Source organism: Schistocerca piceifrons, chromosome 1, assembly GCF_021461385.2.
Source record: "Schistocerca piceifrons isolate TAMUIC-IGC-003096 chromosome 1, iqSchPice1.1, whole genome shotgun sequence".
NCBI classification, from domain to species: domain Eukaryota; kingdom Metazoa; phylum Arthropoda; class Insecta; order Orthoptera; family Acrididae; genus Schistocerca; species Schistocerca piceifrons.
The window spans coordinates 609,796,341-609,868,429 of record NC_060138.1 but is presented as its reverse complement, the minus strand read 5'-3'; the positions used below and the strand labels follow the sequence as shown (position 1 = coordinate 609,868,429).

At 42.5% G+C, this 72,089-nt stretch overlaps 1 non-coding gene across 1 annotated transcript; it reads right to left on the bottom strand.

Moving 5' to 3' along the window:
• Window positions 1-1,723: 1,723 nt before the first annotated feature.
• On the bottom strand, window positions 1,724-1,798 carry Trnas-cga. The gene has a single exon. It is a non-coding gene; the product is annotated as a tRNA-Ser (tRNA).
• Between the last annotated feature and the right edge of the window lie 70,291 nt (window positions 1,799-72,089).

Below are 72,089 nucleotides of genomic sequence, written 5' to 3'. Positions count from 1 at the left end.
GTCCAATGGCTGTTTACAAGAAAGGAGGCAGTCTAGCGATCCATCGTTACAAGCCTTTAAAGTTGAATGGAAATGACGGCAGAAAGGGATGAGAATTCTCAGTATCTATTATGCACTTTTATAACTGACAGGGGCTGCAAATCTGCTGTGGAACAACATTACAATACCATGCAGAAGGAATATAAAGATTTAAGTAGCAATGGATGTGCGAAATATTACAACGATCCCTAGACAGGATTCATTGTCCTGCACATGAAGAAGCTCTTTGTGGCAAATTTTCAGGTATGGAGCACGTAAGAAATTGTTGGTACAACAGTTAAATTCCTGAGGAATTTTCAACAATTTTGGATGGAACTGAACCAAGAGTATGGAGGCTTTGATTAAGTCAACAGAAATACCTGGAACGATTTTTCGATTTAAAACTAACTACTGTTGAATTTATAGAGAAAAAAAGAGTGTAGAGATGAATATTAGAAGATCTAGAATGAATTCCAAACCTCGCATTTTAAATGGACTTGGCTGCACTCCGTCCGCAGTAAGACATTGCAAGGTGAGAAACAACTTCTGATTTGATGTGAAGCATTTAAAAACAAAATCGCCTTGTAGAACGGACTCATTCTCACAAACATAGTCCAGTTCCCGAAGTTCACAAGCATTAAAGGAAACTTGAGGTTTGTAGAATTCATTGTGGCCTTGAAAAAACTACGAGATAGTTTTCTGAACGTCATGAGGACACTGCAAGTGTTGCATCGGTTTTCGATTTATTTTCGAGACCATTTGACATTTCACTCGAAAGAGCCCCTGTGCATACGCAGGTGTAACTGATTAATCAGCAATGTAATTCCTGTTTGAAGATAAATCCTTTTACGTTAAAATTTACCAGGACGTCTATGGTGTTTCCCTCAGGTAGAGTTTCCACATCTCCACAATGTTTCAATATTTCAATAAATACATGTGTCCGTAAACGACCTTGTTTTGATCATGAATTACGTGTCAACCTGAGTGCGAAAGTCAGCGAAATCGTTCGTGTCTGTCCGTATGCCGACAATTTGTACTAGATAAAAACTATATTATGTCTTCTGCGCGCCAAAAGTAATCAAATAATACTGACAGTTTCTTCTGTTTGTGATCTACGTTTTTAAGAAATGTGAAATATGAAACCAAGCTGTATGCATTTCGATTGCACTGCCACTGAAATGCAGCGCGTTCACAGTTTCCTCCTGTTCACCCTCCTCAGCTCAGACATAGGCTGAGCGATACGGCACTCGTGCCAGAAAGTGGATCGTGAGCCGATTTCTTGGCCAGTCTTTGATGCCTGTCTAAGCAACGCAGATTATGATCATTTTTAAACTAATGGAATGAAATTTTCACTCTACAGCGGAGTGTGCGCTGATATGAAACTTCCTGGCAGATTAAAACTGCGTGCCAGACCGAGACTCGAACTCGGGACCTCTGACTTTCGTGGGCAAGTGCTCTACCAACTGAGCTACCCAAGCACGACTCACGCCCCGTCCTCACAGCTTTACTTCTGCCAGTACCTCGTCTCCTACCTTCCAAACTTTACAGAAGCTCTCCTGCGAATCTTGCAGAATTATCACTCCTGAAAGAAAGGATATAGCGGAGACATGGCTTAGCCACAGCCTGGAGGATGTTTCTAGAATGAAATTTTCACTCTACAGCGGAGTGTGCGCTGATATGAAACTTCTTGGCAGATTAAAACTGTGTGCCGGACCGAGATTCGAACTCGGGACCTTTGCCTTTCGCGGGCAAGTGCTCTACCAACTGAGCTACCCAAGCACGACTCACGCCCCGTCCTCACAGCTTTACGTCTGCCAGTACCTCGTCTTCTACCTTCCAAACTCTTTCAAGAGTGCTAGTTCTGCAAGGTTCGCAGGAGAGCTTCTGTAAAGTTTGGAAGGTAGGAGACGAGGTACTGGCAGAAGTACAGCTGTGAGGACGGGGAGTGAGTCGTGCTTGGGTAGCTCAGTTGGTAGAGCACTTGCCCGTGAGAGGCAAAGGTCCCGAGTTCGAGTCTCGGTCTGGCACACAGTTTTAATCTGCCAGGAAGTTTCATTTTTAAACTTCGTTAGTGGGTTGATTGAAGTCTGTGGCTCATTGCCTGAAGAATGCAGAGGAAAAATACCACTCCAGTTACAGCCCTCCGGCTGTGAAGGCTGGTCTTGAGCTGTCTCCAGAATGGTATTGGGAGCTGAGGGAACACATGAGCTCCGGCCGGAGTGGCCGAGCGGTTCTAGGCGTTACAGTCTGGAACCGCGCGACCGCTACGGTCGCAGGTTCGCATCCTGCTTCGGGCATGGCTGTGTGTGATGTCCTTAGGTTAGTCAGGTTTAACTAGTTCTAAGTTCTAGGGAACTGATGACCTCAGAAATTAAGTCACATAGTGCTCAGAGCCATTTTTTTGAACTCATGAGCACTATAAAAACACAAGTAAAATAACCATCTGAGCCATGAATAGGAACATTTAGCAAAACACCCTGTTTCAACCTAGTGACATCTCCAAAGTTCCAGCGAAATGGGTGCGCTTATTGCTGGAGGGAGTACAGCGATATGACTATGACAGAAAGAGAGGACAACATCCTGTAAGACACTCAAGAAAATAGCAGAACTTAAACGACTCGTAGACCAGAGCATGCAGTACTGTCATGCTGCTAACTGAGCAAGCGAACATTCATTCATTCTGAACGCTAAACGCATTTTCTATATCCGCTGTAGGATGTCAGAAATTTTTTATACAGACGAAATGCATTGCATTGCGTATTATCCAACTAGCCAGTTTCAGCTTGTGGTCATGATCAGATGCCTACGATATCAAATATCAATGAGAGAAAAAGGTAAAACGCTTCCTCAATATATTTACAATTCGCAAATTGCAGCTTCTGTTATATTACTTTCAGCGGCATCGGTGATTTGTTTCTCATGTTTAAAAATTGCTTAGTGCTATGCAGCACGTCCAAAATCCATAAATATTGTCTTTAGCATCACATTTGCCACACGGAACGCGTTGTTGTGCGCATCATACAACTGAAATGCTTTTGGCAAATTCCTTCCTTGTCCTTTCTTAACGTATTTAACAGTACAACGTGTCCTCCCACTTCCATAGACGTAAACACAGTCGTTATAAAAACGCGGAAGCAGGCATCGCTCAAAAGATATATTTATGTTGTGACGCTTTATAGAGTCGATGTATACCAGCAGAAAGTGCTACAGTCGCCTAGCCACAGTACTGCATTCGAAATGTGCCTCATCTTTATTCTTAATAAAAAACAATTACATAGTTTACAATAATGCTACTTACACTAACGTCACTAATACGAGGGGCGTTCAATAAGAAACGCAACCTATTTTTTCTGAAAGCTGGTTGGTTTTACTCAGGATTCCAATACAAAATATTATTCTCCACTCTTTCTGCTATAAAATCCTATTTTTCAACATAACCTCCTTTCAAAGCGATGGCCTTATGCCACCCTCCTGGGAGGGACTGTATCTCGGCATGCTGGTCGACGTCAAAGCCAACGGCTTGCTACTTCAGGAACCTCCAAGTTATCCACGTACCGCTTCCTGCGGAGTCCATCTTCCAGTGGGCCACACACGTGTACAGCGGAAGGTGAGACATCCGAATAGGATAGGATAGGATAGGATAGGAAGAACGGTCCAGTGGAGCTTTGTGAGCTCTTCTCGTGTGCGTAGACTTACATTAGGAGTCCAGTAGAGCAGCGACGTGATTGACTGTGATCCGTAGATTACCTCGAACGACAGTGTCCGCATATTCTAACATTGCAGGAGTCACAACTGTGTGTGGCCGGCTGGCACGCGGGAGACCGGACAGATGTGCTTCACCTTGTTGTGATATGACAGGCGCCCTGACCGCCGATTCACCGTGCTCTTGTTCTCCACCAGATCTCCGTAGACATTCTGCAAGCGCCTACGAATATCTGCGCTGTCTGGTTTTCCGCCAAAAGAAACTCAGAGACAGCCCTCTGCTTAGAACGTGCCTCCGTTACAGGCGCCAATTTGAATGCTACGTGTAGCGCCGTGACCTATCTAAACTTAATAAAACTTTGGGGGGTGAAGAGGGAATCCTCCACAATATCCCACGACAAATTCCGCATTTTTAACCGATACTGGCCGGCAAAAAAAATTTGTTGCATTAATTATTGAACTCCCTTCGTACAATGAACCACTCTCGTTATTGTTGCATAAAATATACCGCGGTCAAAATTCTTCTATATCCGTAATATAGGTATTCTTCGTGTTCATTAGCTTGCATGGTACTTAAAAACTCACAGTACTTTCACTAATATGATAAGATACAACAGTCATTACAACGTGTCTGTCCTGGTGGTCTAACGGTTTTGCCGACTCGGTATCCCAACGTGTTCGATCAGGCGATTGCCTACCCTCTGTGATAACAAAAACGTGAGTGACATTTGCGTGAATGGTATTTACGAGGTGTCAGGTGACATCCGCCCAGAATTCCTGACGAAAAATGACGAACTAACGGATAGAAAGAACGAAACAAAGTGGTGAGGCCCGTGTCCAGAGACTCAGACGTCACGGCTACTCTGAATTTGTCTTTAATCTAGCTTTCACCTATCAACGATGTTAGGAGTCACCACGAATGCCACATGGTTCGGATGTTAGTTTAAGTTCAGATTCCGTTTCCCCTGTAAGATAACTGTAGTAGGTTAGAGACACACAGTGGAGTATAATAAAAAACTTGCACTGCGCGATTGAGTCACATGTTTTGTAACAATTCTATAAGCAGTGTTGGTAAAAGTATTCCGTTGTGTTGCGATGGTCCCATCAAGAAGGAGAGACTTCAGGGAGTCGAAGCACACGACAACAGACAAAGATACCACAGAACCTGCTAAATGCTGTTCATACTCACGCCAGTTAACATGTTTACGGCTTGAAATCTCATGAATGGAGTAGAATTGTCTTCAGTGACGAGTCTAGCTTCGAAATGAGCCCCAACGACCAGAGAAGACGTGTCCCGAGACGCCACAGACAGTGGTGGGGTACCAATCAGTCTTTCGCTATACGGACCAACAACCAGGAGTGACTGTCTGGGATGCCATTTCTTTTCGTAGCAGGACCCCTTTTGTTATCATCCTCGGCACCCTTACAGCACAGAGGTACATCTACGACATTGTACACCATTCATGGCAAGCCACTTGCAGCAAGACAAAGACCGCCCACACACGGAGAGAGTTTCTACTGCTTGCCTTCGTGCTTGCTAAACCGTACCTTGCCCGGCAAGGTCGCTGGATCTCTCCCCAATTGAGAACGTTTGTAGCATTATAGACAATCTCGAGATTTTCACGATCTAAATCGGCTGTGGCGTAGGGGCAGTCCGCATTAGGCAGTGGCGCGGCCCGGGCCTCTGCCGAGACATGACACTAATGGACACGTGGGAAAAGATCCACCAGCAGCGTGAGGGCTACACGTTTTTTACTGGCCACTCGACGAGCAGACTGGATCGGATGAATGTTTCTGACGGATTAAGAGATCATGTGTTGGCTGCTGAACATTGGCCCACAGCTTTTATGGTTCACCTTGCATATTTATGAATGTTAACCCTCCCACGGCAGCGGGTCTGGCGGGTCAGTAGTTTGTGGAAACTTAATTCATTCTTATTTGTGGATCCCGAATATCGTCATCGTATCAAAGAAGCGTGGCACACATGAATATGCCGTTCCCCGATGCAACGTATGATCCTTTCATGGGGGCTGCAATGTGCAAAACTGGCGATACGAAGAGCCCTCATAACTTTTAGCGAATAAAAAGAGACATAGCTCCGAGATACAATAGAGTATTACTATATGGCGCTCCGCGACCTTTCCTCCAGGGCCCTATCGCCCGAATGTCACGAGGAAATCCATCGTATTCAGGCGTGCATTTTATAGAACACGAGACGCTGACTGGAGAAATTTCCGATCCGTGCTCAGTGCTTGGACAACGACGGCAAACGTATTTACGTGCAACATCTGTCCAGGGGACATGCGCGTAATCGCCAATCCTTGATCACAGTGTTCCATACTAGTGATGTTCGGGTCTCGACGTCAGAACAGGGCATTGCTGCCGGAAGTCTGGAGCATTAACCCTCCTTTTCAGTTGGCCGCTGTGGCCGAGCGGTTCTACGCGCTACAGTCCGGAACCGCGCTGCTGCACCGGTCACAGGTTCGAATCCTGCCTCGGGCATGGGTGTGTGTGATGTCCTTAGCTTAATTAGGTTTAAGTAGTTCTACGTCTAGGGGACTGATGACCTCAGATGTTAAGTCCCATAGTGCTTAGAGTCATTTGAACCTCCTTTTCACAGGAACGCCGACGGACGATTGGATAGGAGAAGACATTTTGCGACAGATGGAAACGAGGGTGACTGGTACTGATGCAGAGGCGTTATTAACCCCTAACGGAAGATGGCATACCGATGGCGCTCACGAAGGGTGCGATGCATAAATCCCCTGGGCCAGATGGGTTGGCACTCGAATTTTACCGCGAATTTTCAGCTCTAATGATGTCCCAATAGGTGTTGATGAATAATGAGTTATTGCGCCCTTACATGGACGTCCCCTCGAAATTCAGGGCGGGAATACTTATTACCAATATCGAAATCGGCAGGGAGTATCAGCGCCCATCAATTTCGACTGCTCATGATATTCAATACTGGCTACAAGATCTCTGCGCGAATGTTGCCGGCAAGGCTCAAGACTGTAATATTCAAGATATTACTACCAGAACCAGGCTTGTCTAGGGATTCGGAGCAACATCTATTCTATACTCGGTGAATGATCCAGATTGCAAGTTCTAAGTGACTGGCTGAATATTACGAACGCAAGTACTTTCTCGTACGTACATCATACTCGAAATTTTATGGAGCATCCGTGTCGCGATTCGGTCACGCGCACGCTCGTGTTATAAGCTATTGAATTGTTTAGTACTGTTGGAGGAACTGTGCCAATCGTCGACTGATAAAATATCCGTTGAACAGTGATTATTGTGTGTTCTATACACCGTGTTTTTGCATTAGATGCCATCATTTAGATAGCAATCTTATACGTCACAACGGACACATACTTGAGTACAAATACTCATCACGTCCATTGTGGAATAATGTTAATTGTGAATAGTGCAGCCCACCCTGTGAGAGTGTTTAACAGAATACAGTTAATTCTACCAGATCAACTTGGTATTGTTGGTGTGAGTGGCTCCTCTCCCTGCTATACAATAGTTATTACTGGACACATCATAGCAGGCAGTGCAGAGAGCAGCAGATCAACCGCCGCGGAAGGCCGTTAAATATTCAGCCCTGTTCCTGTGTCTACGGATATTGTTCAGTCTCGAGTGCTACAGGCTAGCTTTTATTAGTACACCATAGGTACCCCATTTCCTCCCGGGCGTGTTACACTTACCTTATCAGTCTACCTAATTTTCACAATTCGTCTGTAGCATCACATCTCAAATGATTCGAATCTCTTCTGTTCCGGTTTTCCCACAGTCCATGTTTGACTACCATACAATGCTGTACTCCATCGTACATTCTCAGAAATTTCTTCCTCAAATTAAGGACTATGTTTGATACAAGCAGACTTCTCTTGGCCAGGAATGTCCTCATTGCTACTCTACTTGTGATGTCCTCCTTGTTTCGTCCGCCATTGGTAATTTTGCTGCCTAGGTAGCAGAATTCCTTAACTTCATCTGCTTCGTGACCATCAATCCTGATGTTAAGTTTCTCGCTGTTCTCATTTCTACTACTTCTTATTACCTTCTTCGATTTACTATCAACCCATATTCTGTACTATTAGACTGTTAATTGTATTCACAGATCATGTAATTCTTCTTCACTTTCACTCAGGATAGCAATGTCGCTCAGCGAATCGTATCATTGATATCCCTTCATCTTGAATTTTACTCCCACTCCTGAACCTTTCTTGTATTTCCATCACTGCTTCTTCAGTGTACAGATTGAACAGCGGGGGCGAAAAACTATATTCCTGTCTTACACCCTTTCTAATATGAGCACTTCGTTCTTGGTAGTCCACTCTTATTATCCCCTCTTGGCTCTTGTGCACGTTATATATTTCCCGTCTCTCCCTACAGTTTACCCCTATTTTTCTCAGAATTTCGTACATCTTGCAACATTTTACATTGTAGAATTGATTTTTCTTTAGCCTTGCTTCCATTGTCAACCGCAAGGTCAGAATTGCCTCTCTGGTGACTTTACCGTTCCTAAAGCCAAACTGATCGTCATCTAATACATCCTCAATTTTCTTCTCCGTTCATCTGTTTATTATTCTTGTAAGAAACTGTGATGCATGAGCTGGTAAGCTGATTGTGCGATACTTCTCGCACTTGTTAGCTCTTGCAGTCTTCGGAATTATGGATGATATTTTTCCGGAAGTCAGATAGTCTGTCGTCTGTCGCCAGACTCATACATTCTACACACCAACGTGAATTGTCGTTTTGTCGCCACTTCCCACGATGATTTTAGAATTCTGAGGGAATGTCATCTATCCCTTCTGGTTTATTTGATCTAAGGTCCTCCAAAGCTCTTTTAAATCCTGATTCTAATACTGGCTGCCGCCTCTCTTCTAAATCGACTCCTGTTTCTTCTTCCATCACATTAGACAAATCTTCCCCCTCATAGAGGCCTTCAATGAACTCTTTCAACCTATACGCTCTCTCCTCTGCATTTAACAGTCGAATTCCCGCTGCACTTTTAATGTCATCACCCATGGTTTGACTTTCCCGTATGCTGAGTCAGTCTTTTTGACTTTCGTGTCTTTTCCGATTTCTTCACATTTTTCGTGTAGCCAATTTGACTTAGCTTCACTGCACTTCATATTTATGTCGTTCCTCAGTGACTTGTATTTCTTTATTCCTGAATTTCCTTGACTGTTTTTGTACCTTCTTATTTTATCGAACAACTGAAGTATATGTAATAAGAAGGGCAACCACCTTAAGTACTTCGTTCTCTGACTGGACGAGTGTCATCAAGTCGTCGGCATATGCACGACACGTGGAGGAACTCGCAAGGAGTCCGCCGAAGTTCTGCATCAATGGTTCGAGCACTATTTCAAACAGCACCATCGACAAAGGACATCCTTGCCTAACTGAACTGCAAACAGAAATCATTTCTACCTCACCGCCGTTGGTTCTTATCGTCGAAGGAGCGCCGCGAAGGAGGCGTATGAGGACGCTAATAAAATCCCGAGGTATCGCCAAACATCGCATAGTCGAGTCAAGGACATCATGATTGATCTTGTCAAAAGCACGATCAAAATCCAGTGATACGAATGCCGCTCGTATGTGACATGCTTCCATCAGGGCGGTTGATTGTTGTTCTTCTGACACGACACACGAAACCGAAAACATCACCTTTTGGATAAACATGGATAGTGCTTGGTGAGCCCTGAAATTAAACGCAGAACTTGTGTGGCAAACATTTTCAATTATTTTACCATAACTTGTAAGATAAGTGTTGCAGCCACGGCATCAACACACACTCCGCCCACGCTCCACAAAGCTACGCCACAGCTACTCACTGTTGTTCTGCGCTCGGCAGAGAGGCGACTATCGATAGTCAACGATAAAATTCTATGCCTGCGGAGATCCGCGCAGAATCGGAGAGGGCAGGAATATGTGGTAAACACTATGAAGGAGAAGGGATAGGATGATAGGACATCTGCTAAGACATAAAGAATGACTTCCATGTTACTAGAGCGAACTGCAGAGGGCAAAAACTGTAGAGGAAGACAGAGATCGGAATACGTCCAGCAAATAACTGAGGACGCATGTTGCAAGTGCTGCTCTGAGATGGAATGTTTGGCACAGGAGAGGAGTTTCTGGCGGGTCACATCAATGCAATCAGAAGACTGATGACTCAAGAAAAAATTGGCAGTTGGACATAATTTGGCACGATGTCCCTCAGAAGGACATTCAACAAATCCGTCATTCAAAGCCTAGCCGAATAACTGCTTGCATAAGGACCAGAGGTGGACCAACGTGTCATTGACATTCTCAATTTGTGAAGCTGTGTCTGTTGTATAAATCATCGATTTTTTCTGAAACTGTAAGCATTTGTTTGTTCATGTACTTCACTTCCACAGATTTCCTCCCATTCGTATAATTCCTTCGGGGTGCGTCGCTTTTTTTCCCTTCTTTTTTCCTCTCTCTCTCTCTCTCTCTCTCTCTCTCTCCCTCTTTCTTGGAGTGTATGTAGATGTTGTTTATCAGCTATTGGTAGCCTACTGTTTACTTGACACAATGGCATTTTTCAAATGTTTAGCTACATCTATGAATATCAAATCCTAATTGTAATACAGGAAGACTTGCCCTGTAGATTTACGACGAATACTGCTGTTTGCCAATGTTGCCAATAGAACTTTTCAATCCATGAATACAGATACTCAGAGAATTTCTGGAATCGGTAGTTAATGACGAATGTTTTAATTTTCTTTTGAATCTGTGGGAGTCTCCCAAACTCGCGACTTATAGTAGACGTAAGATAGTTGAATACATTCCCACCAGAGTACGTCATTCCATTCTGAACCTTATACAATGAGCCACGAAAATTATTTTAGTGGCGGAAGTGAAAAATTTGCAACCCACTGAATCCACTTAACCAGCCTACAACCATCAGTCCTTAATACGTGGGATGAGATGTCCATTCCGCACAATTCTGTCCGTCAGCAGAATCATTTTCGTCCACCCAAGTGTTCCCCCCTTTCCTTTCCTCTTCTTTGCTGGCCACACAGCCTTCTTCCACGCTTCCCTCCAGGTCCTTTAGCGCGTTGTCAATGAATCAACCAACATTCGCGTGCTTCCCACAAGTTCACGCCTGCACCAGAAGTCACTGTCTTCCGGATGACTTAGCACTCCTTTCTACCCTCCAGTTGAGTTTGACAGAGACCATTCAAATCGTAACGGGTCGATGTTTTTTCTTTTTCATCATCAGTGTGTGGATAATGTTTGATAAAGAGATTGCTCATGCATAACCAGCTCGGGCGGAATATTTTTTTCCCTCCACGGATGAAGTCACATATCAAAATCCCGTTTCAACCAGAGGAGATACTGGCTTAATGTGTGATTGATACAAACCTGTTTATTATTACCCGCTTTTACGCTGACAGGAAGTTACAAACGTTACTGGCATATTACAGACAGAAGTAAAAAAGAAACCAAAATATACAGCCAACGAACGTGCGGCCTTTGTAACATGCACTGCTATTCACACCTCCAACATCGCACCGGCTTTTTTCACAAACAGTGAATGGTACATTAATAGTGATACCAGTATAGCACTACGCTACAGGAAATAGCTAACATACTTTGTATGATAAAAAAGAAATATTACTGTTATAATCCACGCACAAATAAGAGGAGTGATAATAATAATAATAATAATAATAATAATAATAATGAACGCGGTGCAAGCCGTATCGCGATTGGACAGAACATTGCCTGTGTTCGAAGACGTGATCTGCATCTGAGACATGAATATCTAGCTTGTAACTTCCATTCAACGAAACAGAAACCAGATTGTTTAGCTGGTATGATTATTCGTTGTTTAATCTCGTTAAAATGATGGCTTGTGACCCGTTCTTGGAGTATTGCTAGGAGAATGTCTCCTGGTCAGCTCTATAGGTGCTAGTGACTATCAAACGTTCCATAACTAGAAAATAGCGTGAACAGTGCGTCAGTATAGGTATTCTCAAAGACTGTGCGACAAAGACAGTATAATATGTATTAATTAATATAGCGTTCCGTCACTCTCTCTTTTTTTAGTTTCATAAGCCATACATTTTAATGTATAAGATCTTGAAAAGAAGTTATAAAACGAACACCAAAAAAGGGATCATAAATTTGCTAAGGAAAGGACGTGTTGGGAGTAAAAATTGCAGAGGAAGGCCTAGGCTTGAGTGCAGTAAGCAGGTTCAGATTCATACAGGTTGCAGTGGTTATACGGAGGTTGACAGGCTTACACTGGATAGACTAGCGTAGGTTGCTGCATCAAACCAGTATTCGCACTAAACATCACAACAACAACAACAACAACGACGACGACGTCGACGACGACGACGACGAAGACAATCACACCGCGAGATTTGATGTCGCTTGGTGGCGTTGTGAGCACACGAGACAGTAAGGAAGGAACATAAGCGCCGGCCTCTGTGGCCGAGTGGTTCTAGGTGCTTCAGTCTGGAACCGCGTGACCGCTACGGTCGCAGGTTCGTATCCTGCCTCGGGCATGGATGTGTGTGATGTCCTTAGGTTAGTTAGGTTTAAGTAGTTCTAAGTTCTAGGGGACTGATGACCTCAGAAGTTAAGTCCCATAGTGCTCTGAGCCATTTGAACCATTTGACTCATGATCTCTGATGTTAAGTCCCATAGTGCTCAGAACCATTTGAACATAAGGGGAACAGAGAGGCATTGTGATCCAAGGCACAAATGGGGAAGCCCAGTGCCATGAGCGACTTCGTCAAAGGGCGGACTGTTTGTTTTGGTTCCTGAGAACGAGCATCTCGGAAACTGCAGACGTGGGTGGCTGTTTGCGTGCCACAGGCGCTTTCGACCCCTCGGCATATGAGGATACGTAATGCACCCAGGAAAACTGTATGAATATGATCGTTTCGGTTATACAGGTGTTACAGAGTGTGCAAGCATTATGTTTCATGGCCGTCCTGACGTCGTTATTGTACGACTGTATACCTTCTTCATGCGCGTCTTTTCGTGGTGTATTCGGCCCTGACTTCATTTTTACCGATGACAGCGCGTGACCGTATCTAACTCCGGCGGTCGAGAAGCTCTTGGAACGAGAGGGTATTCGGCGACTGGATTGGCCTGACCGGTCCCCCACCTAAATCCCATCGAGCACGTACAGGACCTATAGGAGTCGTATTGCCGCACGGCCACATGCACCAACGACTAGTCAGCAATTGTCAACAGCGCTGGTCGAGGAGTGGAGCGCCCTACCACAAGAGCGCCTTACCAACCTTGTGGCCAGCGTGGGAGCACGTTGGGGAGCATGCATTGCTGTTCGTGGTGATCACACACGCTGTTAAGAACCGTGTCCTGCCAGAGGACCTTAAAAAATCGCGGCTACTTCGGTGTAATCAATGTCATTGACTAAAAGTGTCATTTCTGTTTGTCTCATTACATATTTCTTATAGTTACCTTCTGCACTGTGCTATAGCAGTTCTTTCTCTGGCTGAAAGTGTCATTTCCGTTTGTCTCCTTGCATATTTCTTATACACTACTGGCCATTAAAATTGCTACACCAAGAAGAAATGCAGATGATAAACGGGTATTCATTGAACAAATATATTATACGGGAACTGACACGTGATTACATTTTCACGTAATTTGGGTGCGTAGATCCTGAGAAATCAGTACCCAGAATAACCACCTCTGGCCGTAATAACGGCCTTCATACGCCAGTGCATTGAGTAAAACAGAGCTTGGATGGCCTGAACAGGTACAGCTGCCCATGCAGCTTCAACACGGTACCACAGTTCATCAAGAGTAGTGACTGGCGTATTGTGACGAGCCAGTTGCTCGGCCACCATTGACCAGATGTTTTCAAATGGTGAGAGATCTGGAGAATGTGCTGGCCAGGGCATCAGTAGAACATTTTCTGTATCGAGAAAGGCCCGTACAGGACCTGCAACATGAAGTCGTGCATTATCCTACTGAAATGTAGGGTTTCGCAGGGATTGAATGAAGGGTAGAGCCATGGGACGTAACACATCTGAAATGTAACGTCCACTGTTCACAGTGAAGTCAATGCGAACAAGAGGTGACCGAGACGTGTAACCAATGGCACCCAATACCATCGCGCCGTGTCATACGCCAATCTAGCGATGACGAATACACGCTTCCAATGTGCGTTCACCGCGATGTCGCCAAACACGGATGCGACCATCATGATGCTGTGAGCAGAACCTGGATTCATCCGAAAAAATGACGTTTTGCCATTCGTGCACTCAGGTTCGTCTTTGAGTACACCATCGCAGGCGCTCCTGTCTGTGGTGCAGCTTCAAGGGTAACCGCAACTGTCCATGCTGCTGCAAACGTCGTCGAACTGTTCGTGCAGATGGTTTTGTCTTGCAAACGTCCCCATCTGTTAACTCAGGGATCGAGACGTGGCTGCACGATCCGTCACAGCCATGCGAATATGATGCCTGTCATCTCGACTGCTAGTGATACGACGCCGTTGGGAACCAGCACGGCGTTCCGTATTACCCTCCTGAACCCACCGATTCCATATTCTGCTAACAGTCATTGGATCTCGACCAGTGCGAGCAGCAATGTCGCGATATGATAAACCGCAATCGCGATAGGCTACAATCCGACCTTTATCAAAGTCGGAAACGTGATGGTACGCATTTATCCTCCATACACGAGGCATCACAACAACGTTTTACCAGGCAACGCCGGTCAACTGCTGTTTGTGTATGAAAAATCGGTTGGGAACTTTCCTCGTGTCAGCAAAATGGTTCAAATGGCTCTGAGCACTATGGGACTCAACTTCTGAGGTCATTAGTCCCCTAGAACTTAGAACTAGTTAAACCTAACTGACCTAAGGACATCACACACATCCATGCCCGAGGCAGGATTCGAACCTGCGACGGTAGCGGTCTCGCGGTTCCAGACTGCAGTCATGTCAGCACGTTGTAGGTGTCGGCACCGGCGCCAACCTTGTGTGAATGCTCTGAAAAGCTAACCATTTGCATATCACAGCATCTTCTTCCTGTCGGTTAAATTTCGCGTCTGTAGCACGCCATCTTCGCGGTGTAGCAATTTTAATGGCCAGTAGTGTATAACAGAAAACCGTGCAGACTTGAGAACACTCGAGTACTGCCGAGACACGCAACAGGTGAATGGTGCCGGGTACACTGGGTCTTTCTCTCTCTTCTCTCTCTCTCTCTCTCTCTCTCTCTCTCTCTCTCTCTCTCTCTCTGTCGTGTGGCGGACCGCCGCCGGATGCGATTCATTTCTAAGTGTCGCCATTTATGCGACTTGCGTGTCGGTGATGATGAAATGATGATGAGAACAACAAAACACCCCGCCCTTAAGCGGAGAAAATCCAGGATGTGGCCGGGAATCGAGTTCTGTCCTGCTTGGCTTCCGTCCAGCCACGCTGACCCCGCAGCTACCGAGGTGAGCGGTAGATTAGATACTTATACTGAACTCACTTATGTTAGGATGCGCGACAAAGGGATTGGCAAGCCTCGAAGTCTCTCCAAAACAGTCATGAAACCTCGAAAACGTGCTGAATATAAATAAAATTGTAGCAGGCAGGAAAGCCCTTACCATTACGTGGTTGCCAAACAATCACTGATAATCACATCCATTAAATATCTGGCTTGTGCATATGGAACGATTTAAAATGGAACGACTACCTAAAATCAATCTCAGGAAAGGCAGATGCTGGCCAGATATTCAGTGAAAGAATACTCAGGGAGCGTAGTTCAATCACAAAGGAAGTACCTTGTAAGGCCTTCGTTCGATCAAGAGTTGAATATTGCTCGTTAATCTAAATCGCTTACCAGTAGGGCTGATCGAGGAAACAGACAAGATCCAAAGAAGACCAACGCGTTTCGTCACAGGTTCGTCTGCTACACACGAAAGCATCACGGAGATGTTCTTCCAAACCACGGTGACAGACGCTATTAGAGAGATGTTGTGCATAGCGATGAGGTTTACTGTTAAAATTCCGAGACCGTATATTCCTATAAGAGTCAACCAATATACAAGTATTGCTTCCTCTCACATGCATCTCGCGTAAAGACCATGGAGGTGAAATTAGAGAGATAGGAGCTCACACGGAGACTTACCAAAAGCCGTTTTCCCCGCCAAGAATTCGCGACTGGAGCGGGAAAAGGGTTAAGTGACAGTGGCACACACTCGAATAAACCTCATAAGGAGGTAATAAATTCTTGTTTTTGTGGGAATCCACAGCTTCCAAATGCTTAATAAAAGAAAACATGTCTGTAGTGGGCTATAATGAAAATGATAGCACGATTTAAATAATGATTGTTTACATTACAGCCCACTACGGACCATGTTTTCTTTTATTAACCATAAGGTGGCTTGAGGAGTATAGATGTGGATGTAGAAGTAGATGTGCATGTAATGTAGAGGTGGTTTAGTCTCTCTCCTTTATTTGGTGGTAACGTTACACCAGTTAAATTTTATTCTAAACGTTAGCGTAAGTCCAACATTTTCTTCCGGTATAAATATCTTTTAATAGCAATTAGAACAATAATAGATTGTGTTGTAGTGATACTTTCATGTCAAGTGTATTGTAGAAGAGATTCAAGAGGACAGGTTGAATGTTGCCTGTTGTACAGCCACTTTCAATTTTCAATTACATTTTCACTTTATTTCGTGAAGTGGTCTTTGCAGAAACAATGCAGAGATGATTCTGTGCCATAATCAGCTACCACAGACAGTCACGATCTTTACTGTGTTCTGTCTTTGAGGTTTGGGCGGAAGCATAGTCACGCCTCTTATAGGCGGGTTAACCAACTGACGTTTAGCCAGTACGCTAGCACGCGATGTGGTAGCTTTTCAGAGGACTCTGCTCTGGTTCCTGGCTCTGTGCGGCAAGGATGCGATGTTTTTTCTCGGCTACGTGCGGAATGCGGTGTCGCTAGCTAACAGTTTTGGTGGGACGGTTCAGATTGTAACCTCCCCACAGATAAATAATATTATATATCATTCAGATTAGGTGCAACCTCCGAACAGTTAAAAAATATAATAACCTCCCAACAGTAAAAATATAATTATATAATTCACGTTCAGCGTAACCTTCCACAGATAAATTCCGTAAACTACCAATAGTAAAAACGTGACTAACCTCCTAATTAAATTGTGGCTCACCTATAACCTTTCAATAATTGACTGTGAATTTAAACTGGTAAATTTTGGACGTCAGGAGTGCTGCGTCATGGCCCTGAAAGATCATACAGAATAAATTGATAATTCTTACCTCGATAAGTTCGCTGGATAACGCATATATATCTTCTCCTATAAGAAATTTTTCTGGCACAGCTCAGTGCAATGCTGGCCAATAGATTTGTCATGTATAAAAAGAAACAACTGATTTGTCTTTAGAATAATCAGGATGACCATGGTATGGAGAAATTAGTAAAATCCTTGAATTGAGTTGAATGATCGTCAAAACTTAATTTTTATAAGAAAGATTATTATTAAGAGATTTCTTTTTTTAAAACCATTTACATGGGACTTGATATAACAATACTACATATGCGCGAGGCTGCTTTTACCTTATACTACAACGCTCAGGCACCGCCATCGCTCCACACGACCGGCCCAGCCAACTCGATACACCAGACTGCTAGCTACTACTTACTCCTACTGCTACACAGGTCCTACTGCATACAACACTGCTCTCTGGTCTGAGATTCTCTTGTAGGTTACATTTCGCAGGCAGCGCGTGAGCAACCCATCGACGTTACATCTGCTCGATTGCGCTAGCACAAATTCCTTAATCATGGACCTCTTACAAGGTTATTGGGTTTATCTGCAGCCACTGCCTATTCGCGAAGTGAATTCGTTAGGCACTAGTGAATTATTTATGTTACATTATCAGAGCTTCCCTGATCTAAGTAGGGAAGTTGCTATGTTTGCCGCGATCGAAGACATGCTCTTGGTACAACATCTGAATCTGCCATTCAGTTTAATTTGATAAACATTTTGTCCTGCGTATGAGCCTTGCTCAACATTTTGCGTTCGTATCAAGTTTAATTGCCACGTGTCTCTATGATGCTAAGAGGCTATGTATTACTCTGTCCGATTGCTTTTGAGTTAATCACACTTTCTTTAATTTATTCTTCCTTGGTCAATACCGTATGAGAATAACATTGACCAGCGGAAAAATGCTCTTACCGGAGCACAAAAAAAGGCTTATACGCTCCATTTTAAAACACTGACTGAAAAGTGGAGTACCAGCTGCCTCATTCTACTTTCCTCAGCACCTTTGGCATGCGAACATATTCGCGCTCTTTTTAACGTGCAACTCACCTCTCACTCCTTCGTTCTGTCCTTCTACTGTCTCCCTCTTGCTCTCTCTCGCTGCTAATACCTCATTCCTCCCTTCCTATTACTCCTGTTTCTTCTCACTGTCAGTGTCTGCCTCTTCCTTGTTGTCATTGTCAGATACTTTGTCTCTCATTATAACTGGCTCTCGCCCACTTCCACTTTCTCTTTCTGTTTATTGCTCCCCCTCCCCCCCCCTTCCCTCCGCTGTCTCCTTCAATCTTCTGGTCGCACTGTTCTATCACTGTCAACTTCAGTCCGGAACCGCGCAACTGCTACGGTCGCAGGTTCGAATCCTACGTCGGACATCGATGTATGTGATGTCCTTAGGCTAGTTAGGTTTAAGTAGTCCTAAGTTCTAGGGGACTGATGACCTCAGATGTTAAGTCCCATAGTGCTTAGAGCCATTTGAACCATTTATAGAACATATCAGATAGCGCACAGTCGCATGGGTACCGATTCAATAGCCATTAGACGAAAGTGTGTTGCAAGACGCAAACTTTTCCCCGATGTTTGAAACTTTGGTAACTAATGTGTACCGTTGAAGCTGTCTCACATCTCATGTGGCAACTCCTGTTAGAAACACTGCATTACACGTTCCCGTTCCCTTTCTCTGCATGGGTCTTACAGCAAGTAACATGAGTTTTTGACGTAGATGCTTCTCCTACAGAGGCTGCACGTGTATCAACAGACGTGTATCTATCCAGTAGTTCACAACCAGTTACGAACAGAGTGATTTCCGCAATGTTTTATAGTACATCTTAATGAAAATTAAGGAAAAGTAATAATTGTGCATTGTCACTGGGCCGTTTCTAACAAACAGTATTTCTTTCCCGCTATTAGAGAGACCAACTGTTATACTTCTGATCATTTGATATGAACATTGTATCAATTTTCTTGCTAACATGTCGCGCAACATTGAAAGTAGTAAGCCGCGTCCCACAATCAACTCGCAGAAAATTTATTTGCAAAATTCAGCAGACAACAATAATTTTGGATCATACAGTTGCTAATAACAGTCAGCTTAATTTAGATCAATAAAACAGGACGTTGTTATGTCCCGTTCGGACAGTTAGAGTAAAATTAACACCGACAGTTATGAATCAGACCTGACTCTAAATCTGAATAACAATATTTTTTCATATTTGAACTTTTCTTTCCCTGAAAACACTCAAAACTCGATATTAAGTATTGCAAATTCAGCTCCATTGAAAACCACAGCCTCTCAAAAAATTCAAAATTTTCCAGACTCTATAGTCATACAACCGGTTCATCACTCATCAAACATTACGAACTCTTTGCAGAACAATGACCTCCGTTTTCTGTTTCAGCAGTTATTACAAGAAAATAATAAAACAATAGCAAACCAATTTGGCACTTTACTCAAATCTGTTCAAAATGAACTAGCAAAACAATAAAAGAAAACGCAGAATTACTTGAAAGGAATTTAATCAAAAAAAGGAAAACAGAAATACTGTTTGTAACTTCTAGGATCGAGGAAATGGCAGAAACAAACGCACACACACACACACACACAGTTAGAACTATGTTTTCCGCAAAGAGAGGCTGAGGTGGACGAAAAGCTTAAATCAATCACTGATACATACCGCCAAGACAAAGCTTTAGCTATTGCTTAGATCAAAATGGTAGTTTCTTGCACCGTCGTGACCAAATTACAAAAGAAGCCACACATACATTCGGAACAGATACAACAAACTGACCCAAAAATGATCGATTCTACAACGAAGGAGCAGTGCGAAACGCTGATCTGGGGTCGACGACCTTTCAAGTAAAGTAACTCAGTTACAGCTAAATGCAGATAATCAGTCAGATGGAACCCAACCGGTACACTTTACATAAGCAGAGGAATACCAATCGCTAGAAAATTTTAAGCAAGAGCATATGACACTTAACAGGCATATCAAGCAAGAAGTGAACAAAACTCACACTCATCTTGTAGAAAGTGAAAAGAGATTAAGTTCTCAGGATTGTACTCACAACTGCACAGAAAACAACAACGAACGCGAAATGGAAAATATTCAACAGCAATATTTAAGCGAACATTTGAGAGAAAGAGACTTTGCACAAACACACGGACTTTCTCACACTTACTACAATACACAAAATTCTTACGATACACAGAGACGCGACAGTTTTGACGCTGTGTCGCCTGGCGGCTTGCTTGGACCATCTCTGCTTTTCAAGATGCACTGTTAACCCTGACATGAGGATGTGGAGTGACAGAAGTCATAAGTAGCAGTACGGCATAGGCAGTTATACACTGAGAAAGAGAAATACGTTCTTCTATTGATTAATTGTTTGAGATGAGGTGAGTGCAACATTTTGAGAATAATATTTTGTTATGATTATGTTGGAGAGTAATAGAAGAGGATTTCATTTAAGGTAATTGATTTCAGATTTTATACTCTATTGCAGTGGCTCGTAGTTACGCACTCTTGATTCAGGCAGCCAGGGAATTGAATATAGGGAAAGAAACACTACCGTGCGTAATTTTCATTTTGAATTTGGGGGTAGCAATAACCATTCAATACTTAACGTCAATTTTACGAGCTGCATTTTTGAAAGGATCTCATTTGATGTTAAGGGCTACTTCCGTTTGTCCACACAAGGATTTTATTTATTTATTTTGTATCTATTAATGTTTGTGAACCAAAGAAAGAAATAATTTTTCAATGTGGATCTTTTCTAATCAGAAAACTAATTACAGTTGATGCCGTAATTTATCTCAAGTCTTTACCCGCATCCGAAGTCCACGTCAAAATATGAGTTATTTTTACTTATTCCAATTTATTGTGAGCCAAGTATGCCTTGCCTTAAAAAAAAAAGCGAGAGAGCTTATTCCGCCAGGTGCACCTCAGCAATTAGTTGTAGCTCAGCAAATGCAAAGCTATTTCAAGACAAGTGCAATGACTCGGTGTTTCCGTTGTACAACATTAAGCCAAAATTAAATAATAAAAGAAGGGAACCTCGAATTTTTCCAGGGCCAGTTTATGTTTAAGCAGACAAGGAAACGGATAGGCACTTTCCAATTACTTTCTCACTGTCAGTTTTTGCAACACATTCTCACAGTCGAATTCTTATGTACAAAGCTTACGAATTCTAATGCTAAAATGTACGTTAGCTTATAGATTGCTTGCACTACCAACAAACAAAAACTTGAGTTGATAACAAGTAGCATATTATTTTTATAATACTAACTTTCAGAATATCATTATCTGCATAATCGAAAGCCTTGGAGAGATCACAAAAATTACCAACAGGCGTTGTATTATTATTTAAGGCTTGTATTGCTTGACGAGTGACTGTGTAAATAGAATTCTGATCTGAAACTTTGAACATAGCTGCTAGGGTTCAGTGACCGTGTCAGAATTATATCAGAACAAATAAGTCCTCGGTCACAAATATTAAGTCAAAATTGACCAGGCTTCGACGCTACTATGAGCGTCGTCTTCAGAATTAGACTAACTGTTCTGAAAAAAAAAAAAAAAATCTAAGCCGGAAAGGCGACGTCATGAAAAGTTGTAAATAAGATAAGATGGCGAGCCGCTAACTGTTAAACAGCTTTTTTTTCCAAGGAATTGATAAAGATGTCGGCAAGGATGCCGGCTAAAGGGTTGCCCATAGCGAGCCCATCAGATTGCTGGTACAGTTGTCCATGGAAAAAAAGCTGTTTAACCGTTTCTCAGCCGCTTCACTAGGTATCCTTTCTTACACAAGATACGTTGATGATATTCTAGTCATCTAAACGGACCCGCCGATAGCATTGATCATATATTTAAACTTTTTAACGACCTCCATGAAAAAATCACTTTCACTATTGAACTCGAAAACGAAAACCGCCAATTACATTATTTAGACTTTACGCTTACAATAGAAGAGAATAACATCACTTTCAATATTTTTCGAAAGGAAACGTATACTGACCAAATTGTGCATGCTACCTCTTTTCATCCACAGTCTCAAAAAATGGCCTTTTTTCACTCTGCCACCCACCGAGCCACCTCTATACCACTTTCAACAGAAAAGTTTAATGAGGAGATTAATTTACTTAAAACCATAGTAGTCAATAATGAATATACGCCTAACATAGTGGACGATATCCTCAAAGAGAAAACTGCAAGAACTACTACGCTCAACACCTCACGCGCGGAAGTTAACCAAAAAAAAAAAAAAAAACGCTTTTCTATTCCTTTCGCAGGACCCATTTCCTATCAGATTCAGCGCAAGCTTCGCAACAAATACAACTGCAATGTTGTCTTCTCTACTAATAACAATCTGAAGAGAAATTTCATTCATAATTTGAAATCCATTCGCTCCCCTACAGAAAGTTCTGGCGTTTATAAGATCACCTGTGATACCTGGTCCTCCTATTTATATAGGGCAAACTGGACGTGCTTTCAGCATCAGATATAAAGAACATCTTTTGAGAAAAAACGGCACCAGTAGCCTAAATTCATCCTTTGCCGATCATCTCTTAATTACTGGACACGTTCCTAAAGCCATTGGCGATAGCAATATTCTGCATACCGAAAAGAAGGGGCGTAGGTTAGATGTTTTAGAGGAATTGGAGATTTTCAAACATCTGTCTCCTCATGATGGCCTCATTCTCAACGAACAGCTGCAGCTGCGTAATAAAGCTTTTTCGAATGTATAAAGCCGTTGCTTGATCTTTGATTCAGATTTCCTCATGCAGTTTGCCGAAATGTTATTTTCCTATTACGTCTTTACTGTTTTCTTGTATGTCATAAGTGACGTTTTTTACGTTACAAAATGTATCTCTGCTTAAAGCAGATAAATATGCAACTTCATCTTATTATTATTAGTGCTTACATTATGCCTGAATCAGCTTCATCACAATTTCATGTGTCTAATTTTGAATGTACAATAGCCTAGTTGTTTCTGCGGCTACTAGATGGCTCTCGTAGCAACACCATGTTTACTTGCCCACACTTTCTAACACGGGCACCTCTGTTTTGTTGCAACCCGTGTTCACTCAGGTACGAGCAGCCCTTAGCGGCTCGCCATGTCATCTTATTTACAACTTTTCATGACGTCGCCTTTCCGGCTTGGATTTTTTTCCAGAATGTGATTCGTAACGTACTGCATCTCTTTCCAGTCAGTACACACTTTAGTTTATTAATGCCTTATATACCTATTATGTTATAGAAAAATTAGTTTAATTCTGAAGACGACACTCATAGTAGCGTCGAAGCCTGGTCAATTTTTACTTAATATCTGTGACCGAGGGCTTATTTGTTCTGATATAATTCTGATCTGAGTCAATCAACCTTCCTGGAATCAAAACTGTGAAATGCTAAGAGTTTGTTTGCACTTAAGTGTGCGACTACTCTTGAGTTCATTACTTTTTCGAATATTTTGGAAAACGACGTCTGTAAGTAAATGACGATAATTGTTTTAAATCTGTCCTGTCACGTTTCTTATGAAGTGGCTTAATAATTACATATTTTAACTTGTCTGGAAAAATTCCCTTTGCCAGTGATGCATTGCATATACAGTATCACTAAGGACACTACTTATTATCTTAGATCGCTTCCCACGCCCGGGTTCCCGGGTTCGATTCCCGGCGGGGTCAGGGATTTTCTCTGCCTCGTGATGACTGGGTGTTGTGTGATGTCCTTAGGTTAGTTAGGTTTAAGTAGTTCTAAGTTCTAGGGGACTGATGACCATAGATGTTAAGTCCCATAGTGCTCAGAGCCATTTGAGCCATATTATCTTAGAAAACATTTCAGAAGTCTGTTTCATATACGATCATTCCCACAAGAGCTTTCGTATATTTAGAATTTTATTTATTACAGTGAAAGATGTTGTTGCTATTTCTAGATGCTACATGCGAGGAATGTGTCTTGAAGGTTTGTCCGACGTTTTCGTTGTTGTTGTTGTGGTCTTCAGTCCTGAGACTGGTTTGATGCAGCTCTCCATGCTACTCTATCCTGTGCAAGCTTTTTCATCTCCCAGTACCTACTGCAACCTACATCCTTCTGAATCTGCTTAGTGTATTCATCTCTTGGTCTCCCTCTACGATTTTTACCCTCCACGCTGCCCTCCAATACTAAATTGGTGATCCCTTGATGCCTCAGAACATGTCCTACCAACCGATCCCTTCTTCTGGTCAAGTTGTGCCACAAACTTCTCTTCTCCCCAATCCTATTCAATACTTCCTCATTAGTTATGTGATCTACCCATCTAATCTTCAGCATTCTTCTGTAGCACCACATTTCGAAAGCTTCTATTCTCATCTTGTCCAAACTATTTATCGTCCATGTTTCACTTCCATACATGGCTACACTCCATACGAATACTTTCAGAAATGACTTCCTGACACTTAAATCAATACAGGATGTTAACAAATTTCTCTTCTTCAGAAACACTTTCCTTGCCATTGCCAGCCTACATTTTATATCCTCTCTACTTCGACCATCATCAGTTATTTTGCTCCCCAAATAGCAAAACTCCTTTACTACTTTAAGTGCCTGATTTCCTAATCTAATTCCCTCAGCATCACCCGACTTAGTTAGACTACATTCCATTATCCTTGTTTTGCTTTTGTTGATGTTCATCTTATATCCTCCTTTCAAGACACTGTCCATTCCATTCAACTGCTCTTCCAAGTCCTTTGCTGTCTCTGACAGAATTACAATGTCATCGGCGAACCTCAAAGTTTTTATTTCTTCTCCATGAATTTTAATACCTACTCCGAATTTTTCTTTTTTCCTACGTTTTCGTTACACGTCGTATATTTATATCTTAAGCTGATTAAGACAAGAGTTGCAATGAGGGAGTGGGAATCAAACAACAATGGTAATATTGCAGTGAGGAACAAAATGGACTGTGGGCTGTGGCAGCGCGACCTTGTTCATGAAGGGAGAGACGCAGAGAAGGCTCCGAGGCGCCTCTCCAGATGCTTGCGACTCTGCGGTAGGCGCACACCGTTAGCCGTATGCAGTGAACACAAGGCGAGCAGCAGTCTGCAGCCTGGTGCAGGACGCCATGCAAGCGCATTATTTTGCGTGCCCGGGAGAGGACGCGCCAGCTGCCGGTGCTAGCTCAACCATGCCCTTCACGCAACGGCCAAAAAGAGGGCTGCGCAGCTCCAAAATTACCAGTCGCACAGCGATCCGCTGCAATGAAAACAAAAAAAAGCATGTGCAGTACACCATTTTCGCACTGTTCATTGTGGTACAGCCGCGGCATCACGAATATTGCTGGCAAAAAGCTGTGAATCCGGAACGAATAGTTTGTTTTTAAAGCATATTTCCTACCTACGTACGGTAAATGAAACCTATAATGGGGAATCAGAACGAGGCAGGTGGAAAAAGGTAAGTTAAATGTTATTTCAAAAGCAATCGCCGTAGCAGTCAATACATTTATCCCACTGGAAGACAATACGGTCAGTGCCTTCCTGAAAGTAAGTATTCTATTGCCTAAGGAAGCATGATTGTATCCTGATATGCACCTCTTCGCCGAAGCAAATCGACGGCCAGGAGTGTCTTACGATGGTCCCCCTGGTCGAGAAATGGAAAGCCTTACCACAAGAACTCCTTACTCACATTGCGGCCACCATGGGAACGCGTTGTGGAGTATGCATCGTTGTCCGCGGTATTTCATCACACACCTTATTAACAACATGTCCCGTCTTTCATCTCCCACATACGAGGAATATGTCTTGCCAGTCTGTCCGTACGTTTTCGTTACACCTCCAATGGCCATTAAAATTGCTACACCACGAAGATGACGTGCTACAGACGCGAAATTTAACCGACAGGAAGAAGATGCTGTGATATGCAAATGATTCGCTTTTCAGAGCATTCACACAAGGTTGGCGCCGGTGGCGACACCTACAACATGCTGACATGAGGGAAGTTTCCAACCGATTTCTCATACACAAACAGCAGTTCAAAGGCATTGCCTAGTGAAACATTCTTGTGATGCTTCGTGTAAGGAGGAGAAATGCGTACCATCACGTTTCCGACTTTGATAAAGGTTGGATTGTAGCCTATCGCGATTGCTGTTTATCGTATCGCGACATTGCTGCTCGCTTTGGTCGAGATCCAATGACTGTTAGCAGAATATGGAATCGGTGGATTCAGGTGGGTAATACGGAACGCCGTGCTGGATCCCAACGGCCTCGTACCACTAGCAGTCGAGATGACAGGCATGTTATCCACATGGCTGTAACGGATCGTGCAGCCACGTCTCGATCCCTGAGTCAACAGATGAGGACATTTGCAAGACAATAACCATCTTCATGAAGAGTTCGACGACGTTTGCAGCAACATGGACTATCAGCTCGGGGACCATGGTTGCAGTTACCCTTGACGCTGCATCAAAGACAGAAATGCCTGCGATGGTGTACTCAACGACGAACGTGGGTGCACGAATGGCAAAACGTCATTTCTTCGGATGAATCCAGGTTCTGTTTACAGCATCATGATGGTCGCATCCGTGTTTGGCGACATCGCGGTGAACGCACATTGGAAGCGTGTATTCGTCATCGCCATACTGGCGTATCACCCAGCGTGATGGTATGCGGTGCCACTGGTTACACGTCTCGGTCATTTCTTGTTCGCATTGACGCCACTTTAGCAGTGGACGTTACATTTCAGATGTGTTACGACCAGTGGCTCTACCCTTCATTCGATCCCTGCGAAACCCTACATTTCAGCAGGATGATGCACGACTTCATGTTGCAGGTCCTGTACGGGCCTTTCTAGATGCAGAAAATGTTCGACTGCTGCCCTGGCCAGCACATTCTCCAGATCTCTCACCAACTGAAAAGGTCTGGTCAATGGCTCGTCACAAAACGCCAGTCAGTACTCTTGATGAACTGTGGTATCGTGTTGAAGCTGCATGGGCAGCTGTACCTGCACACGCCACCCAAGCTCTGTTTTACTCAATGCCCAAGCGTATCAAGGCCGTTATTACGGCCAGAGGTGGTTGTTCTGGGTACTGATTTCTCAGGATCTATGCACCCAAATTGCGTGAAAAAGTAATCACATGTCAGTTCTAGTATAATATATTTGTCCAATGAATACCCGTTTATCATCTACATTTCTTCTTGGTGTAGCAATTTTAATGGCCAGTAATGTATATGGAAGTAGCGTTTGGAGAGATCGCAACTGTGTCTTGGGTGTGTAAGTGCTCCCCAGCGAAACTGCTGCAGCTTAGTCGAAACAAAAGGCACGGCAGCTCCGGAAAAGTCATGCCGACCTTTGTCTTTGACTACAAGGGCTCATTGACTTCCTGTAACACGGCGCCCTAATTAACGCACGGCGGTACATGGACACTCAGCAAAAATTGAAGCGCGCCATCGAGTACGAACGTCCAGGAATGCTGATGGAGGGCATCGTCCTCTAGCAGGATAATGCTTGCCCACGGATTGCCAAGATTGTTTTGATTACGCTGCAGAAATTTCGCTGGGAAGATCTTCCACATCCTCCATACAGTCCTGATCACTCCTCGCGCGATTTACATATTTTTGGAACCCTGAAGAAAGACATTCGTGGCTGTCGATTTGCTTCGGGCGAAGAGATGCACACCTGAGTACAACCACGGTTGTCTAGGTAACCGCAAATAGTTTTCCGTGAAGGTATTGAGCGTATTGCCTCACAGTGGAATAAATGTATTAACGTTTATGGCGATTACTTTTTTCCATCTGTTTCGTTCATACTTGACTGTCCCCGACATAAATGCAGCCCAGTCGTTGTACGTAGGTCATACCTGTGGCTATTACTTTTAACTGATAGTTACGGAGAAGAATATGTTGTAACCAGCACTGCTTTACACGTGTTTAAACGTATTGTAATCTGCATCGAAGCTGTACTCTATCAGGTAGACCTGAGATCTCCCTATGGTGTCTTTGATTTTGTTCTTTCCTCTTCTCCTTCAAGCATTAGACCAGTTGGTCCGTTGCGACTTCTTGCCCCAATTATCTTCTCTTGTGTCTACCAGTGTGTCTTCTTCCTTTAGGCTCCATACTGTAGCAGATGGTTTGGAATGCATTCAACGTCCATTCTTTTTGCATGTTCTTTCCCTTCTTTCCTGTATGCCTTAATCTTTTTATTTAAGTTTTACATACCTACATTCTGGTGGATCGTTTCTTCTTGTTACTCCCTGGACTATTCTCAAAAATTTCATCTCGGTTGCTTAGTGCCTGGTATGTGTTCTAGAGTTCATAGTACAGTTTTCATTTTCATGTGCTCGACAAGGAACCGCTATAATTTCATAAATTTTTTTTCACTGTGCCCTTTCGCACGTTTCCCCTGAGCTTTCTTTTAATGGTGCCACACATCTTATTGAAACTCTCAGATTTCTGCTCGATATCGACTTTGCCAAGATATGATATTTCATAGCCCAAGAATCTGAAGGCGTTAATTTGTTCAGTAGTTTTCTTTTCTAATATGAATTTACATATTGAAGATTGTGAACCTTGTAATGCCATGGCCTTTGTTTTATTTGTCGACATTCTAAATATTCTACTGCTTTGTTATTTTACATAATTCATATAATAAGTTTTCTTCATTATCCGAAACTAGAATCTAGTCTTCGGCAAACAAGAATTTCGATAAAATTTCTTCCTTCGAAACTGAGTCCTTTATTAATATTTTCTTGGACGATATTTCTAAATGTTTACCATGAAATTTATCTATGTTCCTGTGGATATACTTTAGATAACATCTGATCGATTTAGTGGTAGTCCTCTTTTTTCCATTATATTCCATAGTTTTCCTTTATGAACATTATCAAAAATTTTACTATAGTCTACAAAGACTATGTAGATTTTTAAATTATACTGTATTCGCATTATTTGTTTTATTCAGAAAATCTCATCTGAGCAGGACCTTTCTTTCCGAGAAACTGTCTGTCCTTCGAGTACTATGCTATCAACGATGTCTCCAATTCTGCTTACTATTACCTTCGCGAATATTTTGTACGCAGTGTTTAAGAGACTTATTGCTCTAGAATTGACACAGTATATTCTTGATCCTCTTTTAAGAATGGATTTTTCTATTGCTTCCTTCCATTCCGTTAGTATTTTCCATTGTTGCCAACATTGATTTAAAAAAATTAAAGTGCTATACTTAGCTTCTTATGACGTTCCATATTTACACGTTCTATATTTAGATTATCCGTTGCAGAAATTTTTCGGTTTTTACAACCTTGTATGTCCTCGTAAAGTTCCTTAAATTGTGTTTTATCAAATTCAAATTCCGAAAGGGATCTGTTTATTCCTACTTCTTCATTTATAGTTAACTTGTTGATTTGATATGACGTTAATACGAGCCCTTACTAATAACATAGATTCCCAAATCCACAACTCCCGTGAATATACAGTACATACCTTGTACTCAGTTGTTGCTATCCTTGAAGGTCCATGTCTTCAGTTTCGATTAAAGTGCTTTTAATTTTATAAATGATGAACAAAACTTGGTGTAATGTTTGTTTGTCTTCCAAAATAACTCTCTCGATACATCAATGTTGGCACCTTCACACTAGACAAAAACGATACAGCGCCATCTTGGAAACACACGCACATATGTGGCTAACAAAGTGTCTGCTTTATACACCCGTTGACATAGTGTCAAGACTCTCACCACAACTGATCGCACCACAAATGCCCGAGTGCTCCCTTCAGCTCAGCCTGTCGCTTTTACTCCAGTGAGTTGTGACGTCATTCCCGTGCCATCGAACAAGCCCTGCATCCGAGTTACGATATATCTTATGAATCAACTTACGTATCGCGTTACTTTAACCCTTAAGGGTGTCGTGTTGGTAAAATTACATTGCTTTCCATGTTGGGAAGAATACCATGCCCATAATATTACGGACACAACATCTTAGTGAGGGCTGCCACGCCCTTGATGTTACGGACAGCTTTCCACATTTAACTGTTGCCTCTCATCTGTAATATTAGTCGTCCAGTATATAAGAGAAGGCACAGAGACACTGCTAGTACACATTTCTGCTAGTATGGTCACGTCAATGCATCAAATAATCGAAAGAATCAACCTAATTGCATTCTCGAAGAATCTGAAAATGACAGTAGAGATCGTTTTGATGCTAATGACAAGGATAAAGATACCATCTACAATTTATCTGATTCAGATAAGAAAGAAGCCATCCTAGACGACATTCCTAAATTTGTTGCATTCGTTTTGCATATGAATGTTAGGCATTGCAGATCAGCGTGTAAGTAGGCTGTTTAGGTTTTTATGTTGGTAACGTCACGTAGCGCTCTGTATGAAAATCACTGACTGTGCTGTGTACAGTCTCTGGCTGGTTGGCATTGTTGGAATATTCACTATTGTAGTGTTGAGAAGTTAGATGGGAACAGCGCGTAGCGATGCGCAGTTGGAGGTGAGCCGCCAGCAGTGGTGGATGTGGGGAGAGAGATGACGGAGTTTTGAGAGAGGACGATCTGGACGTGTCCGTCAGCTGAGCAACCAGCTGAGCAAAACTGAACATACGCAGACATTTCTCTCTTTCCTTATTCTGTTCATCACTAAACTGACACACAATATTTTTTTTTAGCGCAACGCAATCTGACTTTCAATAATCGCTACAAAAGAACGGCCCTGACTAACAATAACCTATACCTTTCATGAATCACTTACGTCACAAAAATCTTCGTTACTCGAACTACTGCTATGCAGCGAGCGCCAATACTGCCACGTAAATGAAAGACTAACTACTGAAGGCACTAACTACTGATAGGCATCGTTAGCAAATGAAAGATTTTGATAGAGAACAAACAATGTATTTACCTTAATAGTGTTCAAAAGTCATTATATATATATATATATATATATATATATATATATATATATATATATATATATATATATATATATATATATATATCAGTTCATGACATCCAGTCTTACAAATTTCCTTTTTCTGACGGACACACGTCCAGATCGTCCGCTCCCAAAACTCTGCTATCTCTCTCCCCACATCCACCACTGCTCACGGCTCACCTCCAACCGCGCAACGCTACGCGCTGTTCACATCCAACTGCCCGACACTACACAAGCGAATATTCCAACAATGAGTCCAACCAGCCACTGACTGCACACAGCACAGCCAGTGATTTTCATACAGAGCGCTACGTGGTGTTACCAACATAAAAACCTAAACAGCCTACTTACACACTCTATTGGTCGACGTCGGCACCAACGTTTGTTGCATCAATAACGTCCCCACCATCCGCGTACTGCTTCCCGCGAAGTACCCCCTTCATTGGGCCAAACAGATGGAAGTCGCAAGGTGCGAGGTCTGGGCTGTAAGGTGCATGAGGAAGAACAGTCGAATGAAGTTTTCTGAGATCCTCTCGGGTGCGCAGACTCGTGTGAGGTCTTACGTTGTCATGGAAAAGAAGAAGTTACTCTGCATTTTTGTGACGACGAACGCGCTGAAGTAGTTCCTTCAATTTCCAAACGCACCACAGTACACTCCAGAGTTGATCGTTGCACCGTGAGGAGGGACATCAAACTTAATAACCCCTTCAGAGACCGTTACCATGACTTTACCGGCTGATGACGTAGTTTTGAACTTTTTCTTCGGAGGGGTGATGGTGTGGCGCCACTCTGTGGATTGCTGTTTTATTTCGCGTTCTAAGTGATGAACCAACGATTCATCGCCCGTGACGATGTTCGATAAAAAACTGTCACTATAAGCTTCATAATGCGCAAGCAATTCCTCATAGATGGTCCATAGTTGCTGTTTACCGTCTTCTCTTAGGCGGCGAGGAACCCAGCGGGCCGGCCCGGGTGGCCGAGCGGTTCTAGGCGCTACAGTCCGGAACCGCGGACCGCTACGGTCGCAGGTCCGAATCCTACCTCGGGCATGGATGTGTGTGATGTCCTTAGGTTAGTTAGGTTTCAGTAGTTCTAAGTTCTTGGGGACTGATGACCTCAGAAGTTAAGTCCCATAGGCTCAGAGCCATTTGAACCATTTTGATTTTTGAACCCAGCGGGTTGGTTCAAATGGCTCTGAGCACTATGGGACTTAACTTCTGAGGTCATCAGTCCCCAAGAACTTAGAACTACTGAAACCTAACTAACCTAAGGACATCACACACATCCATGCCCGAGGTAGGATTCGAACCTGCGACTGTAGCGCTCGAGCGGTTCCAGACTGAAGCGCCTAGAACCGCTCGGCCACTCGGCGGGTTAACCCAGCGGGTAGATGAAAGAGTGTGTCAGCAATACCAACTCAGACGTCCAGTTACACAGCGAGGTGTTTCATTGTGATCCATCGTGCTGCTCTGGTTTTCGCTGAAAGAAACACGATGACAGTTCTTTGCTTGGAACGCATCTCCGTTAGAGACTGCTACGTACAGCGCCATCACGTATCGCAACTTCATGAAACTATAGGGGATTAATAAGGAATATTCCACGACGTCCTAAAATAAATTCTGCATTTTTTTTCAGCTGAGAGTGGCCGAGAAAAAAATGTGTGCATTATCCATTGAACGCTCCTCGCACATTGATTGAACCGGGTTGAAAGGTCGTGGAAGGTCAGAAACATATACAAACTAAAACCACAAAAAAACTGTCAATAAAAAGCAAACAGAATGCCATCGTGATGAATATTAAACGATTCCGGTTGGTCAAAGGATTACGAAACTGAAATTTAATTTTGTCTAGGCAAAGTGTTACAGGAGTTATCGACATATCTTTATCAACGTTTTAATTACTAATAGTAATTTAAAACATCGTATTATATGTAAAATTAGTTATCAGAAATGAGACCTTTTGACACTCGTGCTTCGAATGAAATAAATGAGGTACTTCAAAAAGCTTTTCAAAAATAGTGTGAAAATTGAGAGGAGCAGTGCTGTTGTATCAGGCTTTGCAGTTTTTCTTGATGGAATATATCCTCCAAATAACCTATTATGTCATAGCGGAAATAGATGGTTCTGACTTACGAATACATCTCAGTAAAGTGGGGGATAATTTTTAAAACACAAGCCAAGCACGAAAACTTAAACCGTGCGAATATTGCTTATAAAGTAAATAGAAGTGAAAATATCTTTTCTGAAAGAAGCGGATAATTTCAAGCAATTTTGTGCAGTGGCGACCCCTGTCTCTTATGCTGCATCAGAACCAATTTTTATTTCATAGCATTTAGATGATGACGAAAAAGCCATTTCCATCTGAACCAATCGACTCAGTGGTCATACTCGCATAATTTTCAATACATAAGGCACAGGTCATTAGAGAGGGAGCGAAAGTTCAAACTGGACAAGAATAGGACAAAATTGCCGTGGCTTTTCGTTTGAAGAACCCATTGCGGAATTTCCATAAACTGACTAGGCGGAAGCCACTAGATATGTAAATCTTGATCGCCGGACGGAGTTTGAATAAGCGGTCACTGCTTCAGGAAGCGTGCGACCTCTCCGGGCCATGAAAGGTCTTCACAACTAAGGTTTTCTGTATAGCAACAGAAAAATTATTGCGATGAGAACTGAAGCAGATAGCTCCAGAAAACGTTTGTACATGACCTGAAGATCGAGAGTCGGCTCCGAAACGCTTTGTAGTGTTTAGAAAGCGGAAAACTGCGAGTGATGGCATTTGTTCTTTTCCTTCATTATCACTGTAAATCAAAAACGGAAAAATGATCCTCGACTAAAATCGACAGGTTTTGACGCAATTCTTCGCCTCTTCGAATCTTGCGCCTGTATTTTCATCGCTACGCCGCTACAACCCAAGATCTTCATTTGTAGTCCGCAGCTCGTGGTCGTGCGGTAGCGTTCTGCCTCGTGATGACTGAGTGTTGTGTGATGTCCTTAGGTTAGTTAGGTTTAAGTTCTAGGGGACTGATGACCATAGATGTTAAGTCCCATAGTGCTCAGAGCCATTTGAATCATCTTCATTTGCAAATTCTAAACTTCGGCTACAACCATCTCCTCCTTTAGCGCCGAGGTATCTCCGGATACCGTAGCAGACGTAGCACAAATCTGTCTCCTCTTCTGCACACGGTTGTCTAATACGCATTTCTCTGCGTACACTTTAGAGCCTCTTATTTTCGTAACTGACCCGTCCAGTTAATTTTTAAGGTTTTCCGCTAACACACAGTTTCCAATACTTCCAGTTTCTTCTCCATCTATCTCACTGTCCACATTTCACTTTCACACCATATGATAGTATTCCATATTAACAATGTGATCCAGCGGAACCGTCTACGAGTAGTAATCAAAATGTGCCGAGTCCCGGTTTCGATCTCAGCCACTGCTCAAAGCTGGAAGAATAAGTACAGGGCTGTTACAAATGATTGAAGCGATTTCATAAATTCACTGTAGCTCCATTCATTGGCATATGGTCACGACACACTACAGATACGTAGAAAAACTCATAGTTTTGTTCGGCTGAAGCCGCACTTCAGGTTTCTGCCGCCAGAGCGCTCGAGAGCGCAGTGAGACAAAATGGCGACAGGAGCCGAGAAAGCGTATGTCGTGCTTGAAATGCACTCACATCAGTCAGTCATAACACTGCAACGGCACTTCAGGACGAAGTTCAACAAAGATCCATCAACTGCTAACTCCATTCGGCGATGGTATGCGCAGTTTAAAGCTTCTGGATGCCTCTGTAAGGGGAAATCAACGGGTCGGCCTGCAGTGAGCGAAGAAACGGTTGAACGCGTGCGGGCAAGTTTCACGCGTAGCCCGCAGAAGTCGATGAATAAAGCAAGCAGGGAGCTAAACGTACCATAGGATGGTGCTCCACCGCACTTCCATCATGATGTTCGGCATTTCTTAAACAGGAGATTGGAAAACCGATGGATTGGTCGTGGTGGAGATCATGATCAGCAATTCATGTCATGGCCTCCACGCTCTCCCGACTTAACCCCATGCGATTTCTTTCTGTGGGGTTATGTGAAAGATTCAGTGTTTAAACCTCCTCTTCCAAGAAACGTGCCAGAACTGCGAGCTCGCATCAACGATGTGCATGGGGGCTTAATTAAATACAAGATTGAAAATATTTTTTTTTTGTAGCCGTCTGTCCGATTACGTAAGTCTCGTAATCGGTTGGCCCTGACTAGTATTATTACGCAATCTGACTGCAACAAACAATGTACGAAAATTTTCGTGAACACAGTTAATTAATTAAGTCCCCAGCAACTATAAAATCTACGAAACCAATAAGCACAAAAGTAACTGTTCTGTATGTGGGAGTGTGACTCAACGTACGCATCTGGCACGGTTCTTCTTCAATAACACAAGAATTTTTAATTAACATTTATACTGAATTAATTAAAGAAAGTAAAAATACCATAATTACTCAAGAGAATCACAATTACACTCTAATCCAAGAACACAAGCCAGATGCTTTGTTGACTGAACCTGTAATGACGCATTATTTCAGATACACAATTAATAAAAGAACATTGTAGTTTTTACCTTCATATATATTGACGAAATGCACACAATAACATCTGCTATCTCTCCCATCAAATAACTGCATACAACATGGAACAACACTCTTTACTACAACATATCCCTCCGATTTCACGACCAGCAGTGCCCACTAGCACATCTCGGCACGAACTCTTAACACGCACTGTCCTCTACAATCTCTCGACAAGCACTGACTGCTATGAATTCTCGACAATCACTGACTGCCACGAGCTCTCTACTAGCACTCCCTGCTACGAACTTTCAACAAGCACTGTGGAGGCGGCTTAATAGTACTCTTTGGCGCAATCTCTGGCGCAGTGGCACAGTGTAGCCACCTTTCATATGCCCCTCCTCCACAGGCCAGAATTTGATGGTATTTTTGCCAGCATTGGTGGTGAAAATACCACCAAATTCGTCCACAAAAATACAGACAAAATTAAAAGATAATATTAATACCTAAACATCACATAATTAGTTAAAATTTTGGCTTTGCACTGACCTTTTACTAACCTAACATATGAAATACAGTAAGCAATACAACTTCTTTTCATACATGTGACTTTACATAATAGTTTACACAATATACAAAAAATCAGTTTATACAAATGTTCACATAAAATGCTTTCAATGATTAGTTTATACAAAAAAAAGATACTAACAGGTGACATCTTTTCAGTAGAAGCAGTCCATCAGTTGCACCCAGTAAAGTTTAGCAGGTACACCCAGCAACAAGTCACATTAGTTCAGTAGAAGCAGTTCATCAGTTGCACCCAGCAATGTTAAGAGCAGGTGCAGACACCAACAAGTGACACCATTTCAGTAGAAGCAGTCCATCAGTTGCACCCAGCAATGTTGAGCAGGTGCAGACAGCAACAAGTGACATTATTTCAGTAGAAGCAGACCATCAGTTGCACCCAGCAATGTTGAGGGCAGGTGCAGACACCAACAAGTGACATCATTTCAGTAGAAGCAGTTCCATCAGTTGCACCCAGCAATGTTGAGCAGGTGCAGACACCAACAAGTGACATCATTTCAGTAGAAGCAGTTCCATCTGTGGCACCCAGTAAAGTTGAGTTGGTGCAGACAGCAACCAGTGACTTCATTTCAGTAAAAACAGTTCATCAATTGCACCCAGCAATGTTGAGTAGGTGCAAACAGCAACAAGTGACTTCATTTCAGTAGAAACAGTTCATCAGTTGCACCCAGCAATGTTGAGTAGGTGCAGACAGCAAAAAGTAACATTATTTCAGTAGAAGCAGTTCCATCTGTGGCACCCAGCAATGTTGAGAGCAGGTGCAGACAGCAACAAGTGACATTATTTCAGTAGAAGCAGTTCCATCTGTGGCACCCAGTAAAGTTCAAGAGGTACACACAGCAACAAGTCACATTAGTTCAGTAGAAGCAGTCCATCAGAGGCACCCAGCAATGTTGAGTAGGTGCAGACAGCAACAAGTGACTTCATTTCAGTAAAAACAGTTCATCAGTTGCACCCAGCAATGTTGAGCAGGTGCAAACAGCAACAAGTGACATTATTTCAGTAGAAGCAGTCCATCAGTTGCACCCAGCAATGTTGAGCAGGTGCAGACAGCAACAAGTGACATTTTTTCAGTAGAAGCAGTTCCATCTGTGGCACCCAGTAATGTTGAGTAGGTGCAGACAGCAAAAAGTCACATCTCTCAGCAGAAACAGTTCCATAAAATTCACTAGCACTAATCACACTGTTCATCAGAGTTTATGAGCAGAAATTAAACATGTCCTAGTGGCACCAATCATGTAGAAAAGGTACAGGTAACAGTCCATAATTTTTTTTTTACAATCACTGATCACACAGTTCATCAGCAGAAATTAAACATGACTAAATGTCACACATCATGTTGAAAAATGCAGGTAACAGTTCAGAATATTTATCTTCACTAATCAGACAGTTCAGGCATGAACAATAGTTTGAATACACATACAAATGCTTTTACAGTAACATACAAATCATAACAAACACACAAATGATGTCAGATAATTGTCCTATTAACTATTACAATACACAAATACCAGTAAACCTATTATATTTATGAGTGTCAGTGCAAGCCACTACAAACAAATAAAATAATAATTAGGAGATAGGTGGGTAGGATTAGGAAAGGAAAACACACAAAACACACTCATTCCTCTTTCATTCACATTAAGTACTACTGTGTAACTGAATAGTGTTAATTGTGTAAATGTAATTCTGTCAAAATTTGATGTTCATCATGTGTATCAAGTAGTAGTGGCAGCAATGTATAACAGTCACTAATAGTTAGGTCAACGTCATAGTCATCATGTCAAGACCAATGTTTGCCAAGCCAGATCAAAATGTACTGTTGTTGAACAACTGTCAGTGAGCCAAGATATGCAATTACTTCCTCTCTCCAAAAAAAAGTATATACTGCTTAGTGATTTAACAAAGTGTGTGTATAGACTATCTTCCTTCTATTTTAATGTTCTAGTCTGCTATCTTCATCCTCCTTGTTCCATAAGACCAACAAAAAAAAATATGCTCCTCACTTACTTTACCTCTTATACACTAAAACTCCAATAATCATCAACTTAATCTCAATACGTCACTAATACTTCTTCAATACGTCGATACATATAACTCTTATCATCAATATCATTCACCTTACCTCTTGTCCACAAAAACTCCAATAATCATAAACTTCATATACTCTCAATACCTCAATAATACGTCGCTACATATAAACCTCAGCACCAATATCATTACTCTTCCATAACAACTCTTTCCTCTAGTCAGTCTCCTCGAACAAGTACAGATAAAATCCTAATGCAAACCTCATCATCCCATACAATCCGAAGACACATTGTCAACACACAACCTCTGTGTAATCCATTTGAGCCCAATCTTCTACTCATTATAAATTATAAGATACATTTTGGTTCGTTGTCCATCATTAAATAAAAGAAATGCATACCTGACCTCTAACAGACTTAGTTCGAATAACTCTCAGTAATTAAGTACGATTATGGAGTGTGAATAATCATAATGGCCGGCCGAAGTGGCCGTGCGGTTAAAGGCGCTGCAGTCTGGAACCGCAAGACCGCTACGGTCGCAGGTTCGAATCCTGCCTCGGGCATGGATGTTTGTGATGTCCTTAGGTTACTTAGGTTTAACTAGTTCTAAGTTCTAGGGGACTAATGACCTCAGCAGTTGAGTCCCATAGTGCTCAGAGCCATTTGAACCATTTGAATAATCATAATGTTTCACAGTGTGTACACCACTTCAAGAATCATAGCAGAAGCAAACATGTGGAGTATTTTTTGTGTCAAGTGTCACTTCCTATTTCAATTGCTCACGAAAATGCAGTGTAATACTGTCAATGGTCTAAACCTAGCTTCGGTCTGTCATGTCGTTAGCTTCCTTCCTATTAGCATAAATTTATACAGCTTCCATAAAACCTCAGCTCATGTGACTTCTATGACTTTCTTGTACTAATGTCGTTCGTCGAATTATAGCAGTTAATTTTCTTATCTTAAAAATATAAGGCACTGAGCGTAAGCAAAACATGCAATAGCGAGTAAATATACCAGTAGAGAACAGAATGTCAACAAGTGGATGCAGCACAATTCCTACAACGAGGCTCTGCCAAGCGAACAATCTATAATTAATCCAATAGTGTGACCTAAACTCTATGTTTATACACAGTATATCAGCATTTCTATACACCAAATTAAAGAGCAGTTATGGCAACAAAACAGAAATGTGTAAATATGTAATCCATACGCATAGCAGTAAACATATATCTTACGTAATAAACAGGTCATTAGCAACATATCAGCATAAGCAAATAAATGTTCATATGTCATCTTAGCAAGTAAACATGAAGGCGCAAGCAGATAAATCACAAAGTATAACTTACATACCTAAACACATCAGCACAATAAATCAGATTACCATTATAATTTAAATAAATACGCACAGCAGGCACATAATTAAAAAAAAAATATGACATCAGTGAAAAAGAAGCAGCGCAGCCAAGCGATGCACAATATACACAAGTCACAACCCAGTTCATTAATAATCATTGTCAAATTCAGTTAACGTACGCAAGCGCGTAGCTTCACACGTAAATTCATAGAACATGAAATTAGCACAAAGTATGAATCACGTAATCGCGAGCAGCAAATTACGTCTAAAGTACGTACCTAAGTGGAAATTTGTTACCTGAAAAATAAACTCAATTAATAGTTACCTTTTTAGTTTATTAGTTTCTTCTTGGAAATTACATTCTTTCTGAAATTTTCTCGATAGCAAATCGTCTTAACGTCGGACACGTACAGAATTTACCTGAAGTTCTTAAATATTTTATACAACCGTATCCTGCAAAATACTGAATGTTAATAACACAATTCAACAAGTCCTTATAGCTTTATACAGAATTTAGTCGGAGAAATTAGACTGTGTGTTTGTTTACGGCTGTCAGTGCATTCGCACTGAGCGCTCGATCAGCTGTGGGCGCGTGACGTAGGAAGCAATTGTTCGCGGTCAACGACTGCCTTGTGCGGCGCGCAGACTTGACTGTTGCTTTGAGTATGTGCCGCCGCCAAAACACAGCGCGGTATCCTTGTACTCTCTGCATGTTTACATGTAGCTGTTAGTTTCTCTAAAGTATGTTATTCCACAAAAATTTTAACGTTTGATATGTGATGTATTCCCTTAGAGCGTCGAGATTTAAGAGTTTCTACTTCAACAGTGTTATCATGTATAATTTTGCGAATTCTATATGGACCATTATAGAGCAGAAAAAATTTGCGACACAAGCCTTTTCCTTTATGAGACAAACGGTGGGACTTAATTAATACCTTTTGACCAACTGACAAGATTTTTAAACGACCAGGACGTTTAGCTGATTTCTCTCTTCTTGCAGCCGCAGACGCAATATTTCGTAGAGCCAGGTTGACAACTTCAGAATGCCGCAGTTTCCGTGAAGGCGGAAAAGGAACTATTTCAGAAATGCGATTTGTCGGTGCTTTGTTTTTTAATATCAATATAGGCGGTAAAGAAGTTGAATCATTAGGGAGTTCATTCAGAATGTTTTGAAAAATATGAAGATACTGATCCCACGTTCTGTGATTCTGATGACAATAAAGACGACACAATTTATTGATTTCCTTCATCCATCTCTCTGAAGCGTTAGATTGAGGGTGAAAAAGTGAAATGAAAATTGGTTTAATGTTACGACGCTGTAGAGTACGAAACCAAATTTTAGAACGAAACTGTGATCCATTATCTGATATAACCTTATCAACATGACCAACTTCTTTAAGAAAATGTTTGATGAAAGCATTAGATACTGAACGAGCTGTTGCTTTGCGTAACGGTGTAAAACACACATATTTTGACGTCAACTCCACTGCTACGAAAATGTACGCAAAACCATTAGTAGAACGAACCACTGGACCGAACAAATCGACTGCAGCCATCTCCTTTAATTTCGCTGGAATGACAGGAAACAACGGTGCTCTGTGAGAAATCGTTGGAGGCTTAGCCATTTGACATAATTTGCATTTGGCAAGAACAGATCGAATACGTTTTTCCATATTACTGAAGAAGCAATTTTCTCGTAATTTGTGAAAGCATTTTCGGGGACCAAAGTGTGCATAACTGACATGCGTATACCAAATCAGCTTATTAACCCACTCATCAGGAATACAAACTAACCAAACAAAGTTGTCGACCGATTTTCGTTTAAAAAGAATGTCATTGCGAACTGAATAGCATCTAGTTTCTCTGGATCAGGAAGAATACCTTCAGTCGAAATAATGTGACCGAGAAATTTCGCCTGAGAACGACCAAATTCAGATTTTTCCAAGTTTACTGTAATGCCAACTCTTGCAAAGATACGTAACAATGAATCCAAAATTTTGCTGTGCTCACTCCAAGAACGTTTAGCAATAAGAATGTCGTCAACATAAGAAGTAATATTGTCACGAAGATAAACAGGTAAAATCTCATATAAACTACAAATGAATGCTGCTGAAGGTACAGTAAGTCCAATCGGTAATTTCCAAAGTCACTTTTGGGTAAAACAGTCATATCCGGTTATTGTTCACTTACTCACTAGATAGACTGATAGTCGAAGAGCTGGTTTGACAGATGCAAAGAATAGTAAAAGAGTAGGCAGCGGTCCAGAAAACTAAAAGAGAAATAGCACCACTACAGCTCGGGGCCCTATGCACGCTACGGCACATATTCACTTAGAGTAGTGAATCCCCTGAGGACATTAATAGCCGCACATAATTTCTAGTTTGTGACTTAATGGCCAAATTAGTGGAAGTGCGTACATAAATTGATCTAACCATGCACATGGAGGTATGTCATTCTTAGAATTGCGAAATATCTTAATCTTCCGAATAGTTAAAAAGTGTTTATAGTCAATGTTTTCGCCTCGTGGCGACAAAGACCTACCACGTCTGTCCCAGTCACAATGACGACTATTGTTAAGTTCACGCGCCTGGCGCTCTCTTATTGCATCCCGTAAATGTAATAAATTATTTTCTTCAAACCCTTCTGCTAAACTAACACTTGTCAATTTATCTGAGATCTCTTCAACTCTTTCTGATGAGTCACTTAATTGTTCTTTCTGTTTATTTACGTCTTCTGTAAGTGTCGCGACTCGGGTTTCGGTATTGTCACATTTAGTAGTGAACTGGTCATACTGTTGCGTTAAGTCATTTAGTACGGATTCCTCGATTCTCTCAAATATTTCTTCCTTATCTTTTACACGTTGTAAATTTAACTCTGAAAATTTCTGTCCTATCACGCAATCTTTTTCTTCCTGTTCTCTGTCCTGTTCCTCTTGTCTGATTTCTGTTGAAATTAAATTATTATTGTGAGCCTTCAAAATCGGTTGTACTTCTCTAATTTCTTTCTTTGATTCATCATTCGTATTTTTGAAACATGTCCCTATTCGTGAGCATAACCGTGTTGTCATTGCTTCCATCTCAGTTCTAATTGATCCTATTTCAGTTTTTAATTCAGATCCTAATCGTTTTTCCATTGTTCCCATTTGTGTTTCCATATCTGTTTTTAATTCAGATCGTAACTGTGATCCCACATTTAATATAGCACTCATCAACTGCTCCATAGTAACTGTTTCAAAATTCTTTTCACCCCTCACATTTCCCACAAAACCAGCTTCCTTCTGCATGGCTGTAAAGCTATCTGTGTTCGATACTATTCCAGAATCTTCTATCGTTACCCTCGTATTCTGTGAATTTTCTGATTGAGAAAAACCTTGAACTGGTTCCGGACTGTCTTCCCGACTTATTAAATTGTTTTCCCCTTCATTATCCATCATACTGTTTTCCTCTGTTGGCGAGTTCGCCATGTCAACAATTTCGTCATTCTCACTATTCATCATTTTTCCCTTTTTCATCGATCGCGTAATCATTTGCAAAACATACAAAAAATTCGTCACTGTACGAAAATTACACACGGTGACTCTTTATCTCAACAATACCATTCAAATGCAATGACTCCCTCAAACACGATCAATTGAACAATTGAAATAATTGCACTAAATTGTCAAACCCGTTGACAAGACAACAAATTTCATTCTGAGAAAAAATACCATTAGAAGAATGACAATTACCAAATCTACACATGCAAAATAGACTACAATTACTAACTACAAATTACTACAACAATACTACAGTCTACAATTTTCACAATCAGAAGAATCCAAGGGACGATCCTGGCAGGGTCGCCACGTGCATGGGGGCTTAATTAAATACAAGATTGAAAATATTTTTTTTTTGTAGCTGTCTGTCCGATTACGTAAGTCTCGTAATCGGTTGGCCCTGACTAGTATTATTACGCAATCTGACTGCAACAAACAATGTACGAAAATTTTCGTGAACACAGTTAATTAATTAAGTCCCCAGCAACTATAAAATCTACGAAACCAATAAGCACAAAAGTAACTGTTCTGTATGTGGGAGTGTGACTCAACGTACGCATCTGGCACGGTTCTTCTTCAATAACACAAGAATTTTTAATTAACATTTATACTGAATTAATTAAAGAAAGTAAAAATACCATAATTACTCAAGAGAATCACAATTACACTCTAATCCAAGAACACAAGCCAGATGCTTTGTTGACTGAACCTGTAATGACGCATTATTTCAGATACACAATTAATAAAAGAACATTGTAGTTTTTACCTTCATATATATTGACGAAATGCACACAATAACATCTGCTATCTCTCCCATCAAATAACTGCATACAACATGGAACAACATTCTTTACTACAACATATCCCTCCGATTTCACGACCAGCAGTGCCCACTAGCACATCTCGGCACGAACTCTTAACACGCACTGTCCTCTACGATCTCTCGACAAGCACTGACTGCTATGAATTCTCGACAATCACTGACTGCCACGAGCTCTCTACTAGCACTCCCTGCTACGAACTTTCAACAAGCACTGTGGAGGCGGCTTAATAGTACTCTTTGGCGCAATCTCTGGCGCAGTGGCACAGTGTAGCCACCTTTCAAGTTTCACGCGTAGCCCGCAGAAGTCGATGAATAAAGCAAGCAGGGAGCTAAACGTACCATAGGATGGTGCTCCACCGCACTTCCATCATGATGTTCGGCATTTCTTAAACAGGAGATTGGAAAACCGATGGATTGGTCGTGGTGGAGATCATGATCAGCAATTCATGTCATGGCCTCCACGCTCTCCCGACTTAACCCCATGCGATTTCTTTCTGTGGGGTTATGTGAAAGATTCAGTGTTTAAACCTCCTCTTCCAAGAAACGTGCCAGAACTGCGAGCTCGCATCAACGATGCTTTCGAACTCATTGATGGGGACATGCTGCGCCGAGTGTGGGAGGAACTTGATTATCGGCTTGATGTCTGCCGAATCACTAAAGGGGCACATTTCGAACATTTGTGAATGCCTAAAAAAAACTTTTTGAGTTTCTGTATGTGTGCGCAAAGCATTGTGAAAATATCTCAAATAATAAAGTTATTGTAGAGCTGTGAAATCGCTTCAATCATTTGTAATAACCCTGTAATGATTAACGGCACAAGGAAGCGTATGGCAATATTAACCACTGCATTAAAGTCACATAATGTGTATCCAAAGGGTATGCGGACTGAAAAAATTCCATGATGATCTCTGTATTGGCAAGAAGATTTTGGATTAATCGCCCTGTCGGATCTCCAGGATGGGACTGCCAAAGGCTAGGTATTCATGAGGAAAAGATTGAATAACCAACAAAAGCGGAAAATGGAGAGACGGTATTGATTTATGGTCAGACGAATATAGGGTAATATCAATAGCAACAGAAAATATTATAGCGGGAGTAGGTTTCGGCATAAATCGGGAAGTGGGGCAGAGAGTGAGTAACTTTGAAGAACTCAGGGAAGAAATTATCCTCGTCACAATTGACAGCAAACGTCAACAACAATACTTCAGGTGCAGATGCTGACTTGCAGTCGGAAGATGAGATAGCGAAACTATGCGAGGATATTGAACGGATAATTCTATACATAAAGGGAGGTGAAAACCTAATAATCATGAGGGCCTGGAAGGCTGTAGTAGGCGAGGGAATAGAAGAAATTCAGTTTTTACGGGATAGTACGGGCTAGGTAGTAAGAATGAGAGAGGAGGAAGAATGGTTAGGTTCTGTAATAAATTTCAGTTATCAATAGTGAATTTAGTGTTCAAAAATAATAAGAGGAAGAGATATATCTGGAAAGGGTCTGGGGACATGGTAAAATTCCAGCTATATTACATCATATTACGTCATGTTGAAACTGAGATTCCGAAATCAAGACAGTGAATTGCAAGGCGTATCCAGGAGCAGATATAGACTCAGAACACAATTTAGTTGCTTCTTTTCTCTGCTGCTTCGCCTTTACTGATCTTTACGTAACGACAGGGGCAAAGTGATAAAAACCACAAAGCTTCAGAGAAAATTTCTTGGATTTGACCTCTTAAAGCACACAAACGTAACAGATTTAATGTAATAATTAAGATTTTAGTGGCTGTAGTACGAGGGTAATCCCAAAAGTAAGGTCTCCTATTTTTTTGTAACTACAGAACTTTGTTTGTGTGGCAGTTGGTCAGACTGTTATGAAGAGTGCTTCACGCGCTGTGTGTAAACATGCGCACGCCGCGCTGAGGCGCTCAGTCTTGGCTTGGCAGCCGTTGAGAATGGAGCTCCCGTTGGATGTTCACGCCAAGTGCGAATTGCGCGCAGTTATTCGGTTTTTGAACGGAAAGGACACTGCGCCGATTGAAGTCCATCGCCAATTGACGGAAATGTATGGTGAGTCGTGCATGGATGTTAAAAATGTTCGCAAGTGGTGTAGAGAGTTTGCAGCTGGTCGGACCGAAATTCATTACGAACAAAGGAGCGGGAGACCGTCAATTTTTGAGGAGACAGTGTTGAAGGTTGAGCAAAGCATGCGTGAAGATCGTCGGGTCACCCTGGATGATTTCTGCACGTTGGTTCCTGAGGTTTCCCGAAGCACCGCTCACAGAATTTTAACGGAAACATTGAACTACCGGAAGGTGTACGCAAGATGGGCGCCACGCACGCTGGCTGAGGACCACATGCAGCAACTAGTTGATGCTTCCTGCGCATTTCTTCACCACCTTGCAGCCGAACAGGACAACTTTCTGGACTCAATTGTCACGGGTGACGAAACTTGGGCATACCACTTTACACCTGACACCAAGCAACAATCACGCCAGTGGCGACATCATCCTTTGCCAAAGCCGCGGAAATTCAAACAAACACAGTCTGCCGATAAAGTCATGACAACCTGGGTATTGTTGGTCGACTTTATGCTCACTGGGACCACAATTAACGCTGTCAGGTTCTGTGAGACACTGAAAAAACTCAAACGGGCAATTCAGAACCGGAGAAGAGGAATGTTGAGCAAGGGCATACACATTCTCCGTGACAACGCTCGCCACACATCGCTCGGCAAACCGTTTCTCTCCTGCAATAGTTTCAGTGGAACATAATCAGCAACCCACCCTATAGTCTTGACTTGGCGCCCAGTGACTATCACCTGTTCCGTAGATTAACAGAACATTTGGCTGGAAAGCGATTCAGCTCCGACGACGAGGTGAAAGAAGAGGTTCACAACTTTCTGCACAGCATGGCGGCGAGCTGGTATTACATGGGCATACAAAAACTGCCACAGCGTCTACAAAAATGCATCAACAGAAATGGTGATTATGTCGAAAAATAGCTAAATGTTCAAGCTGTAGACTGATGTAAACCACTGTAGAAATAAACAGGTTTATGTACTTATAAAAAAAAAATAGGAGACCTTACTTTTGGGATTACCCTCGCATAAAGCGAAAGCACTGCATGATCACCAAAGTTGAGTCAGACCGACTGCTTTCGTAACGAGTAATTGGACTGTCACTGAAAGAATTGTGCGTATCTGTTTACGGGCTGCTGAACTTAAGAAATTCTTCGCCGTACGCACCGCACATGTTGATGACGCGGCTGACAACCGGGCCACGGGCTCGCTTTCCGCTACAGACGCAGCCAGCATTATGCAACGACGTGTGCACCACTACCCGCGGCTCCCACACTGCGCAACAGCCCACTAGACTGCTGCGCACTGCCAGATTCAGAGGCTTCTCACGTGCAACCTGATGTCGAGGCCAGCAATACCTTCTCTGTCTACTACAAGCAAAACACGGTTACTCGCTAAGCATGCAGTGTCAATTTTTCCCCGTTATAAACCTCGGCACTGTTAGAAGTATGGCATTTCTTTTTATTTTTTTTTTCAACTGTCAGTCTTTACACTGATTTGATGCTGTCCTAATATTCTTCTATCTTTTGTTAATGGTCTCATCTGTAACTAACGACCACACCCAACATATTCCATAATTTGACTTGATGTTCCCCTGCTATTTTCCACTCTTTTGCTCACTCCATTTGTAGGTAAACTATTGCCGGGCCCCTACCATATGTCCCATATAGCCGCCCCTACTTGTGGCAAGGGTCTTCCACAGATTTATTTACTAATATGTTCTTTTAAGTACAGGAAGATCGCGATTATGTGAACGCGGATTGTCCGGTTTGTGGATTATATGTTCATAGTTAGGTAATAAAATAAAAAACAAACAGAGATACTTCAAGGAAGGATTACTAGGAAAATAATGGGCGCAACCAGCTATAGGTGGTTGAAACATGAGAACTAATGACATATACCAAAAATACACAAAAAATACAGAAATCATTGCAAAGCGAAGGTTAATCTTCCTTGCACACCTCTACCGGATGATTAGGAACAGCCAACGAAACCAATATTCTTGTATTTCTCGAAAAACGTGTGATGATTTGTGGCACATCTGCGACTTAGTGCTCGGCGGTGGCGCCATCGCTGGCTAAATTCGGAGGAGCGTGGAGTGGTGTTTATTTGGCGGCTCTCGGTGCGGCAAAATTAAAGGGTAAAGAGCACGTTGAAAACGACGGTGGCTTTAATAAAAAAATAACACTGCAGTTTCTCTAAAGAGCTGAAGGTTTCGCACTGGCGAGAAATGATCTGAAAATGGAAAAATGTGTTCCGTAGGGATGAGTGGTGTGGCTAAAAGATATGGGGGTCCGTGGGTAGCAACTATGGAGATGAAGGTACGTGACTGGCTAGACAGGAAAGACAGAAACCGAGGAGGAGTCTGGTGGGTGGGCAAGGCCGTGTTATCAAGAGAAGAACACGTGAGGAGAGAGAAGCCATGGGAGGAGAAAGGTAGGGAAGAGGGAGGTGGAGTCCTGCGTGCAGTGGGGTGGCTGCAGAAGAGTGGGGCGGATTCGGTTGAAGCTGCGAATAAGAGCAGGCACTGCAGGATGTGTTGGAAAGGTGCGGCAGCTTACCAGGAGTGATGATCAGAGGGGAACAAAAGGGATCGTCAAAGTTGATAATTTTCAACTCACTTAAACCGACGTTTTGACTCTCGGCAAAATAAGAACCGTCGTCAGGGTAAAACAGAATGAAACACAGAAAAAAATGGACGATTGTCTCCCGAAAGTGAAGTGAAAGCAAGCGATATGAAATACAGGGTGTTTTAAGTGTAACTGTGAAAATCATTTGTCAGTTTCCGGCGAATAATACATATGTAGTGCACTGGGCTTTCAAATCTGACGCATAGCACTTTTTATAAATGCAGTGCATAGCAATTTCTGGTAAAAACAAGTGCATTTTGTGTTATCTGTGAGTTCAGTTTAAATGTTTGCGAGACTACACTGGATTTGCGGTATGATTTGAAAGTCTACACGTGACTATGAGATGCGCCATGACAGCAGTCACTTTAACTAGTAAATCTTCCACTTGACTACCTGGCCCATACGTCTGCTAAATCGGTTTTGCCCGTTGACTGTGATTGTTGTTGTTAGCCTGCGTTATAGGTTATCACATTTATCAGAATCTAAATGAACTTAAATGTTGAAATATTTTAATGAAATAGTGGCGCTATCATTATTGTAGTCAGTTGTCGATGGGTGATTAATATATCAACAAGGGACTGACCTTTTGTAAAAATTATAGCACAGAGTTATTGATCATAAAGTAGGGCAAACAACACAAGTGGTGACAGATAAATCATGATCTGTTGGCAACACAAATAGACGGAACAAGCAGTCAACAGTCCATTGGGTGGCGATTGGTTGGCAGAGACTAAGGTTTGTCTGATTAAACTATTTACCCTCGGTCAAAACATGTATAACGTAATCTGAAATTATCTAATGCTGAATAGACTTTGACAGATTTATCCTGCACAGAATTTATATTACGTTGAGAACAAGTGGTGAGACTGCGGTTCTGTTTTATCAAGCCGGAGCAGCAATACTGGTTCCCCTTCCTCGATGTCTAGCACTGTCTCAGATGACAGTCGTGGTTCAAGTGTCTGCAGAGCAGCGATGTGCGGTGCCTGCTAATTTGTCGTCGCAGGCACCAAATACGACAAGTCGTGCCCGTTGATCAGTTAGACGGATTGCAATTACTCTTCCGTGGGGCCCTGAAATCTTCGCGGATTCCAGCGTGTGACACTCCCTTTCGCCTGTCATACCATGGATCAATTTGACTCACTTAAGGCAGTGAGCTCAAGCAGGTCAATGTCGAGGCGGCAGACATGACATGAATAAGATTTCCCTCGGTACAGTGAATTGGCTGAGATGACTGAGGTCTTTACTGTCGGTACAGCTAAGTCCTCATCACATTCGTGAAGTCACGCTCAGGACAAGCGTCCCAAGTGCAACCCGCTCATAACAAGATGCAAGACCAGACTCCTCTCCATACCGGAGTGTGACTCGGAAGACCCAGTTTCTTCTCTCCTCACTTTCCATCAAACTTCAGCAAACTCCACAAAAGCACCCACACAACTGCTCCCGCAGGGTTTCGAACCAATCACAAGACTCGACGAGCTCCAAGTCACCCCTCCAAATCGTCTGCTCTACCATCGGCCAGTCCTAATCAAAGTTAACAATATTCCTTTCTTTTCTGGAGAACCAGCCAATCCTTGACTCGCGGACTCCTGTGCAGAGAAGAGAGCACTTTGTGCTCCCGACTTGTTTTTCCCATGGATACTTTGAGCAGCGTGTTTCGAGTGAACAACACATTTGGAGCTCATTATCTGGATGGCTCTACCGGTACAGCTTGTCTGACCAGAGTCCTGCGCTAAACCAACAGAAGTGCTTTTGTGTCCCAACATAGACCATTTCAGAGCCACCATAAATGTTGCATTCCATTATAAAATTGTTTTGAAGACCTGAGGCTTCTCAAAACCTTCTTCTCAGCAGGCAGAGGGACGACACTACTTGACGATTCCCTCAATAGCATGTGGTCCACAGTGAAAATGGAAACTCGCGAATATTTATGGCCGCCACCCCCGCTCAAAAAGGCCATTTCACACTGTCGAAATGCCTTGGCCAGGTGATCTAAATTTCTCTTGCATCCCTGTCCCTGCTGTAGCTAGAGACGCATAATAGTTAGGTCCAGTTAGGCAGTTTTTCCGCCTCTTTAGCCGAAAGGCTTGTCTGCACACTGGTGTGAGATTTTCTTGTGACCAGCATTCTATTCACGCTAAGTGCTTTGAGATGTTCCTTTCCCTAATAGCTGCTCATGGTTTCTAAGTCCAAATCTCCATTTCAATATCTACTGTTGAATGACCAAATTGCTTGCTTGTTCTCAACACCATAAAACATTATTCCACACACCTTAAAGATCCTGCATTCATTAACAGCGTACATGCTCCCATCAGTGCCTATTCATGTTGACAATTTCCTGTCATCTCACAAAAATGATGTCTTGGCTGTAAAATCGACATTAAAGAGTAGCCTTGAATACGAAAAATAGCGAGAGAGTGACTCGTACTCTCTCACATTCTTCCATATGACCACATTTCAATTCAATTTCGTCTTTTCCGGATTTCCGATTTCCACGTTTCTCTTCCACACAATGCTGAGCTCCATATATACACCATTCGTCCAAATAGATCTGAAAGTCATGTTATATCTGGCATACAAGCGACATTAGCACAGTAGATACGGTGACAGCTTGAACTAACAATTGTACAGAACCACTGTGCATTTGACCAGTCGGCTGTGTCCGGCAATGTTAAGTCGTGGACGTGCAACGGTAGTGTATCAACATTGTTGTTACACAAATCTCAAAGGAGTAACATCTGTAAATCAAGTGTTCAAGACAGTCAGCAGAAGTTTTTGAAGAAGGAAAAAACATGTGCAAAGATTGCCCTCACATCTCAACTTCCGCAGAAAATCAACGACGCGTCGACGCCTGCCACGAGTTGATTGAAACGCGAACTGCAGACAGTTCTTTTCTGGAACCGAGTGAGACGGCGCGGTTGTTAGCACACTGGACTCGAATTTGGGAGGACGACGGTTCATGCCCCTGTCCGGCCATCCTGATTTAGATTTTCCGTGATTCCCCTAAATCGCTTCAGTCAAATGCTGCGGTGGTTCCACTGAAAAGGAAGGTGTCGTGTCCAACTAAGGCGTCGTGTCCAACTTCTTGGACAATGAGGTGGCTAGTAATAATAAGGTTAATACAACACTCTGAATAAGTAATACTTTATTAATGACAACAAAACTTATCTTTTCTCGACAGGTTCGGCTGGAGCTACGAAGCTGCGCACCTCGAGTTGCGGTTGCGAACGCACTAAATGAGCCTCGATTACTGAATGGCGAATTGATACAAGTTCAGAATGGCTGAACTGTGGCTTCACTATAGTCACTACAAAACACAATTCGTAGACGCTTGTTGACACAGTTCTGGTAGTGTTGGCGCTTAGGCACAGTTCACAGGAGATGGGAGTCTCTCCGCTCCCCGATGGTTGACATGGGCTGTGTCACGGCGGCCGGCCGGGGTGGCCGAGAGGTTCTAGGCGCTTCAGTCTGGAACCGCTCGACCGCTACGGTCGCAGGTTCGAATCCTGCCTCGGGCATGGATGTGTGTGATGTCCTTAGGTTAGTTTGTTTAAGTAGTTCTAAGTTCTAGGGGACTGATGACCTTAGAAGCTAAGTCCCATAGTGCTGAGAGCCATTTGAACCATTTTTGTGTCACGGCGAGTAGGTAGCACAAAGACGTAACTCCGACGGGAACTTCCTGGAGGTTGACAGGATCCGACCTCGAACAGAACTCTCTGGTCTCTGGCAACGTTGTTTCACAACGTGGGCGCGGTAGTGGCGCTTCGCAACTGTGGGAGGCACGGCTTCTTCCTGGCACCTCATTGGCGCCTCGTGATACCGCTTTGCTGCGCCGCTCTCGATAGACGACACCGCAGATGGCGTCTCGAGCCTGTCACGTCTCTGTAAATTGAGGAGGGCAACACCGCCGTTGTCAAGCGCCTGTCACGTTAGGAGCCGCCCCTTGTCGGTCAATAATGTTAACCAATAATATTAATGATGTTCTCCCTAGAATGCTTAATAATATTTTCAATACTATTGTGCATTAATACAGTGGTTCAGAATTATGGCTATAACGACACAACTGCAGCGATAATTGCACTCCTATGGTGTAACCAGAAAAAAAGGTGGATGACAGATTGGTTTAAGGAGCGTCAAAGATGGTTTACTATAACACGTTGAGAGAACTGAGCAGCAGCAGCACTCCGTCTTCAGGCCACAAGTGGCCCATCGGGACCATCAGACCGCCGTGTCATCGTCAGTGAGGATGCGGATAGGAGGGGCGTGTGGTCAGCACACAGCTCTCCCAGTCGTTATGATGGTTTTCTTGGACCGGAGCTGCTACTATTCGGTCGAGTAGCTCCTCAATTGGCATCACGAGGCTGAGTACACCCCGAAAAATGGCAACAGTGCATGGCGGCCTGGATGGTCACGTATCCAACTACCGGCCACGCCCGACAGCGCTTGACTTCGGTGATCTCACGGGAACCGGTGTGTCCACTGCGGTAAGGTCGTTGCTGAGAGAGCTGAGGCTGAACGGGAAAAAAAGTATCATAATTTTTTATGTGTTGATGGTCCAACAGTTTGTAGACTACTGGAAAGGTTTTCCCCACACTCTCGCATAGGATACGTTACGTTACGTTGCCCATCCCCCGGATAAATTCTGCAGACACCTATATCCCCATCATCAAAAAACTCAACAGCAGAATGACAGACGCAGTTTCACCAAGTCTGTATTTACGTATTACGCTACAACATGTTGTTACTGGCAAGTCTCTCGAAGATTTGAAATTTACAAGCACAGTTTCACCTTATGATATATATAGGTATAGGTATGGAAACATCTCATCCAAGCGTATTATAAAAATGAAGAGATGTATGTGTGTATGTTAGACGTCCCCTCCTAAACCAGTGGACTGATTTCAAACTTGGAACGCACATCCTTTATTGTCAGGCAACAACCGCTGTGAGGGTAAGAACAACTTATCCGTCACAGTCCAGTGATAAACAATGATAATCTGCGAAAAACTGCTGCATCGTGTATGACGTTTAACTTTATTACTTCTGTGCTACTAACTGTATTCTGAATAAATTTCGCGGACAGTATCCACATAAGCCGGTAAATGCATCTACGAAGTTATATCAAGGTACAACACATAATTCAGAAGATATGCCGTTATAAACACTAAGATAAGCTGTAGTATTGCGCACGTCGTTTCAGTTTACTACTTCTCTGCTGCTGACTCTATTCGAAACACATTTTGCAGACATAATCCACACGTGCCACTGAATGTACCTACAAAATTATATCATTGTATGAAACATATGTCAAGAGGTATGACGTCGTCAACACTGAGAGGCATGAGAAAAATGTAGCACCATGCATGAAGTTTTAGTACATTTATTCTTTACTGCTAAGACACTCCTACAGTGGACTCAACTTACGGAACTCCCCAGTCATCTGGCGGCGCTTTCGACAGATTTCAACAATGAAGCGCAAACGGCTGTAGGTGGAAACAATAGCCGTCTATAGAGCTACGAGGAGGCGTTGCCATAGAGGTGTTTACAGAATCGCGTTGTACTCGTAGAGGTGCGAAATAACTGCGCCCAGCGAAGAGAAACTGTTTCATAGATTCAAAGGTGTTTTCACGACTACAAGAAATGAAATTTTTTCGATATTACTCTACATACACATTTCATTTTTTTGTTTTAGTTTCTAATAGAAACCTGGCAAAATGGAAAATCCGCAAATGCCGTGTTTGTCAATTAGTTGCATAATGCACCCGTGGTCTAGGGGTAGCGTCTTTGATTCATAATCAAAACATCTTCGGTCCCGGGTTCGATCCCCGCCACTGCCCAAATTTTGATAAATAACCAGCATTGGCGGCCGAAGACTTCCGGCATAAGAAGTCAGCCTCATTCTGCCAACGGCCTTGTCAAAGAGGGCGGAGGAGCGGATAGAGTTCAGGGCACTCTCTTGTCCTAGGGGTGGGAAATTGCCCCTAAAGGTGGAAGAATCAGCAATGATCAACGACATGAGGATGCAGAAGGCAATGGAAACCACTGCATTAAAGACGCGTAACGTGTATCCACAGGACATGTGGCCTGTAACTGAAGAAGTGTCATGATGATCTCTCCATTGGCAAAAGATTCCGCAATAGTCCCCAATTCGGATCTCCGGGAGGGGACTGCCAAGGGGGAGGTTACCATGAGAAAAAGATTGAATAATCAACGAAAGGATAACGTTCTACGAGTCGGGGCGTGGAATGTCAGAAGCTTGAACGTGGTAGGGACAGTAGAAAATCTGAAAAGGGAAATGCAAAGGCTCAATCTAGATATAGTAGGGGTCAGTGAAGTGGAAGGAAGACAAGGATTTCTGGTCAGATGAGTATCGGGTAATATCAACAGCAGTAGAAAATGGTATAAGAGGTGTAGGATTCGTTATGAATAGGAAGATAGGGCAGAGGGTGTGTTACTGTGAACAGTTCAGTGACCGGGTTGTTCTAATCAGAATCGACTGCAGACCAACACCGACAACGATAGTTCAGGTATACATGCCGACGTCGCAAGCTAAAGATGAACAGATAGAAAAAGTGTATGAGGATATTGAAAGGGTAATGCAGTATGTAAAGGGGGATGAAAATCTAATAGACATGGGCGACCGGAATGCAGTTGTAGGGGAAGGAGTAGAAGAAAAGGTTACAGGAGAATATGGGCTTGGGACAAGGAATGAATGAGGAGAAAGACTAATTGAGTTCTGCAACAAGTTTCAGCTAGTAATAGCGAATACCCTGTTCAAGAATCAAAAGAGGAGGAGGTATACTTGGAAAAGGCCGGGAGATACGGGAAGATTTCAATTAGATTACATCATGGTCAGACAGAGATTCCGAAATCAGATACTGGATTGTAAGGCGTACCCAGGAGCAGATATAGACTCAGATCAAAATATAATAGTGATGAAGAGTAGGCTGAAGTTCAAGACATTAGTCAGGAAGATCAATACGCAAAGAAGTGGGATACGGAAGAACTAAGGAATGACGAGATACGTTTGAAGTTCTCTAACGCTATACATACAGCAATAAGGAATAGCGCAGTAGGCAGTACAGTTGAAGAGGAATGGACATCTCTAAAAAGGGCCATCACAGAAGTTGGGAAGGAAAACATAGGTACAAAGAAGGTAGCTGTGAAGAAACCATGGGTAACAGAAGAAATACTTCAGTTGATTGACGAAAGGAGGAAGTACAAACATATTCCGGGAAAATCACGTCCAAATGGTTCAAATGGCTCTGAGCACTATGGGACTCAACTGCTGAGGTTATTAGTCCCCTAGAACTTAGAACTAGTTAAACCTAACTAACCTAAGGACATCACAAACATCCATGCCCGAGGCAGGATTCGAACCTGCGACCGTAGCGGTCTTGCGGTTCCAGACTGCAGCGCCTTTAACAGCACGGCCACTTCGGCCGGCAGAAAATCAGTTATACAGAAATACAAGTCGCTCAGGAATGAAATAAATAGGAAGTGCAGGGAAGCTAAGACGAAATGGCTGCAGGAAAAATGTGAAGACATCGAAAAAGATGTGATTGTCGGTAGGACAGACTCAGCATACAGGAAAGTCAAAACAACCTTTGGTGACATTAAAAGCAACGGTGGTAACATTAAGAGTGCAACGGGAATTCCACTGTTAAATGCAGAGGAGAGAGCAGATAGGTGGAAAGAATACATTGAAAGCCTCTATGAGGGTGAAGATTTGTCTGATGTGATAGAAGAAGAAACAGGAGTCGATTTAGAAGAGATAGGGGATCCAGTATTAGAATCGGAATTTAAAAGAGCTTTGGAGGACTTACGGTCAAATAAGGCAGAAGGGATAGATAACATTCCATCAGAATTTCTAAAATCATTGGGGGAAGTGGCAACAAAACGACTATTCCCGTTGGTGTGTAGAATATATGAGTCTGGCGATATACCATCTGACTTTCGGAAAAGCATCATCCACATAATTCCGAAGACGACAAGAGCTGACAAGTGCGAGAATTATCGCACAATCAGCTTAACAGCTCATGCATCGAAGCTGCTTACAAGAATAATATACAGAAGAATGGAAAAGAAAATTGAGAATGCGCTAGGTGACGATCAGTTTGGCTTTAGGAAAAGTAAAGGGACGACAGAGGCAATTCTGACGTTACGGCTAATAATGGAAGCAAGGCTAAAGAAAAATCAAGACACTTTCATAGGATTTGTCGACCTGGAAAAAGCGTTCGACAATATAAAATGGTGCAAGCTGTTCGAGATTCTGAAAAAGGTAGGGGTAAGCTATAGGGAGAGGCGGCTCATATACAATATGTACAACAACCAAGAGGGAATAATAAGGGTGGACGATCAAGAACGAAGTGCTCGTATTAAGAAGGGTGTAAGACAAGGCTGTAGCCTTTCGCCCCTACTCTTCAATCTGTACATCGAGGAAGCAATGCTGGAAATAAAAGAAAGGTTCAGGAGTGGAATTAAAATACAAGGTGAAAGGATATCAATGATACGATTCGCTGATGACATTGCTATCCTGAGTGAAAGTGAAGAAGAATTAAATGATCTGCTGAACGGAATGAACAGTCTAATGAGTACACAGTATGGTTTGAGAGTAAATCGGAGAAAGACGAAGGTAATGAGAAGTAGTAGAAATGAGAACAGCGAGAAACTTAACATCAGGATTGATGGTCACAAAGTCAATGAAGTTAAGGAAATCTGCTACCTAGGCAGTAAAATAACCAATGACGGACTGAGTAAGGAGAACATCAAAAGCAGACTCGCTATGGCAAAAAAGGCATTTCTGGCCAAGAGAAGTCTACTAATATCAAATACTGGCCTTAATTTGAGGAAGAAATTTCTGAGGATGTACGTCTGGAGTACAGCATTGTATGGTAGTGAAACGTGGACTGTGGGAAAACCGGAACAGAACAGAATCGAAGCATTTGAGATGTGGTGCTATGGACGAATGTTGAAAATTAGGTGGACTGATAAGGTAAGGAATGAGGAGGTTCTACGCAGAATCGGAGAGGAAAGGAATTATGTGGAAAACTTTGATAAGGAGAAGGGACAGGATGATAGGACATCTGCTAAGACATGAGGCAATGACTTCCATGGTACTAGAGGGAGCTGTAGAGGGCAAAAACTGTAGAGGAAGACATAGATTGCAATGTTGTTGTTGTTGTGGTCTTCAGTCCTGAGACTGGTTTGATGCAGCTCTCCATGCTACTCTATCCTGTGCAAGCTTTTTCATCTCCCAATACCTACTGCAACCTACATCCTTCTGAATCTGCTTAGTGTATTCATCTCTTGGTCTCCCCCTACGATTTTTACCCTCCACGCTGCCCTCCAATACTAAATTGGTGATCCCTTGATGCCTCAGAACATGTCCTTCCAACCGATCCCTTCTTCTGGTCAAGTTGTGCCACAAACTTCTCTTCTCCCCAATCCTATTCAATACTTCCTCATTAGTTATGTGATCTACCCATCTAATCTTCAGCATTCTTCTGTAGCACCACATTTCGAAAGCTTCCATTCTCTTCTTGTCCAAACTATTTATCGTCCATGTTTCACTTCCATACATGGCTACACTCCATACGAATACTTTCAGAAATGACTTCCTGACACTTAAATCAATACTGGATGTTAACAAATTTCTCTTCTTCAGAAACGCTTTCCTTGCCATTGCCAGCCTACATTTTATATCCTCTCTACTTCGACCATCATCAGTTATTTTGCTCCCCAAATAGCAAAACTCCTTTACTACTTTAAGTGCCTCATTTCCTAATCTAATTCCCTCAGCATCACCCGACTTAATTAGACTACATTCCATTATCCTTGTTTTGCTTTTGTTGATGTTCATCTTATATCCTCCTTTCAAGACACTGTCCATTCCATTCAACTGCTCTTCCAAGTCCTTTGCTGTCTCTGACAGAATTACAATGTCATCGGCGAACCTCAAAGTTTTTATTTCTTCTCCATGAATTTTAATGCCTACTCCGAATTTTTCTTTTGTTTCCTTTACTGCTTGCTCAATATACAGATTGAACAACATCGGGGACAGGCTACAACCCTGTCTTACTCCCTTCCCAACCACTGCTTCCCTTTCATGTCCCTCGCATTGCAATACGTCAAGCAAATAATTGAGGACGTAAGTTGCAAGTGCTACTCTGAGATGTTAGCACAGGAAAGGAATTCGTGGCGGGCCGCATCAAACCAGTCAGTAGACTGATGACCAAAAAAAAAAAACGTGCACTGAAGGATTATATTCGAGTGAGTAATGTATGCACAGAGATAAATAACTAGGTAATTTCGTGGCCGTTCCCTCTATTTTCTGAGACCAAATCAAGTGATCCATCATTCTCAACACTTCTGTTTTTGTACTCATATGCCCTAACATCCCACAATACCGGCAACGATTTCCACATTTCGATGCTCTCTAAAAATGATGGTCGTTCGCCTTATTGTATACTCATTTCCTTCGCAACAGAAACAAACATAACCTAACCTCTTTGGTCTGATTTACATGCGAGAGACTGTAACAAGGATAATGTCAGTACTGGCCACAGACGCGACATTTCAAGGCAGTGCAATAAATTTCCGAAGTTTTTACGTTCTCAGTGTTGTTGCGCAGTCTCTCAATCTCACTCCTAAACGATAAACATTATTGAACATAAGGGAAATGTTGCAGTTATTATTGACCGTCTGGAGATCGATTTAAGAACCACAAACACACACGAGCGACGGTTGTGTTATTTTGTTTCGTCTCGTCTTGTCCGTGTTGAATAACAAATTTACGTAGGAATTTGTGCTACTCATGGACCACTACCTATGCTGAGAATAGCAGTGTAGCCAGAGTTGCCAAATTAATTAAGAAGTAATGCAAAATACACCCTCCCATTTTGCAGTGACTAGCATTTTGTAACTTGCATTGTAGAACATGAGAAAATACATAGCAACTACGGTACGCTGGACTGATGATTGAGTTAGATATGAAACAATTACGTGTATTGTTAAACTTTTTAACTTGCAAACAGCATGACGTGCTACAATGTGAAGCGGACATTTTAATTTAAATGTTCAGGGTACAACTATCAGAAAGTTATACTAAAGTATTGTCATATCACATAATCTAACTCTCCTTTATATGGTTTATAACAAGCGATAGGGTAACCAGTAGTGCCGCTATTGACATCTCCATAGACACATCCAAATTGCAAAACAAAATGCATAAGTAATCGAAGTTTAACTACAGGATTAATGAATGAAACTGGAATTGAGGACTAAAGAACGAAAAATGCTTTGTTTTAGCACAATGGAAAGATGTATACAAACCACTTGGCGTCATTAAAAATTTAATATATTCTGTAACGTAGCCGACAGCTTCCAACAATAGCGTTTCTAAACCACTTTAATAAAACTAACTGAGTTTTCCGTCGGTGCTTGGCAGTACCTGATAATGACATTAAAAAGGAAAATGCTTCCTAATGTTCTCCAAAGCTATATTTATTTGGTCACGAAGCGGCATTCGGCTTATCAGACCATTTTCAAATGACGACAGGCTTTCCCAAACACAGATAAGCAAGATGTGCGACTTACGCAGATATTATCTGTACAGTAGACACAAAAATGGCGAAGTATTTACATAGGAAAACATTACAGTAATTACGTTAGCTGGAAAAGGGGATAAAGAAAGTTTCTATCTGGAGATATATTTAATAGGTAACAGATAAGATGAATTTATGGTTTGAATCTAGTATCTGTAACGAAAACTTAATTTAACAACGGCGAAAATGGAAACTGAGTCAGATCATTTAATACTACGCCGGCTTTCTGCATCGTATCAAAATTTTTATCTAATAATAAAGACAAATTGCAACCCTTGGCACAGAGTGGCGTATATAAAATCACATGCAAGCGGAGAGAAGAAGAGTGTATTAGTCATCCAGAAAGAGCTGTGGCCATTAGGCTACGTGAACAACAGAGAATCTGGAGATTAAGGAAGATTCGACCTTGATGATAATCTTTCAGCAGAAAAACTATTCCTATGATGTAAAACGCGAAGTTTTACATTCTGTCAAGAAAAGCAGAAAGATGACCCTACTGAAAATCAACAAACGCGTGAAACATTTGCCGGTCTAATATCATATAATCAGATTCAGTTTTCATTTCCCCCTTGTTTTCGTTACAAATACCAGAGCGAAACTACAAATTCATCTTATTTCTCATTTGTTAAATGTACATCCACACAAAAACTTTCTTTATCCCCTCTTTTACTTAATGTATTTATTTCAATGTTTTCCTACGTAAACACTTTGTTCTTTCTTTATTATCCGTGCAGGTAATATCTGTGCAAGTCGCGCATGATGTTTAATTGTGTTTGCGACATTCGTTTGTTACCTGAAGATGGTCTGAGAAGTCGAAAGCCAGTTCGTAACCAAATAAATGTAATTTTGGTGAACATTAGAAAGCGTTTCCCCTTTTAATGTCAGGTTTAATGAATTACAGTTCACGTTTTCTTGAATTATTTTTTGCAAGTATTCGTGAGGATATGCAGATCAACTGCGACTGTTCTGAACGTACTAGTACATAGTCCGTATGAGAACTTCTCGCCACAGTGGCGTTCGTATTAGCGGTTGAAATTGCTTGGCAAATCGCTCGTGTGTGGCGGAGTCGAGACACGCGACCGATTGCAGGGATATCACATGCGACAGATCGCTGCGATCCGTCGCTCGTGTATGTGGGGCCCTTTAGAGGCGCAGAGACGAGAAACTGCGCGGAGGCGCGGTGCGGTTTCCCTCTGTTCTCTGTAGTGCGAACGCAAATGGCCCCAGCGGGCAACAGTGTGCACGGGACGGGTGGCGGCGCCGCGATAGGGCGTCGGATAAGGCCGGCAACTCGCTACCTGGCCCCTCCTCAGGCACGCCGGCTTCCGGTCTCGCCTGCCCTCCCGCATACCTGGGCGACTCTGCTCACGCCCCACAGCAGCCGGTAAACAGCGCACGGACGCCCCGCACCTCACGCCGTCTCGTCACCAGCCGTCTCACCATCCAACCGACACAGCACCATTCTCAACACGTACCGTATTATACTCAGCACCGGGGCCGTATTTAGGATCTGCAGCCCCCTGGTCTGAATCTGTGATGCGAACCCAACAGACAACATTTTTTGCTAAGTAAAAAATGGCTCAAATGGCTCTGAGCACTATGGGACTTAACATCTGAGGTCATCAGTCCCCTAGAACTTAGAACTACTTAAATCTAACTAACCTAAGGACATCACATACATCCACGCCCGAGGCAGGATTCGAACCTGCGACCGTAGCAGTCGCGCGGTTCCGGACTGAAGCGCCTATAAGTAACCTCTCGGCCACCGCGGCTGGCTCATAAGTAACCCACAACAATAATACACTGACGGAAAAGAAACCGCAACGCCCAGGAGGAGTTGTGCTACATAAATGAAACTTGGTAGACATGTTCTACATCTGAAAGATGGTGTTTGTTCAAAACTCGCTCCAGTCGCGTAAGAGTGGCGTTAATAGTAGAGGATGCAAATCAGACTTGCTTTAAATACAAGCTGTAACGGTCGTGAGCGTTAGTTACCTTTGAGACAGTACGTCGTGAGTTGATGTTAGTTAAGAGTGCCTTTGAGTCCACAAAGTCGCCATTATCAACACCTCACTGAGTTTGACCAAGCTCGTTTAACAGGGCTACAAGAAGCTGGATATTCCATCTGCGTTACTGCACAGAGGCTTGGCAGTAATGTAGCCACTGTACATTATTGCTGGTAGTGGTGGTCGTGAGAATGCGAGGAAAGACCACCTTGTTTGGTGTATGGCTCTGGCGCAATTGGCACCACACTGACAATGAACTGTCATGTTACAAATCGGTTACTTAAAGGACAGCTTCGAGACAGACGCCCTGTAGCGTGCATTCCGCAGACCCCAGACCACCGCCGTCTGTGACTTCCGTGGTGTCAAGCGAGAGCTCATTGGAGGGCAGAGTGGAGGTCTGTTGTGTTAGCCGGCCGCGGTGGCCGAGCGGTTCTAGGCGCTACAGTCTGGAACCGCGCGACCGCTACGGTCGCAGGTTGGAATCCTGCCTCGTGCATGGATGTGTGTGGTGTCCTTACGTTAGTTAGGTTTAAGGGAACTGATGACCTCAGATGTTGAGTCCCATAGTGCTCAGAGCCGTTTTTTAGTCTGTTGTGTTTTCTGATGAAAGCCGGTTCTTCGTCGGTGCTAGTGACGGCCGTGTGTTGGTTAGAGGTCATCAGCCCCCTTCACTTAGAACTACTTAAACCTAACTAACCTAAGGACATCACACACATCAATGCCCGAGGCAGGATTCGAACCTGTGACCGTTGCGGTCGCGCGGTTCCTGACTGTAGCGGCTAGAATCGTTCGGCTACCCTGGCTGGTGCCGAAATATTGAATCGAGTTCGTTTTAGGATCAGGCAGCAAAACCGAAGAGACTTTCGGGAGCATTCTCGTGTTTATCCCACGCACTCTCGTATTTATCCCACGCACTCTGACTGCAAATTTGTACTTCAGTCTGGTGATTCGACCTGTTGTGCAGCCATTCACGAATAGCACTCCGACTGGATAACACTCGTCCACATACAGCAGAGAGCAGATGTATTACCTTGGCCTGCTCGATTACCGGATCTGGGACATCATCGGATGACAACTCGAGTGTCATCCACAAACATCATTAACCATCCCTGTATTGACCGAGCAAGTGCAACGGGCGTGGAACTCCATACCACAGATTGACATTTCCACCTGTAGAACACAGTGCACGCACCTTTGCATGCTTGCATTCAAGATTATAGCGGTTACGGCGGCTGTTGATGTACCACCAGTGTACTTGCAATGGCGTATCTCGTGTTTACATTAACCTGTGATTTTACAATGTTAATCACTTAAATTTGGCCTGCCGTGGTGGCCGAGCGGTTCTAGGCGCTACAGTCTGGAAACGCGTGACCGCTACGGTCGCAGGTTTGAATCCTGCCTCGGGCAGGGATGTGTGTGATGTCTTTAGGTTAGTTAGGTTTTAGAAGTTCTAAGTTCTAGGGGACTGATGACCTCAAATGTTAAGTCCCATAGTGCTCAGAGCCATTTTTTGAACTTAAATATGCTATCTAGATAAATGTATTCCCGAAACTTCTTTACTCTACATTAATTACTTTTTGGTTTCGTGATTTTTTCCGTCATTGGGTTTCACAGCAATTCTCGATTTAAAAGTCTATAATGCTGTAGTTAAGGTTTATTATTTAACTGTTTAATCCCCCACCAGTCGCACCATTGTATTTTAGACAGCACGTGGCTTGTTTTAATTGCCCTTCTTCTCTGGTAACTTTCTCGGTATAACTGCTGCCAGCTATTCCTTGCGACAGTATTCTTCTTGTTCCCTGGCTTTCTTCACCGCTTCTTTTCTGCCCACAACAGTGTTACCAAATCAGCTTTTTTAGAGGTAACTCTGGCTTGTTTTTAGTACCATTTAGTTCGCAAATGAGTGATTTAACTGGAGTCCGGAAGTATGGCCTTTATCACAACCTTTTGGTATTTTCTATGGCTTTCTTTTTCTTAACTACAGAAAAGTATTAAAATATATGTAGATAAAAGGAAAACTATTTGCACTGGGCTAGGATTTCAAAACACGCTTTAATATTCCATGAAAATATATTACTAGACAACTAAAAAGCAGAAGAAAGCAAACTTAAGACGTGTTGGTGTGTGTGCGCGCATATGTTTGTGTGTGTGTGTGTGTGTGTGTGTGTGTGTGTGTGTGTGTGTGTGCGTGCGTGTGTGTGTGTGTGTGCGCGCGCGCGCGCTTTCTGGGCTCGTCAGAATACATATAGAACAAAAACATAACTATAAAATATAATCAATTGGAAGCGTAACTGTAAACACTGTTGCAGCATAGCGGACATCAGCAAAGTATTGCAACTTTACAATAATGAATAAACCTCTTCTAAGCAAATCAGAATTTGATTTATGCCAGATAAATCATAAGTCGTATGATTCATAGTTTCAATAAACAATGTGCCACCGACTGAACGGAGGAGAGGAACAGTGTAGTAGCTTGAAATTACAGATTAAAACTGTGTGCCGGACCGAAACTCGAACTCGGGACCTTTGCCTTTCGTGACTTGTTAAGCTGTCAATCTCACTAAAATGCACAGATGATTTGGATAAAGCAATACTAAATATAGGTTTCACGAACACAAATTAAAATTAACATTTACAACATCCATTATGAACTTTTAAAAATGCAGGTCTATTGTTTCGGTATTATAAGGGATGTGTAATTCAAATAGTGCTATACATTCACAGTTAGTTATTTGTACTACTGTATCCAACGGATTCCAGATAAAGAAAATAAATATAAATTTATGATAGCCTCTTACACAGTATAATTATTGGAAAAATAAAATTTCACTTAATACACGTTATTTTATTTCAGCTTTTTCTGGCTTCTTTTTGTAGACACAGCTTATTTCGTTTTGGAAAGCTTATTTCGTTTTCGAGAGCTGGTAACACTGGCCCACAAACAATTTAGTCAGTACCTGTCTCGCTGTTGTTCGGAATGCAATGCGTGACCGGTCTCGTTCTGGGCCTTTTCGCTCAAGCTTATTCTTCGTTAAGCTGTTTTTTTTTACGTAATGTAAGCAAATCGTTTTAGTTTTTTCTTGTTTTTAATATCAGTGAATAGAACAGTACACATTCGAAATGTTTTAGTAAGTGCAGTCCAATAAAACTTGAAGATATTCGTAGACCTTTGCAAGCTCAGAATCAATCAAATCGAAATTTTGAGGAGAAGTGATCTCGATTTCAGTGAGGAAGAAATAACAAATACTGACCACAGTTCATAAACTGAAGTTCAGGATTGTGACACAGAGATCGAAGATGAGACAAGGCTGAAGATGTTTTATGCTGGGAAGGATAAAATGAGGAAACGATGCAAATCAAGTTTATTGTAATCTTCAAAAATTAAGAAACAATACAGTAAAATTTTTACCTGGCCCAAGGAGAACAGTAGAGATTCCGTATCTCCGATTGCTGTATTTTCGAAACTTTTTGATGTAAACGTGATTGTTGAAATTCTAAGTCACACTAATTCAAAAATGTAAAAATCACTCCAAATCTATGCGCGACCCTGAGACTATACTGATCTAACCGGTGAAGAATTACTGGCCGCTGTCGCTATCCTTATTCAAATCAGCTTGAAAAAGGGGCGAATGGTAATGTGGAAGTGTTATGGGCAAAGGGTAGGCCAGAAGGGCACTTCTGAGAGCATCCATTACTTTTCACAGGCTTTTACTAATTTTGAGGATCCTCCGATTTAATGATAGCACAACCCAGCAGGAAAGGAGCAAGCTTGATAAACCTTCTGCCAAAACATGTACAAAATCCTTTTTGTTTGCATTTCATATATCATGAAAAAGTTAATACAATTATACAGTCAAAACACATTATATTTTGAACATAAAATGCTTAAAATAAGTTATTTAATACATTTAATGTAAAATATGGCCAATAATTAAAGCAAGACAAAGTGTTGTACTTCGTGTAATGTGCAACCGCTCCTGTGATAGATGTTGGCGCAACCTTCAGAAAGTTAAAATAGTGCTGTACCATTCATGATTTGATGCACTGAAGGTACTAAAAAACGCAAGTAATTTAAATCAAGAAGCATTCAAAACGATATCATCGCTATGAACAGCTGTCATTTGTCTAAAAAGAAAAAGAACAGAAAGCTGAGATTCATGCCTATGCAGAATTCAATGCTTTCATTTTAAAAACAACGCATTGTACATTACTATAATCCACCATGTTTGTTACGCAAACGCAAGATAATAAAAATAATATAACAACCATGCAAATTATACCCATATTTAATTAGAATAAAATACTTTCCCAAACAGGCTTAATTACATGTAAGCAGCCCGGGAGTTTAAATGAACAAAAGCTCACTACTGCTACACGTAGTCACCTAACACACAGGCAAGTGGGTCGGATATTTTACGACCGTGCGGCTAAATCACACGTACCTGGTTACCCTCGGCACTAGTGCTCCTCTCGTTGCCACAGCCAACTAAAGATAATCCTGTAACGTTCGTTAATTAACTGCAGGTTGGGGGAGCATTCTCACAATGAGGATTATACATATCTGATAAAGAAGCAAATACATTCTTGCAGTAAGAGAATGTGGATTACACTATTCACAACTGATCCTCTGACAAACTCGATATAAATAAACTCAACAATTCGGGAATATATGAACTCAAATGCAACACATGCCAATCAATATACATAGGACAAACATGCAGGAACTTAAGCACATTTGCTGACCACCCAACGACAATAGCAACAGACTTAAAAATACTGAAGTACACCCACGGCCTATACCACAAACTAACAGTAGAAGAAAACTTCCACTTACAGAAGGTAATTGCAGAAGGCAAACAAGTTTTAAATGAATACACTACACTCTCTAAAGGCACATTCTTTAAAAAGGTAAAGGAACTTTACAGAAAAGGCAACATAAACAGCTAAAGGAGCTTACACACACACACACACACACACACACACACACACACACACACACACACGCAAACATAGAAAAAGAGAGAAAAAGTAAACAAAATTCTAATTCCGTGCCAAACTCAGTCGAGAACAAATGAACAAATCAAGGTACGAACAAAAACTGTCTTTAGGCCTCATTTTGTTAGATCAGTTACAACCGAATTTTTTTTTACTTTTACAGATGTTGAAAGGTGGCTACACTGAGTCACAGCGCCAGAGATTGCGCCAAAGAGTTTTATTTCGCCGCCTCCACTGGCAGTGCTTGTTCAGAAGTTGCTGTGGGAAGTCGTAGTTGAGAAGTTGCCGTAGTTAGTGCTTGTTGAGAGGATGTCAATAGCAGTACTAGTTGTGAGCATGTCGTGCGCAGTTGTTCTGATGGGCTAGACAGCCGATGCTGTTCGAATGGGGATGTTGTAATGATCAGAGTGTATTTTTCGTCAATATATATGAAGGTAAAAAACAATTTTTTATTTTTTTTTTTAATTTCCTAACTAACAATGTCTCTTGGTCACAGGTTCAGTCAACAAAGCATCTGGCTTGTGTTCATGTATTAGAGTGTAATTCTGGTTTCTATGTGCAATCATAGTATTTCTGTTTTTTTTAATTACCTCATTGTAAATGGCGTTTAAAGCATCTTGTATTGAGGAAGAACCGTGCCAGATGTGTACGTTGAATCACACTTCCACACACAGAACAGCTACACTTGTGCCTTGTTGTTTCGTAGCTTTCATAGTTGCTGGGGACTTAATTAATTAATTGTGTTAACGGAAATTTCCTTTCATTCTTTGTTGTTATTCTATGCAGTCAGATTGCGTACTAATACTACTCAGGGCCAACCGGTTACGAGACTGCGTAACCGGACAGACAGCTACTAAAATTAAAATTATTTGCATTTTATTTAATTAAGCCCCCATGCAATGTCCAATAAATAAAACCCACTGATGATGGCACGGAGGTGCTGAAACATATTTGGGTAACAAGGAAAAACAGTGTTTTGCGTAAAAGGCGGAATCAAACGGTTCAGATGGCTCTGAGCACTATGCAGAAGTTTCTGAGCTGAGGTCATCAGTCCCCTAGAACTTAGAACTACTTAAACCTGACTAACCTAAGGATATCACACACATCCATGCCCGATGCAGGATTCGAACCTACGACCGTAGCAGTTTCACGGTTCCAGAGTGAAGCGTCTAGAACCGCTCGGCCACACCGGCCGGCTTAAGGCGGAATCCATATCCAATAATTTTAACTGCAAAACACGGAAGAAATGCAAGGGATGCAAATCCAAAAGATGTAAATAATAATTGATACTTCAGCCTCGTGGTGTTTTTGGATTAGAATGAAATGTATTGTCGTGCCGTTTAGTCATTCAGTTCGATTATTACCATCAAAATCACGCAATATGCCAATAGACTGTTTTAGTTTTGACACGCGGCACAGTTCTAAACAGCCTAATGCTGCTACCGAGGGTTTTCACAAGTGCCCGAGTGACCGTTAGCAACGCGGCTGACTTGATCTATCGACTCTATATGTGAACGAAAGTATCTCCACTCGTCAGTTTTAATAACACATATTTTACGGGGTAATCGGCGTGACGATGCTACAAACTTTGGGGATGGCGGAGAAGGGTAAATGTATCAATTTGAGGTAAGGTACTATCGTCCAGAAGCGATAGAGTCGAAAATTATAAGCGAAAACCGTTCTGATATCTCTGACAGTGGAATACACTCCTGGAAATTGAAATAAGAACACCGTGAATTCATTGTCCCAGGAAGGGGAAACTTTATTGACACATTCCTGGGGTCAGATACATCACATGATCACACTGACAGAACCACAGGCACATAGACACAGGCAACAGAGCATGCACAATGTCGGCACTAGTACAGTGTATATCCACCTTTCGCAGCAATGCAGGCTGCTATTCTCCCATGGAGACGATCGTAGAGATGCTGGATGTAGTCCTGTGGAACGGCTTGCCATGCCATTTCCACCTGGCGCCTCAGTTGGACCAGCGTTCGTGCTGGACGTGCAGACCGCGTGAGACGACGCTTCATCCAGTCCCAAACATGCTCAATGGGGGACAGATCCGGAGATCTTGCTGGCCAGGGTACTTGACTTACACCTTCTAGAGCACGTTGGGTGGCACGGGATACATGCGGACGTGCATTGTCCTGTTGGAACAGCAAGTTCCCTTGCCGGTCTAGGAATGGTAGAACGATGGGTTCGATGACGGTTTGGATGTACCGTGCACTATTCAGTGTCCCCTCGACGATCACCAGTGGTGTACGGCCAGTGTAGGAGATCGCTCCCCACACCATGATGCCGGGTGTTGGCCCTGTGTGCCTCGGTCGTATGCAGTCCTGATTGTGGCGCTCACCTGCACGGCGCCAAACACGCATACGACCATCATTGGCACCAAGGCAGAAGCGACTCTCATCGCTGAAGACGACACGTCTCCATTCGTCCCTCCATTCACGCCTGTCGCGACACCACTGGAGGCGGGCTGCACGATGTTGGGGCGTGAGCGGAAGACGGCCTAACGGTGTGCGGGACCGTAGCCCAGCTTCATGGAGACGGTTGCGAATGGTCCTCGCCGATACCCCAGGAGCAACAGTGTCCCTAATTTGCTGGGAAGTGGCGGTGCGGTGCCCTACGGCACTGCGTAGGATCCTACGGTCTTGGCGTGCGTCCGTGCGTCGCTGCGGTCCGGTCCCAGGTCGACGGGCACGTGCACCTTCCGCCGACCACTGGCGACAACATCGATGTACTGTGGAGACCTCACGCCCCACGTGTTGAGCAATTCGGCGGTACGTCCACCCAGCCTCCCGCATGCCCACTATACGCCCTCGCTCAAAGTCCGTCAACTGCACATACGGTTCACGTCCACGCCGTCGCGGCATGCTACCAGTGTTAAAGACTGCGATGGAGCTCCGTATGCCACGGCAAACTGGCTGACACTGACGGCGGAGGTGCACAAATGCTGCGCAGCTAGCGCCATTCGACAGCCAACACCGCGGTTCCTGGTGTGTCCGCTGTGCCGTGCGTGTGATCATTGCTTGTACAGCCCTCTCGCAGTGTCCGGAGCAAGTATGGTGGGTCTGACACACCGGTGTCAATGTGTTCTTTTTTCCATTTCCAGGAGTGTATATGTACTGGTACCTTTGTTGCTAAGATTGTAGGGTGGGCAAGTTTCAGAGGTGGTAGTACAGACCTAACAAGAAAAAAAGTCTATCAAACATGAGCTCTAAAACGCATACCTTGGGAGTTGTGAGCAGTTGTTCATGAACCAAAACAAGAAAAATGTGTCCAGTAAAGATGGGCTTTAAAATTCATACCATCAGAGCAATGGGCATTTGATCAGTTAAAGAGATATTTTCTGCAGTAGCAAAGATGAACAAGTGGTCATAGCGCTAAAGGTCTGCGTTTTAGAGCCAATCATCGTCCCTGAAAGTTAGTAATATCGTTATGAGATAACTCTGGTTGGTATCTCGACAAGACATACAAATGTGGAATTTTCACATTTCCGTAGTAACGTACTGATACTGAACTATTGCAACTGATGCAAGACGCAATATTTGTGGCGAAGACTTCAATCATTTTCATCAAATAAAACAGTTTCGGTTTTGCAAGCGACTGTTGTACTGCATGCTGAATATATCAGAAAAGCTAATGCACGACTCTCTAACAATTACCCTCTGCACTCTCGAGGGAGGCGACTATCGATACTGCGTTAGGGTAGTCTGGCATGTTATAGTCTGCTTACAAGCAGAAGTTTCGATTAACGTTATTCGGTAACTAGTTTGTGTCTGTACTTGATCAGTCAAGTGATCCGCTTGGAGTAGAATGAAACCTACTGTCATCCCGTTTGATCAATCAGTTGAGTTACTAACTCTTCAACCACGCGAAATCACTGTTCGGGTAATTTGTTCTAGATCTGGCAGGCTTGGCTTCGTAGCTTTGTTGTTTTAAAATAGAGCTTTAAATACTGAGCGAAGGCACAGCTTCTCGCCAAAACGCTCACGGCAGTCACTTTATATTGACATGAGGCCCTGTGTTAGTAAAGCATCTGCCAGACGCTATGGAGCTTCAGATACCTTGTACGTTGCCCGCAACAACTCCTTAACGAATAAAGTTATCTAAAATGGTTTTCTCCAGCCTCGATAGCAGATCTCTCATATGGCGACAAGAGGTAAAACAGTTTATCAGTTCTTATTTGGATGAAAAGAGGTAATAAACAAACTGACTTTCCACAAGATGGAACAGACTTCAAGCTGAGAAAATTCCGTTAACAATTCTCATCAATGTCTTGACGGGTTCTGCCACTGAAGCGGCATGTGTCGGACTGAAAACTAATGGGAATTTGTTGCGCGGGAGCATGATGTTTGAGAGGTGAATGCTGACTTAATTCACCTCAGCCGTCCACTGGAAAAATGTGCCGAATACGTCCAATCAAAAGAACACCGTCTACGTCTTTTGCGATAAGAGAGCACGTAATGAAGTATTAAAACAAAAACCTTTACCCATTTCTCTAGATTCAACCGTTTTGCAGTGTGGTGAGGGCCGTAGGCTGCAGACTAAATACAGGTATAGCTCAGAACGTCATTGACATTGTCTTTTCTCAATAAGACCCAACTATCGACTCAAGATAATCTGTAAGCCAATGTACACTTTGTTGCAGAGGGTACTTCATTTCAGTTGTAACACATTTTGCAGTATTCCATTTGCATACTGAGTGAAGAAAAAGTTCTGCTTATATCATTCTCGTGTTGCCTAAGTGAAATATACGATGTTGACAGCTTAATTGTCGCACAGCCTTCCCCGAATACTGGTTCTTTACAAGTAACAGGCTTTCGCGGGAGAAACGTCTCCATTCTTGGAGAAATTCGTGTTTGAGATCCTGTAGCGTGCTACGGGACTACAGTGTAGACAAAGGGTGGAGGGACTGATTGAAGTCAGTGACAGTTATACAATACACTTTCAATACACACCATTTCATAT